The sequence below is a fragment of the Centropristis striata genome, chromosome 8 (assembly GCF_030273125.1).
Source record: "Centropristis striata isolate RG_2023a ecotype Rhode Island chromosome 8, C.striata_1.0, whole genome shotgun sequence".
NCBI lineage: Eukaryota > Metazoa > Chordata > Actinopteri > Perciformes > Serranidae > Centropristis > Centropristis striata.
This window is the reverse complement of record NC_081524.1, coordinates 14,132,666-14,204,754: the sequence shown is the minus strand read 5'-3', so window position 1 is coordinate 14,204,754 and position 72,089 is coordinate 14,132,666. Positions and strand designations below refer to the sequence as shown.

The window sequence follows — 72,089 nt, the reverse complement described above, 5'->3', positions numbered from 1 at the left end:
ATTCATATACAGTACAGTAGACACAGTTATTGGAAACAATTATCTTACAAAGTATGAATAAACATCTCCAAAACGTATGATTTATCACATTCTTTACACATATTTTCTAACAGAAACCACAAGTATAGTTGCTGCTTCCTAAGTTTGTTTTCTAGGCTATAACTGTGATATAAAAGATGGCGTACCTTCACTGTCTACGTCACTGCATTGTCTACCTCTATTACTGTGACCTAACTATGTAAGTCAGTGGTTCCCAAACTTTTTTAGCCGTGCACCCCCTTCTATGTCCCAACCGTGTTGACGCACCCCCAATCCCCCACACCTTCAAAAAAAACAAAATGCAATAAGCTTTTTTATAGCCATATTAAAGGCGGCATGTTTAATCATGCTCAAATGAGAACACACATATAATTAAATAATCACCATCTCAACAATGAGCTCTCGCATTTGAATTAACCTGAACACAGTTTCAATATAATGCAACAGAGTTATGCGCAAGCTTTCACTTTTAAGAGCAAAGAGGATGATGACAGGCTCAGGATCAGAGGCAGAAAGCACATAAGTTGGGAAAATGTTGTAATATTTTGAGCCGCGTTGAACAAAAATTGCAGCAAGTTTAAATGAGCGTGGAGCTAAAACACAACCTGTCATCATAACACAGGCTGGAAACATGGAAGAAGATAACTTCTTCTACGCTTCATTTTAAGATGAAGTGCATTTTGAATAGCCTGCATTTATTTATTAATTTATATTACAGCTTTTGAGTTTAAATTTTACAAAGGAAATGTTTATTTACACTTCTTTATTGTGTGGGGGGAAAAAATGTAATTGTGTAATTATCAGACCGCCATTACATTTTTCATCTCGCGCACCCCCAGGGGTCCACGCACCACACTTTGGGAATCCCTGCCCTAGACAATAACAGGTTGTCTTACATAGTTTTTGCTGCTTCTTCTAGGGTGGGTAGATAGATATCTTACCTTATCAGGTGGAGGGCCAGGGACCTACGGAAGCCCTAAACAGCCATGCATTCATATTTTTTTTTCTTATGATGACGAGTTAATTTCATTTGTTTTCTCGAGATAATGAGATAATTTTCTGGAGATCTGTAGTCCAGACACGTAGCCAGCAAAGGGCCTGCCCATTTTACTCACTGGCCCACCCAGCCAAGTATGATAAAAACATATTTTGTTACAAAAAAATATAAACATGTATGTAAGAAAGGAAATAAATGTATAATTGTATTTGTAACCGGCCGTGTGGGATGAGCCTCTCCACACCCTGGAGCTCTGTGTTGTGTTGTTTATGATGATGATGATGATGATGATGTAGAGTGGAGGAGGGACCAGTCGGACACGGTGGTCGTTATATTTGCGGCTCAACTACAGCACATGACACAGAAACGCAGTGCCACCCACCTTCCTACAAGTGCTGATTGCACTTAGATTTTTATGATTTTCATGCTTTTTTTCTTACAGTATTTAACGGTAGATAAGGTGTCAACGCACAGCATAACATAGGCCTGCATCAGACAGAATTCTCACATTAACAGCAAGTGGTTTCAGTACCACGGACAGCTCATGCGTTACAGAAAATGCGCAGATCCTAGCCTACGGCAACCAGTTACTGTGGAAACCAGTAAGGACACAACACCGGCCTTTAGACTCTCTGTTGTCTCACGCCAGTGTTAACTTGTACTGTTTAAGATTGAGCTGCCAGCCGTTGTGAGAAATATGTTTTTATCAAACTGGGCTGGGTGGGCCAGTGAGTCAGCAGTGAGTAGGCCCATTACTGGCTACGCGTCTGGACTACAGATCTCGAGAAAATTATCTCATTATCTCGGGAAAACAACTGTCTCGAAAAAACGAGATGATTATCTCGTTATCTCTGGAAAACGGAGGGAAAAAAATATATGAATGCATGGCCGTTTAGGGCTTCCGTAAGGGACACTTATGCTGTTGTCTGATTTATTTAAAAAGCTGCCTTTTAATAAAATCTAACTGCAATCAGCACTTGTAGGAAGGTGGGCGGCACTGCATTTCTGTGTCATGTGCTTATAGTTGAGGGGACAGCTCATTAACAGTAAAGTTGTATTTTTTTATATTTTATTGTTAGTTTTAATCTAAGTCCTTTGCTATCAGTTTAAAGGTCCATTCTGACCTCCTGAGTGTGTAACAGTCAGCTTCAAGCCAGAGACTCCTTGGAAAGTAATAACTTGATACTTTGGGATTTGTCACAAAATTACCCAACAAAGAATCAAATTGACCTCAAAATGACACAAAATGATAATAAAAAAAAAAGACATAAAATGACCAAAAAATTACATAAAATTAGGCAAAAAGGGACTCAAATTGACTACAAAATGACAAAAAATGACCACAAAAAGACACAAAATTACCAAAAAAGACGTAAAATGACCAAAAAAAGACACAAAATGACCAGAAAAGACACAAAATGACCTAAAAAAAAGACACAAAATTACCAAAAAAAAGATTGGGCGACCCCCACTTGGGGTCGGGACCCCAAGTTTGAGAATAGCTGCCCTGGACAACAGGCTCCCTGTGGTGGTAGCCACAAGAACATATTGAATTCTTCAGACCCCGGGAATGAGAGGTTCGCTCAAACACAATGGCTCTAATTGATATTTATTTATGTGATGGTGACTCTCTTAACTCCTGTCCCTTGGAAGAATTGCAACATTCAGTTCACAAACTAGAAGTAATGGTGTGGGACATGAAAATTGAAAAGGAACATATACCATAGTTAAATCAACCTCTGATGGAAATCAGACATGACATTAATGACAGTCAGGAACATTTATTTAACATTTGTTGGCCGGCTTGTTAACAAGAGCCTCTTGTTAACAAGAGCCGACCTCTTTAGCGACAGTTAGCTACAGTTAGCTCTGTAGCAGTACAGTGTGTATGTGCTGCTGCTGCAGGAGGTGTTCACTTAGCGACCTCTGTTTGTTTACAACAAGCACCGGAGTGAGCAGTGTCAGTGGGGTGAAAAGACGAGTGAAAACCTCTAAGTCAATCTTTTTTTAAGTCGCTTTCAGTCTGTTTTCCTCTGTAGTATGGCGTCCTGTTCACTGAAGATCTGAACATGTAATGAAGATTTGATTCTCAATTCTCTCATAGAACGTTCCATAGAACTAGCTGTTGCGTTATTCGAATCTCGAACGAACACACACACACACACACACACACACACACACACACACACACGTTAGACATAAAAATACACCTAACGCAAGTTTCAAACACAATTACAATTTTAAAAAATGAATAAAAGCGATAAGTCTTACTCTTTTATACAAGTACTAACACTGACATCACTTATTGTAAGTCGCTTTGGACAAAAGCGTCTGCTAAATGACATGTAATAATGTAATGTAACATTAACTAACTGTGGGCCTAGCAAGCAGCTGGCTGTCAGTGGAGTGCTGCTGCCCCCATGTGTTTCATGGGAGGTCCTGCAGGCTGCAAGCGGGAGGCAATCTGTGCAAACAGACTCTTATTCATCACATAATGGATGGGCACTCACTATGACGAAAGTTACTGTTTTAGCTCCTCAATGGACCAAAACCACCAAGTTGCTATGGTCCCTGTAAAGGTTCACAGTGCATTTGTGATACTGACAACTGACAACTGATGTGAAAAGGGTTTCCTAATCATTTTGTCTCAAGCACAAACTGCTTTCCCTTCTCACATTTCCATGAGTTGTGAGAAGACCTGGGTACCCAACTCCAATACTTTTAGGTACCAACCAAATTGCATGTGCAGTGTTAAGTATTATTTATTATTTATTTTATGTTATTAAATAATCCCTTACCATTCAATACCAAATTTAAATACCTAAAGAGTGAATCTCATCAGCATCAATGAGCCAATAAGCAAGCAGCATGCCTACCAAGATCTAATAATGCTGATGATTGGCTGTATAATTTTACAAGTAATAGAAGCATGCAGAAAAAAAAATATTTATATATAAGTATATATAAATACTTGTACTTCACGACATTTTGAGGCAAATATTGTACTTTTTACTCCACTACATTTAGCTGCAAGATTTAGTTACTTTTTTCGGTTCAAGATTTAACCTAAAAAAAATGATAAATTTGAAGTGATTATAAAAAAGGAAAGAATTGAAACTCTGAGTATATTAACAGTGTATTAACTAGAATTAAAATGAGCTAGATCTTTACAAAAAAACACTGCTTACATAAATGCATCAATACAAATACTTTAATAATATATATATAGAATATATAAAACAATCTGAGTGGGGCCATTCAGCTTTCGATATTTTCAGTACATTATGATGTTGGTACTTTTGTACTTTTATTTAAGTAAGCTTTGAATGCAGGACTTTTACTTGTGGTGGAGTAATTTCACAGTGTGGTATTAATACTATTACTTAAGTAAGAGATTACTCAATACTTTTTCCACCACTGGTTTTGAGAGGCTTGATTACAGTGTGTGTTAAAAAGATATAAAGGAGTTTAGAAAATAAAGATTTCTACTGTAATGAATAATGTTGTTTTTTGTTTTTGTTAAAAGATGTTTTTATAACACTATAAAAAATCATAATTCAGGAACCAGTATCAAAGTCATGGTATCTGTATGGATATTGACAACCAAAGTTGATTTTCTCCTTATAAACTCAAGATTGTTTCATCTGAATCTGGAAGTGTTACAAGCCTGAAGAGGTTGAACTACTTCACAACAAAGAAAGCAAAGAGAACAGAAATAAAAAATAAAAAGGAATCTGAAATGAGTAGCAAAACATAATTTTCTTTTTCACTGTGACATTATTCATTTTGTGACCACTCATATTCCTCACCTTGCAGGGGTCACAACAACCCTCAGGTTTGGAAGCTCTGTGTTAAACTGTAAGGTCTGCAGCAGAGGTGTCAAACTCTGGCCCACGGGCCAAATTTGGCCCGCAGTATAATTATATTTGGCCCGCAAAGCAATACCAAATTATTATTATACAGCACAAATAATACTACAAATCCCTGCTGGTGTTTTGGCTTGAACACAGTAGATCAGTGTGTAGCAAACTGAGCAACAATTAAAGTTGTCTTTATGCACTTTTTCTTGCTAGTCCAAGACTTGAATGGCTGCACATTCATTGAAGGATATTATTATTAGTCATTTGGTTTATAATTGTTATTTTATTCTCACATTTATTTTTAGCCTGTGGAAAAAGTTAACTGTTAAATTTAAATTTAAAGAAGGCCGCATATAAAATAAAGGGACATACGATTTTGATTTCAATTTTATTTAAGAAATTAATGCCATTGATGTGTTTGTTTGTTTTATTTGATATTCAACTTTGCATGTTTGCAATATTAAGTTATATCAAGCTTTGCTTGTTCCATTTCGTTTGAACTTGTTTAGGTCCATTTTTTCAATAAATATCAATGTTGGCCCGCGACTTTGTCCAAGTTTTACATTTTGGCCCACTGTGTATTTGAGTTTGACACCCCTGGTCTACAGTATATGTAAGCAAATAGTTATTTATGATAGTTATAAAAGCAACCAGAGACACTTCCTTTGACTTGGCCTGTTAAAGAGAAGAAGTGAGAAAAACTTTACCTTCCAGGGATCTGTGTAGTCCTTCAGGTAAAATTAAACAAGCTTACCTGTCAGGATTACTCTGCAGGCTGAGGTGGCCTCCAGTAATCTGCAGGTTGATTAGAGCAGGATGCTCTGCCTTGAGAGGTACATGGTTATTCTCTTGTCGATCACTCACAGTGTTTCACACAAACAGCTTTGAGGGGAAAGTGCCTCTAGCATATCCATCAGTCTGCGCCGGCCCACCGGGGAAGGACCTGTCAGCATCCAGACATCTCCACACACAAAAAAGATCTACCACATCTAAATTCAACACAGTGCCCTCTGTGCTGTTGCAGAGACCTTGATGAACTGAGGGATGCTGGTGTAATGTGTGGATGTGTATTTGTGACACACACACAGAAGCTTTACTTCTTCTTTGCTGTCCTTGTCGTGTCTCAGAGTGAATAGAGGACCACACTCGCAGGGGAAATGCTGATTCAGAGGAAGGTCTCTCCAAATGTCTCATTCATTTTTCAGCACTGGCACACAGCTGCTGCCAGCGACATGAATAAAGTATATCTAGAGACTCTGCTCAGGCTCAATTGCAAACAGATATAAATGTTTTATGGGTGAAGTTAAACTATGAGCTGTAACTGAGGGGCACTGGAACCACACACCCCTCTCCTTATGAACACATCACTTACTGTATCAGGCAGACAGAAGGCTGTAGCAGCACGATGGAACCAGCGACATCAAAGTCAAAAGATTTTGCACCAGGTGTATTCAAGCTTACAGTCAAGACACACCTGGGTGCCACGCACAGCTGTTGTGTCACACAAGGGAAACTGTTTTGTATCGCTCTCAGCTGTCTGTGAAGCTCTCACAGCCATCCTGTTGCTACAAACAGCCATAGAAAAAGCATTTTCACGCTGAAGTTGATTTTCAAGTTGACAAATACTTTAATAATATATATATAGAATATATAAAACAATCTGAGTGGGGCCATTCAGCTGTCGTTACTTTCAGTACATTATGATGTTGGTACTTTTGTACTTTTATTTAAGTAAGCTTTGAATGCAGGACTTTTACTTGTGGTGGAGTCATTTCACAGTGTGGTATTAATACTATTACTTAAGTAAGAGATTACTCAATACTTTTACCACCACTGGTTTTGAGAGGCTTGACTACACTGTGCGTTAAAAAGGTATATTTTAGGTGTATTCAAGCTTACAGTCAAGACACACCTGGGTGCCACGCAGAGCTGTTGTGTCAAACAAGGGAAACTGTTTTGTATCGCTCTCAGCTGTCTGTGAAGCTGTCACAGCCATCCTGTTGCTACAAACAGCCATAGAAAAAGCATTTTCACGCTGAAGTTGATTTTCAAGTTGACACGCACTCACACATATGCATACATGCTGCAAGGGATGTACTTTAAAATGAGATTATGTAAGCGGGTTGGTGGAGCTTTCTGCTCTGGTGACTCTGGGTGGTATGCAAGTCAAACATGTAAGCCACAGCCTGAAGCACAAACTATTGATCTGTGTGAGCAGGCCATTGACTGGTGCTGGATATGTGTCAATGTGTGTAATGGGGATGGATAGCTCTCACGTGTGTGCATGTGTGTGTAAGTAGACCCTACATGGTTGGGGGACATTTGGTTGTAAAGGCAAAAGTACCATATGAGTAGAACAAGTATGAGTATAAGAGAACACCTACATGAGAAAAGCAACCTGGTCTCACAGGAAACCGTGAAATAGCCACGGATTTGCTTAACTCAAAATCCGTGGAATAGCCACGGAATCACTCAAATATCCGTGAAACTGACACGGATTTCGCTACAATGCAAGTTAATGACAGTCATATCCCGTGGCTATTCCAACATACAAAGTGATTATGTACATTCACTGAGTGAATATTTAGAAAATAAAACATATATTTCTCGCTAGAAATGTGATCAAAATCCATTTTTATGCAGAAACTAAGTCAAAATATTGATTTTTTCACTAAAAATGAGAGAACTGTCCGCCATGTTTTTTGTTCTGACCGCCGGGACCTTGAAAGTCACGTGACTTGGAACAAACCAATAGGAACAAATATCCATGGAATAGCCACGGGATATGACTGTCATTAACTTGCATTGTAGCGAAATCCGTGTCAGTTTCACGGAAATTTGAGTGATTCCGTGGCTATTCCACGGATTTTGAGTTAAGCGAATCCGTGGCTATTTCACAGATTCCTGTGAGACCAGGTTCGAGAAAAGTGTGCTTTTAACATTTCTTTTTGTATTGTCCTGTATCAGTGACCAATGAAAGAGTCAGCTATATGCAAACTGTATACTTAACAACAAATAATGGTTATCAATGGAAAGATAGCTGAGCACGGCAGATCTTTCTCAGTTTAGCCTGCTATAACGGACAATATGTATTCCTAAAGAATAACAAAAATTGAATTGCTTCATCAAATTAAAGCCTTCACAGCTTTGAAGTGGATTTGCTGCATCCCCAAAGTGGCTGACAGTATGCTTTCTCTTCCAAATGAGAGATATAATGACAGACAACAAGAAAACCCCAAGGTTGTGAGAACCTTTCGCAGATGTATAATGACTAATACAAGATGGCAAGCTTGTCAGGGGAGAATGCAAATCAGCTGTGTGTATCACATATTTAATCATTGACTGTGCTGAATCTCACTTCCTGAATACATTCTGCATGACCTGACCCAGAAGTGCAGCTGTATTGCTATTCACATCTCATCAAGTCGAGGCAGAGTGTTTTCTGTCTGTGCAGGTAGAACGTTGAGTCATAAAAATGAGACACGGCTCCTCTCTGACTTCATTATGTGCAACAGGAGTTTGGCAGCCATGCTGACTCAAACCAATTTGCATGTGTAACTCTGAAAAAAGTGGACTGACAAGATATCTTGCGCATCATATGCTGGCCACCATGAATCTTTCGCAGAATAACATCCGGGAAAGCATTGCCAATCTGAAAGCGAATTGACCATCCGTGTGAATGAGTGGTCAATAAATTGGTATCAACTGAAGAAAATGAACTCACTGAGTCAGGCAGCGAGCACTGGCTGGCACCGGCAGCGGTCTGAGCACTCCCAAGTGCTTCTGTTATTCTGGTAATAAATTTTGACGAAAAAAAGGTTATGCCTCCAGTCAAGACATTTAAACACTCCCCTGATGGAACAGGTAATAGTGAGCAATACTGTTGACATCTTATTTATAGCGCCTTGTAACTGAGAGTATCCCATTTGCCATAAACAGTGCTCCTCTTGCTGGCTGGTGGTGGGAAAGAGAGGCCAATTTTCTTTTCCACTCTCTTTTTCGCTATGTTTTCACTTCAATTTCTATCCTCAGTATATAACAATATACTGCAAACTCTTGGCTGCATCTGAGGTCTTATTGGATTGATGGTATGTTTGCAAGTAGTGGCCCATAAAAACATGTGGATGTTATAGCCTCCTGTCATATTGACCTGTTAGAACTTCCCACCAGTCCCAGCAGTGATTTGTGATTTACTTCTATTCCAACACACAGGCATAAACTGAAACACAAAGGCTTATAGGAACATGTGTTTGTACCTGTTGGGCAGATATTATAACAGTCTTTTTTGTTGTTGAAGTTGAGGTTTCTCAATTAACCCTTGTGTGGTGTTCAGGTCTGTGGGACCCGTTTTCATTTTTTATTAAAAGAAAAATGATACAATTGATACATTTTTCAAACTGAGACTCACTGACTTTGGCTCATTTTCTGTGAAGAACATATATCAGAATACATATTTAATGACCCGGGGCTAATAGAAGTGTGGAAATTGATGTTCTGTGTACCACACACGCACACGCACCCACACACGCACACACACACACACACACACACACACACACACACGCACACACACACACACACACACACACACACACACACACACACACACACACACACACACAGCAGGCCTAGACAGGAGGAGGACATAGTGTAGGTACACAGAACATCAGATGGTCAAATGTGCGAGAAAATGAGAGCAGACAGTGTTGACAAACAATGTTGCAACCTTGTGTGGGAACCAAACAAAGGTAAAGGGCAAATATTAACCATATATATTGTTTATACTGCTTGTAATTGGGATAAGGTAAACATCTGTTCAGTATTTTAACATAATAGTGTTTGATTGTGAGGCATTAAAAGCCACAAAATGCAACGGGTCCATCAGACCCACAAACGCTGGCTGAGTAACAACAATATGAACATTACACAAGGGTTAAGATTCGATTTGAAACGTCCCTGCATTATCAAGATTGTCTCATCCAATGACATGATAAGATTTTGGGAACATGAAGCAGCTTTGTTTATTACCGACTGATTTGTTCAGAAGATAAATGGATGTATCGCATATATATATTTTAAAAACAACATGGAAAGGATGATGGATACAGGAGCCACTTTTCATATCCTGTGTTTTTGCAGAAAGTTAAGTATTCCAAAACTTCTACAAAAGGCTAGTTTAATAAAAGAAATGCGGAGACTCTTCAGGAGGATATGTTCTTGATTTTACTCTAACTATTGTTTGCTTTCAATGTGTATTTTTCAGTGAGGAGGGACACATGAGGCCTATGTAGGGTCCGATTTGCAATATTTTGGCCTCCTGTCCTTAATTCCTATGGCTGGCCTAAGTTACAATGCCATCATTTGCATGCCTTTTTCAAAAATGAGAAATGGAATGAATGAACTAATGCATTTGACACATACAGGAGAAGATTGCGGTTCATGCTTTCACAATTCAATTTTTGAACAGAGAGCATGCTTTGTTATTGATGTCTTTCTACTTATGAAACATAAAAAGCATTATGAAACGTTTGTTTTTTTCCAGTTTTCTGCACCACAGCAACAGCAGCTTCCCTGAGGCTCAAAGTGCTGCTGTTAAAGATTTTCTTTCTATGGTTAAAACAAGATTAACTGTAGGTCTTTTAGCCACTGGTGTTACAATCTCATGGAGGTCTTTACAGATACTTATTAATCACACAAAAAGGCAGATAACATGAGCCATTGGTTTCATTTAATAGTTTACTGAATACTTTGTCTTCAAATATTGCATGTGGTTAATCATCACTCTTGTTTTAAATTGTTATGATGTCTAGGTTTTCTTTTCCTTTTTGCCTCATTTAAAACAATGAAAGTTGAAACAGAAAGTGCCAGCTGAATTTCCTGCCTTTTGAATATAAAGCAGCAGCTTCCCCGAGGGTCATGTAGTTGCAGTTTATGGTTATTTATTTTGCTTAAAAACAAGATAAACTGCAAGGTTTTACTTCTGGTGATTTATAATGTATAAGAAATTCTATCTGTTTGACTTGGTCATTGCTGTGATTTCTGTTTAATAATTATTATTCATTCTATTACTCATGCAGTTCACTCCAGACATGTTTAAAACATACTTTAAAATCAGTTTTTACTGAACAATATTGTGCTAGTTACAGGTGCAACTATTGGACATGTTTCTTTTAGCATTTGGTTCCTAAATGTTTAGTTCCCTAAATGCAGCACCAATAGGTACAGGTTCTCTTTGTCCCATCTGCTATTGCCACTCTTAACAAGCAATGATGTCAGAACATAATCCTACTACATTTAACAGTGAGTGATAATTGGGAACTGTGTTGTTTGTACTATTGCACTTCTGTGTATGTTGTACTTGTATTTTATGTCTTTTGTCTTATACTACTGTCTGTAAATCAAATTGCCCCTCGACATTGCCTCTGAAAAGGTCTCTGGTTAAATAAAACATAGATAAATAAATAAATTATCAGGATTTTGTACAGATTTTCTGTCATAATTTCTGTTAATTCTGTCAATTTTAATTAACCAAAATATGCATTATTTAATATATTTGTTGGTTAATCCACATTTGTCTGCCCAATATTACTGGCAAAGACTCCATCCATCTTGAAAGATGATGGCATTTTGTCACCCTGTTAAAATAATCGCCTAACTCATTTTTTCAACACCAAAAACTTCACCAAAAGTGTAACATATGACATTTATTGATCATTTCACTCAAAATGGGATGTAACAAAGGATGGCTATTGGCATAGTAATAACACTGTGTGTAAATTATGTAACTTAAGCAAGATATGGTAACACTTTATTTTAAAGGTGTCTACATAAGAGTCACACAAGCCTGTCAGAAACATGACCTGACAAGTATCATGAGCATTAATGTTACTTCAAAGTGTCATTAATGTTCATGACACATCCCATGTCATGTTAATGACACGCTCATGTCACTCTTATGTAGACACCTTAGAGTAAAGTGTTACCAATATTAGTGTCAACAACAAAACACTGATAAACTAAACTGATAACTAAACAATCTCCCTCTAGCTCTTCTTTGCTTGGTTCTTATCTGATGCCTATGAATGTGGCAAATTGTCAAAGAAGTGATGATCTCAAAGTGGTAAAATCACATGATCTGATCAACTGAGGATGGAGGCGATTTTACCATAGGTGTCCGGCGTCACGAGGAGACGATTAAGGCAAGAAAAACAAAAAACAATTTTGACAAAAAATGACTTAGGCGATTATTTAGATAGATAGATAGATAGATAGATAGATAGATAGATAGATAGATAGATAGATAGATAGATAGATAGATAGATAGATAGATATACTTTATTTATCCCAAGCTGGGAAATTACAGTGTAGCAGCAGCATTACACAGAGACAATGACAACACAATTAAATAAAAAGAACAACCTAGGCATACTTCAACAATAAAATATAAAAATACAATAAAATACAATAAAAAATAAAGTGTCTAAAGAAGGAGTATGTATTAAGGAGTAGAATAGAATAGAATTCCAGTGCAGAATAAATATGAATATACGGTATAAAAATGCTATGAAACAAATAAGGTGCAATGAACAGTGTGCATAAAAAACACATAAAGTGCATAGACAGTATGTAATGAACCAGACTATTATTTGTTATTGTACAGTGTGATGGCATGTGGAAGGAAAGATTTTTTGTATCTGTCCCTATGACAGCGGAACATTTTAACAGTGTGACGAGTTGGAGCATCTGGATGCAGCTTATACAATTTTTTAGACTATGTAAAAGATGGATAGGATCAGATAGTATTTCTTCCGGGTTGAGGTAGTGAAGGGAGGGATGAGCAGTGATGCTGCCTCTGTTTGCTCCACACATCAGCAGCGGAGCTCCTCTCTCTCTTTCAGTCAGCCAGACCCAGGCACGGCAGAAGCAGCGCGTCCGTCCGGGGGGAGAGAGAGAGAGAGAGAGAGAGAGAGAGAGAGCCCACACCGCATAGCGTTACTGCCGGGGCTTAACCGTAATCACATTCACGGTCTTTTTCTAACGGATGTCTCCTCCTGTGCCACCTTTTGACACCGGACGGTGCTCTCGCAGCCGCGTTCACCGTGAGAAAGCCCTCATCCCCGGCTCGGGTTTAGAGGTTTGTGTCGACGCCACGGAGAGGACCACACTCCCCCCATCGTTAGCTCGCTAAGCTAGCTAGCCCGCTAACTTAGCTGCGATACTTTGAACCGTATCGGCGTCAGTTTTCTGCCTCGTAGCTAGCCTGCGGTCTCTTGCGCCACAGCGGTGGATTGAGGAGCCCTGTCACTCTAGGTAAGCGAACAAATATGTGTGAAAAAGCCTCCATTATACTTGTGTTTTACCGCTGCCAAACGCTGGCTTGTTTTTTGGGCAGTGGACGTTATCTGGTAGCAGCAGACTGCCGCTATGGCAGAGAGCTCTTGTTGACAGAAGCAGCCAAGCAACGGGGATGTGATGCGACTCACCGTTAAACACACATTTTAAATTTAATTTGCCGCTAATCAGCAGAGATTTGCTGCTCCTGAACCAGCCTGAAGTGTGTTAAATAAAACACTGCATGTTTTATCGATGATATTGATGCTCATAAATACTTTAAGCCATCTCATGTCAGCCTTTACTCTAGATTTTGTCGTGAATGGGCCACTCTCAGGTTAACATTATCGCACACTTGCCGCATTTGACTGCAGCGAGTTTTCCTAACCGGTTATTCAAATGATTGATGAAACCGTTATTAGCCTTACCAGCGTCAAAGCCATAGAAAAAAAAGGGGAATCAAAAGCAGAAAAGCAGACATATCTAAAGTTGGCTTCAGTGGTCACTGTATAAACTACGCTTCCCGGTGGACGTTTCCTCATTTATCTCTCAGCATTTTTGGTCTTGAGTGTTGCATCACAACCTTGAAAGATGAGCTGTGCACCCGGAATTTAACCCCTGCCTGGTGCCTATTGTGTCTCCTGTGTCCTGGTAGAGGTCAGATGATTTAGCTTAGCCTGATGCAGATGGGAGGAAAATCACTAATGGCCACATTGAAGCCTCTTTCCTCCCCTTGTTGCAAATCTGCAAAATTTGAGGGCCCTCCTCCTCTGTTGAACAGAGGTTAATCACATTTCATGTAATTCAATCACTAAGAGACCTTTTATAGGGTCTGGTTGAAGCATATGGGGCTTGATGTGTGTGTGTGTGTGTGTGTGTGTGTGTGTGTGTGTGTGTGTGTGTGTGTGTGTGTATGTGTGTGAGAAAGAGAAGCTCAGTGGGTGAATGAATGAGGAGAGAATGAGCGTGCATGAGTGAGCATGCATTAACAATGCCGTAATTATCTCAAGAGATAAGAAAATGGATTCACTATCAATCCTGCACAGCCTACAGTTGCAAAGCAGAGCAGATGAAGATGTAGGATTGACAGGGAACCAATTGAATTAATCTGTCATGTTCCGTAAAGGGAGGGAAAAGAGAAGCATGTATTATTTATCCACAGTGTGTGTGTGTGTGTGTGTGTGTGTGTGTGTACAGTAGGACAATATGCTGTGTAGCTGCAGGGACCTGTAGCATTGGTCCCTTGCTACCTGAACACAAGCCGATTGCTTTGATCATATTTTGAACATGACTATCTATGCAGTGCTGCCGAACTACCTAAAAGAAGAACTGACTTCACCATGTCGGTTAACGTCGTAAAACACATTGGTTGTTGTCTCAACTTGCAGTACATGTGATTGCAACTACTCAGCACATGATTTTACTTTTTTTTCTTTATTGTGTTGTATGTGTATATTGTTCAGGCCCTTGCCCCAGAGCTGTATATCTGAACTCAGCCCTGTGTTAAGGCATGACTGTCCAGCATTGAAAGGAAATGAATCATGTTCCTCATTTCAAGGCCGTGGAATCGGCATGATGCGTTTCCTGCCCTGTGTGTGTCGACCGTGTGTGTGTCGACCATGTTTTCAGGCCTCAGCAGATGTGCCTGCTTTGTGTGTGTGTGTGTGTGTGTGTGTGTCTGTGTGTCTCTGTGTGTCCCACTCTCCCATACTTGTTAGGGTTAAATTGAGGTTATTTTTGCAAATTGGGAACATTTCGCCCAATCACCAGGACATTGATTTAATTAGAGGAGGAGAGTATTTTTGGATCAAGATAAAATTGGGTTCTGTATTTAAGAAATGAATGACATCAACAAGAATAAAGTGTGTGTGTGTGAGTGTGTGTGTGTGTGTGTGTGTGTGTGTGTGTGTGTACATACACGTCATGTGGTTTCAGCTCATATAGAGGGCATGGTTAAGTATTAGTTTGTGTGTGTTTCCACTGTGTCATACAGGTGCTAATAATCATGATAATGGCATGCTCTGGAATGTAATTAGTTTAATGTGTACAAAACTCCCAATTATAAAGCTTGTGCACAAATGCAACCAGTATGTTTTACATTTTTCTTTGTTTGTAATCCTGGCCATGAGTTTGTAGACCTTCCTTGATTGTACGGGCCAGTATATGAAATGAAAGTGAAAGGTTTAAAGGTGTTTGTCGGTATTGGTATTTGTGAGTGTATGTGCTTGTCATAGAGGGTGGCTGTGGTGCATTTATTGCTCCGAGCTGATCTGGAACAATAGCTCTATTCTGGCCCATGTCTCCGGAGGGAGGCAGCAGCATTCGGCGTTCCCGGCACTCTGTGTGCCAGCAAGGCTTGGTTTGGGATTGGGTTTCCACAGCCACCTGGAGCTCAGAGCACAGGAATGCCATTGTTCCTCCTTCCAGACTATGGCCGGATCACACACATGCAAACACGCACACATAAACAGACACATACATGTACACACACTCGCACACAGCATGCAAGAGCAGCTTATGCCAGCTTGTCCCCTAAAACTTGGGTCACCCTGCTTTGTTACATTGTCATTGCTTACATAAATATACAGTGAAACATCAAGCCTCTGCCTCCACAGACACCGAGACCTGACATTAGTAGCGGACCAATATGTTTCTCTGAGTGGCTGTTAGTATTTTTAGCTGCAAAGCACAGAAAATATCTGTCAGCTCTGCTGGATTTATTGCAGTTCTGCTTTTTGTTCTGGTGTTTAACTGGGTTTATATTCTGCAATCTGCTTAAGACTTAAAGTGGTTAAAATGCAACTAGTGCTCTAACAATTGCATAATTAATCAATTAGTAGATTGGCCAAAAATGAAGCAGTTTGTGGTTTAGTCATTAATCTAGGCAAACTGATCTCCAATGTGAGGAATTTTCCGCCTTCCTCTGTCTTTTGTTTTGTCTGTATCTCTGCAGTTCTATAATTTTGCATATTTTTTTGAGGGTAGAAATAGTTATTTTTTAATGTATAGTGTTCGTTACAGCCAATCCCTGCCAGCGTTTCGCAATTGGCTCACTACCACAGCAGCTACAACCCATACAGGCTGTTGTGGAGGAGTTTGCAGTCCAGCTTATAATGTATTTGTGTAAAAATCATTAGGATGGGGATTGGTGCTGGCATTTTATGCAACAGAATGCTTCCATTCACATAATGGGCAACAAATGAAGTAGAAAAAAATAATGTATCAACAAAGAACTCTATTGGTATCAGCATAACTTTAAGGGCTCTGGTATTGGTAATTTTTTAAACAATACTCAGCCTGAACATAGAATTTTAGGGCATCACCTTGGGCTCAGGGAAATGTAATGATCATTTTTTACTCTTGTCAGTCATTTCTAGACCAAACAATTTATCAATTTATCAAACGTTTGACTGATTAATTGATCATGAAAATAACAGTTACTTGCAGACTAAGATTCAACCAGACTTGAAAAAGCAATGACCTTGAAATTAAATTTCCATTCATTAATATGGATACATAGTTACATGGAGAGACTAGAGCAAGCGTGGCGACACCTCTTCTGTTATCTCGTCTAGCCGGTGAAATGTCAGTTTGTCTTTGTTTACTTCAAAGTTGTCTTCTTAATCAAATCCTCCTCTCGCTTGAAGACTTTGCACAAACATCAGCTGTCAGTAAGACATCTTATTACTGAGTTTTGTTTACTGGGTTTTGTTTTTAATAATGTTGTCTGATCACAGCGCGCATCAGACAGACTTATCTCTACACTTTGCATCAATTGGTTTTGAGCTATGTGGCGTTGCATCATGAATTTGATTTGCTTCTCAGAGATAACCTATTTTATATGCACCTTGGCATCATTTGAAAGTATTTTTGTGTGTATCTTAGCTTCTATTGGAGAGAAGGTAGTTGAGAGTTACACAAAACTGTAGGGATAAAATGATCGGTGATGACAGGCAAGAGAGGTGCTGCTAATGCTTATATTTGTAAGCTCCATTTCAACCCAGTCTCCAGGATAGATGCTCACACTGTACGTTTCTGTACACCACAGATGCATTGAATCTCACTGTTTTTTAACCGCTGCAACCCGTTCTCATTCTGTACTCAAAGCACATCTCACAGAGATAACCCTTGATCTTGCCGTTAAAGGCCATCTGACTCAGATCAGGAGTCTGTTGTGCATCAAACCATCAGAATGACAAGTATAGTTAGCATCTTTTTGTTGTTTGAACACCTTTCTATTCACAAACTTTGCACAGAGTACACTATTTCCTCAAGGAAAGGTAACCATAGTCACACATATAGTCAAACAAACATAAATACATCATTCCCAAGCAGCACAACTATCTTAAGCTGATGGCTTACTGCTTGTTATGTGAAGTTGCAGGATGCACACTTTGTTAACTTCATTTATTGGCAGTTGGCATCCACCAACTCTGCCTATGAAAATGCTGTCATGCGCTGTTGTCTATTTGGTTTTCATGACTCCACGAGTGATTGACGTCTTGTCACTGCTCGAGCTGCTCATCCACAAAGTGGATAGAAAGCTGTCGACCGTTTGTTTGAGTTCAGTGGAGCAGAGTCCTATTCAGTCAGTAGCAGAGTTGTATTATTGTGACTTCATGATATTTCACAAATTTCTGAAGTAGTGTTGGCAATGGAGTGAAATGTTGGTAGCGGAAACACTGCAGTGTAGTCAAGGTCAGACATTTAGGGGACAGAGACATAATAAATGCACTTTCTTGAGTTGTGGGGGACTTGAAGAAAGGTAACTTTTGTTTCACAGTGATTTAAAGGGCACACAAACGCCAATGTCCTAGGTGAAAGTCCGTTGAGTGTTTGACCAGTCCACCTGCTTGTGCACACTGTGACACTTGCAATATTACGTCACCAGCCTGGAGTGAGAGGTAAACAGTGCTAAAAGGGTTTTATATCAACATACCTATGGATGTGCAATGCCAACATTTTATTCTAACGACTGGACTACCATTTATATTTTTATTAAATGGAAAAGTCACCTTGGATGTTCTTTGTTCTTCCTGTCTTCCTGCCTGATCAGATTGACTTTCCTACTCAAAACTGGCAGCTTACAATTAGAGCAGACCTTCCAGAAACCCACTCCGGATGTTGATAGCCAGTTTAGCAGGATCAGATAGTGGAGACCTAAATGGTTCATCTTCAAAGTGAGAGAAAGAGAAAACAGAGAGGGATGAGAAGGAGAGAGATAGCCATCAGCAGCATTTAGTAGTCCGGCCTCTCAGTCCTCTAGGGTTTGTAGGCAGGCAATTTCATTTGTGCAAGTGTGTGTGCATATGTGTATGTGTTTGCCTGTGCCTATGTGTGTGTCCTCTGGCTTTCCAGCGGGTCACATTAGGGATAGAGTTGCACAGAAGTGGGTCAGCCAGTGCCACCAGGGAGTCTTGCCAGCTCCCTGCTCCCTCTCATGCTGAAACCAACTAAAGGCCAACACAAGCACATGAACCTTAGTGTGTGTGTTGAGTGTAGGTGTGTGCATTGTTTGTTGGTATTGATTGTATTGGTGTTAATGCGCAGACACAGAATGTGATCTCTCTGTTCTGTCATTCTGTGAGAAAACATGCCCCCACCTTGTTCACTGTACTTTGACTCCTTATAAACAGCTTTACAGGAACCTGAAATACCCTAAAGCTCTGAAGTAAAAAAGAGCAGTGAACCTATGCTATGGCGCAGTATGTTTAGACTGCATATATAGTGCCTGTACAGATGAATCACAGCCTGTCACACTCTGTGTGTCTCAGCTGGATGGACACAGTGTTTCTGCTCGCGTAATGATAAGGAAATAGGATTTGGCCCAGTATTCAGCGGAGGTTTATTTCATCTGCTAGCTGCACTCTCTTGTTTTCTCTATTGGTTATTCTGTAACAAGGAATTAGTGATCTATTTCTGTCCTCAGTTTGCTTGCATATGCCCCTGCATTGTTGAATGGAGTTGAAATCATGAGGTAATAACTAGACAGTAAACGGAATTATTGCACAATATGGCAGAGATCACACTTAACTTCCATCCAATACAAAAAAACTGCTGCACCAAATGAAGTGATTCTTAGACTGTTGGATTGTTGGAAAGCACTTTTTCTGTTAAAAACGAGGAGGTCTTCTGGGCAACGTTAGTGCCCACTCTCTGCCACCACTGGCCAGGCGTGCTCAGGTGTGAAAACTTGTAAGCTTTCAAGTAGTCGGCAACAAAAACAGTTCTGTATTTATTATTTACACAGCCTCTTCCTCCACAGTGTTCACTGCACGACCACTCATAATAAATAGCTTTCTGGGAAGAACTCAAATCGGTGATGCATGATTGTGGATTGGAATACATAAATATTTTGAAGAAGCGAGTCTCAACTTGTAAGTGATCCACATTCCAGAAAATGAATGATGACTTTCCCACAAGAAACTGTAACACGCTTCTTGTCATTGAGAACGGGACAGAGAAATGGTAAGCATTAATAATGATCAACTCACACAGGCCAATGTTGTGGCATTTTACAGGTAGAGCTTTATCGCTGCTTTCAGCTTTATTATCTATTTTTTTATGTGATGCAACTGACAGGAAAACGAATATGAATATTGGATTTAGATCCACCACGTCAGAAAAATTGGCATTCATTTGGAGTCATATCTGCTTGATATCAGTAGGAACATGTTTGCTAAGAAGCGTGCTGTACAAATTTAAAAGTTAATATGTCAGTGTTGTGTTTTAAAGCTTTCCCCTCAAGTGGCCCAAAAAAAAAGTTACTGCAGGTTCAAGAACAAAACCCAATTTGTGATCAGCAAGAAATTGCCAATCCCAGTGGTGTGGATCCATTCTAACTACACAAATCAGAAAGATGAGAGGCAGCTGGAATGCCGTGGCTGGGGACGCTGTTAGATGAGAGGCAGTTTTTGGCACATGAATATTAAGAGAGAGTAAAATTCAGGAGAGGGAAGATGAAATAGATTTTCTTGTGTACACAGGACATGCATGTCAATGTTCTTATTTTCCCACATTATTTTTACACTTGGACATGTCAATGCAAATTTATGAGCTTGAACGAAACCCAATTGGATCTGCAATAACAATTGACTTGTTGTTGCAAGCACAGTTGGCTTTGACTTATTACCTCTAGTCACCGTATGACCTGGTTGACTGCATGAACCAATCATGTGCTTGGATAGTACGTATATAGCTTTCAGAAGCACATGAACACCTGAACAGAGTGAAATAATACGGCTGTAGCAGCTCAGCCTTGTAGCACTGAGTAACCCTACACACTGTGTTCAGCTTAGCTCCAACAATTCCCTTCTTTGTAAGTGTGTGCTGCTCAGGCGTCCGTATGTTGCTCACAGCATCTGTTTCACTCTGAGATATGACCCGACAGGAAAAGACATAGTTTCCATAGCGACAAGGCCTGCTCCTTGCCCATCCCCCCCCCCCCCCCCCCCCCCACACACACACACACACACACACACACACGCTATAGGAGGAAGCGGAATATGTGCAATTTCTGCTGACTCATGGAGAAATAGTTGTGTGACACAAACTTGCACCCAGATGTCTGTCCTCACTTCAGCCTGGAACGACTGTTTGTGTGACACTGTTTGTGAGTGTGAGTGTGAGTGTGTGTGTGTGTGTGTTTGTGTTTGGTTCCCTATCGAGCGCGTAGGCCTGTTTTTTTTGTAAGGCTTAAATGCCATGAGAATTTAAATTGGAAAAAGAATAGTTATTTTTCTGTCAAATGAAGGAAGGATATTTTCAGTGTGCATGGCAGTCTGGCTAAGTTACTTTATTGATCTTTGCGGGTAATGTTCGCTCTCTGCATTCGACCCAACCTCACTGTGCGGTGGGCAACCACAGTGCAGAACATGGGGGACAAACTCCAGTTCAAAAGCCAGTGCAAGTGCAAGGACAGTGGCAGGAGCAGCTACCTGCTGGAGCATGCCGGTCACCACCAGTCAGGCCCTGTAGTGACGTAGTCGTAGGGTTCAAACTCAGGACCCTCTTGCTGCGGGGCAACACTGCTAAACAGTGAGTCACTGAGCTGCCATATCCACAGAGCTGCTAAATCAAGAAAGCCAAGAGAGGATTTATAGAGATTTACCACTGCAGTCTTACTGCTTTCATCTTAAGGAAGAGTACCCTGTTTGTACTTGGATGACAGGTCTTAATTGGTCTTTGTTCACAGTGCTTTCACATGGAAACCTTTACTACTTAAAGCAATGCACAGCTAAAAGAAGCTTGTTGTGGAAAAGAAAGTTGTTCTGCATGATGCTCATTAGTATTGTCCCTGACGATTCATTAAAGGAAACAAGTGTTATTTATCGCATAGGCAGTCTGGGTTGGAAAGGGGTGAAAGGAGTGAAAGAGTCATACAAAACACCTACAGATAACAAATGACAAGTGGATGGCAAACAAGTACACGCAAACATACAGTCATGTATTATGGTAAGCTGAATTGTATTTTCACTGTTAAAAAAGCAAGATGAGAAAGATGGATTAAAATACACTGCCAGATATGTTTGCTGAGTTGATTTGGTTCCGATTGTGATTGTCAGTTTATTACATCATCAGCGGTGGGGACATAATATTATGTAACACTAGGCGATATTAATGTGTCTATCATCAGAGATTTTACCACACTATTGATTTTTTGGTATCCATCTGTTTAATATACTGATGAATCAATGTGGTGAAGTAATTTGATCTGTGAGGTTTTTAATTTGCTAGTATATAATTGATTTGATAATTGATTTTTTAGGGTAGGTGACATTTTGGAATGGTAAATAAAATACACTCTATTATATGAATATAAATAAGTTTTACTGCTTTATGTACACAAACATTTGGTCATGGTCAGTGTTGAGGTAGCTATGCTATTTTTAACACACATAAATGAATTATCTGTTTTAATTTAGTTCTTATGGATTCTGTCATAAATTATATAAGACCACAATACCCTTAGAAACAAAAGGGTACAAGCATGCTTAAAAAACGTTGTCACTTCACTCAAATAAAAGTCAATACTTTTCATGTGCTATCCGAAATCAAGAAGTTCAAAAATCTAATGAACATAGTGGATTTAATTATGGAGTTGATGAGTTATTTTGCCCTTTAACAACAGGGGATTGTGATGAAAACTATTTTAAAAGGTCCAGTCCCACTGGTCTTCATATTTAGCTCTTTCTTCATCTGTTCTCAACACCAGTGAAGGTAAATCATGGTCAAGACTAAAACTAAATCAACTGTGTTTTCGCTAAAGTTATTTTAACTCTAGCAGTGAGTAACTTAATGTAGCTTTTGTTAACTTGTCCAGGATTGCCTCTAATTATGCACTGTGAACCCAAAACGAATACAATGGTGTAAATTGTTTCCACAAAATCCAAATTCTGAACATGCTAGATCGTTCAGTGTTGCAGAAATTACCACAAGCAAAATTTCTGTCCCAAATAGAAAGGTATTTGTAACTTTTAGAGGAAAGAAGAGACCTCGAGACCTTGAATCAGATGCCTAAAAAAGCTATTACTCGAAGGCTACCGCGTTGCAATGGTTCATTGATCACTCTGTATCGCATTCTGACACCACTTTCTCTCAAAGTGGAAGAGTAACTAATCATCAATGGGTAAATATGTAAAAAGTCCTGTTAGCAAGGTTAGAACCAGGTTGGCCAGGTTGCACGAAATGTTGTCTCATTTGTGACGCTTCACAGAAGAGATACTGACACACACTGACCTTAAAAGCCAAAAACTTTCCCCCGTTTACACTTCTAAACTCATAACGTTTCTGAACATCTTCACCCTGGAAGGAGCTTTACATATTCTTCATTTTCAGTGACCTAAAACACAGATTGTGTGTAGGAAAAAGGCCAAGACACATGGACAGTTTTTCTTCATCTGTTCTCAACACCAGTGAAGGTAAATCGTGGTTAAGACTAAAACTAAATCAACTGTGTTTTAGCTAAAGTTACTGGTCCACAAAAAGTTTGGATTTGATGCCACCCTATTTAACTCTAGCAGTGAGTAACTTAATGTAGTTTTGTTAACTTGTCCAGCATTGCCTCTAATTATGCACTGTGAACCCAAAAACGAATTCAATGGTGTAAATTGTTTCCACAAAATCCAAATTCTGAACATGCTAGATTGTTCAGTGTTGCAGAAATTACCACAAGCAAAATGTCTGTTCCAAATAGAAAGGTATGTGTAACTTTTAGAGGAAAGAAGAGACCTAGAGGAGGGCAGAAAGGACAGGCTCCTGCTGTGGCAGCTCTGTGCTCTGTCTTAGCTGTGTGACTGAGCGAGCTATCTGCCCCGGGCTCACCCCGACCAAGGTACAGCACTCCCCTCTGGGCCCGCAAACACACAACCATCCATCTCTACCTCTTATCTCCGACCAGGCCTTCGCTCTTGAGTGTCTGTTTGCATGTCTGTGTGTGCAGGTCTGTGTGTTTGTGTGTCTGAGGTTTCTTTGAGTGGAGTTGTTCTGGCCCGGTCACACTGATAGCCATATCAACTCCTGGCTGATTGACTGCAGAACAACAGGCCCATTGTTTTTCTGAGTGTGTGCACGTGGGCGTGTGTGCTAAGCCATCAGAAATTGCATTTCTACAAGCCACAAATGTCAGACACAGTGTGTGTGTGTGTGTGTGTGTGTGTGTGTGTGTGTGTGTGTGTGTGTGTGTGTGTGTGTGTGTGTGTGTGTGTGTGTGTGTGTGTGTGTGTGTGTGTGTGCTGTAATCTGCCAGAGGCTGGGATGTGGGTCAGTGTGGTTGCAGCTCTGCGGGAAGAGACAGCAGCAGGATACTGCCTCTGTACTTACTGTAGGGGGAATAGCTGGGGTAAAACATGTTTCACAAAAATGCAGAGCAAAGCAGGGGTAAACCTGCTCTTGAGATTTGACTTTTTTTAATTTGTACATTTCCAAATGCTTGGAAACAAAGCTTTAGCCATTTTAAGATTTCAAGCCATTTTTCTGTGCGCTTGAATAGGCGTGTTCATACTATTCCACACTTGCGTAGGTATTTATTCCTACTTGGGAAAAAAAAAATCCTGATTTGTTAAAAAGCACTGTTTTTAACAAATCAGGATTAAAAAACAAAACTGAAGTACATGCCGAACCAACAAGCGACTGATTGATGTTGGCCAATCAACCAAGAAAACAGCAGTAAAAGGCTCCTCTCTCTCTGTTGCAGGACGGAGAGATTCAAAAGATCCTTCGCTCCTACAGCCATCATGATGTTTAATTCTTCAAAAGCTAGCAGACTAACTGGATTTCCCCTCGGGGATAAATAAAGTAATTTTGAATTTTAATTGAATTTGAATCAGAAGCCTAAAAAAGCTATTACTCGAAGGCTACCGCATTGCAATGATTCATTGATCACTTTGTATCGTATTCTGACACCATTTTCTCTCAAAGTGGAAGAGTAACTAATCACCAATGGGTAAATATGTAAAAAGTCCTGTTAGCAAGGTTAGAACCAGGTTGGCCAGGTTGCACGAAATGTTGTCTCATTTGTGACGATTCACAGAAGAGATACTGGCACACACACTGACCTTAAAAGCCAAAAACTTTTCCCCGTTTACACCTCTACACTGATAACGTTTCTGAACATCTTCACCCTGGAAGGAGCTTTACATATTCTTCATTTTCAGTGACCTAAAACACAGATTGTGTGTAGAAAAAAGGCCATGACACATGGACAGTTTTAAAAAAACCCTGTGTATGTGTGGACTATAGGCCTTAAAGTGTGTGTGAAGCTATCCTTATTAGAACAAGGTCTACAGGGGCATGATGATAGAAATAGAGTTGAATCTGTATGGCTTCATAATAAGGCTGCAGCAGATTGGAAAGAGGATGGCCAGATTAGTCATGCCTGGGGCTCATAGTGGATTTCACCTGCAGTCATTAAGCAAAAGTTATTGCTGAACATTTGGAACTCACAGTGAAAGCTTATTGGGGGTTATATAGTGTGACTCAGAGTGTGTGTCTGTGTGTGTGTGCATGCGTATGTGCGTGCGTGTAAGGGTTATTGACCTAATGACGGAGCTGCTTAAATGAAATATTGATAGCGCTAGCTTGGCTAGGTTGTGTGTGTGTGTGCATGTGTGTTGTTGTTGTATGTGTATATTTAGAACTTTGCCCAGTGATTGATTGAGCATTTTGCTGCAGCCAATAGGCTATTGAGTGTCCATTTTTGACATACAGTCTCATAGATCAAAGCACTTGAAGTGGCCCAGTAGTGTTAAATAGCACGATTAATGAGGACGCAGCATGCAAACAGACGGGTAGGTTACATGATGCTTCTGACTGCCAAATGATGGACAGCACGGTTTGAACAGCGGGGTGAAAAATATCAATCTCTGCTGTAAGAGAACAGCAGATTTTTTTTTTTGTTGAAGGCTGATGTACTAGATAAATATATACACTGATATGCACTCAGCTTGCCAGCAGTTTTATTAAATGGGTTGTCCAGATGTCTTTCGCTCATGCATCTTGTCATACGGGAGTCGTGTTACGTTAAAAGCACGTACTCTACTCTTTTTGTTAAGCGCTACACCGAGAAATAAAGTTTAATGTTATCATTGTGTATGCAGCTAAAAGCCAGCTTCTGTTGTACTTGTAAATGTGTTAATCCCACACACTCTGTCACTATACTACTAGAGGAGGAGATTGCTGGCTTCGTAGAGTTGCTAGGAAGTCTGTCCTGGATTGGGAATGTTGCCGGGAGTGCTTGAGCACGCAGCTGTGGGCACGCACACACAGAAGCTTGATCCTGTTAACACAGCCAGATCAGGGACAGCAAGAAGATATGGAACCAGGAACAAATCACAAGCCTCCAGATGTTACAAAAGACAGACAGACAGAGAGGGATGTGAAAGTTTGGGGCTAAATCTGTTCTGTGTAATCACTCAGGACAAAGAGGAGGGAAGGTAGTGTGTGTCATCACTGTCATGCCTGCTAACAGTGGGCTAGCCCCCTGCTGCTCTACTTCTTGTGCTTCGTAAACAGGAAGCAGATCTCTCTCTCTCTCTCTCTCTTGGACTCTCTCTCTCTCTCTCTCTCTCTCTCCGACTCTCTCCTTTCATCTGTCCTTTTCTGTCTGTCTGTCTTTTTTCCTGTTCCTAGCCAGCCTCCTGCCGAGTACATACAGTATATCTAGACATTGACAGGCCCCCGCCTCCTACAGCATGTCCTTATTATGGTAAACATAGCAGACGGTTGTGTGCAAAGTTTCTTCCAGGATAAGTGTGACATAGTGGCGTGTCCAGCTGCTTCTTACCTATTTTCTCCGAGCTCTATTCCTGGCATTCCTGTTTTTCCTCCCTGGGCTTCCCCTGGAAAGCTGTCAAAAAATGTTGAGCTACAGCTACAGTTGCCTGCGAAACTGTTGTTGTCATCTTTTGTTGCCTTTCCTCTTGTCCCTATTTAGCATGGATTTGGTGTTTGTGCGTGCATGAGGTGCTGCAGGCCCCTCAGGGCCTTCCTTTCCCACACTGCTGGAGACATGAGGTGTTTGACAGAGCAGGGGGTCGCAGGGAGGGCTGCAAGGAGGTGCAGTTGGCACAGGATTAGCACAGCACTGTTTGTTGTTGCTAAGACCAAAGATGTCATATTTGGACTCCCTCTGTTACAACATACGCTACAAACAAGAGTCACATAACACATGTACAAACCCTGGCTGGGAACCAAACACGCACAAACACACACACACACACACACACACACACACACACACACACACACAGTTTATGCTCATAGCAAGCTATCAGACAGTCTTAAGAAACCTTTTTTCCGTCTATTTCTCCTCTCTCCTCTGTGTCTTTCTCCGGCAGTCTTTAGAGAGCCAGCGGAACAGTTAGGTTTAATGCTTCACCATGGCTGCTTGGTCACAGTGTGTTCATGCTGAGCTTGGGGAATTGTGAAGGGCTGATTTGACTGTCTGTTAGTTTTTGCTCAGCTCATACTACCCTCTAAATTGTCCAGGACAAAGGTCGTTTCAGAGCTCTGCTACCTTGTTTGGCTCCAGTCCTGTTTTGAAGCCTCAGAGGCCTCAAGCTTTTAGCATGCCAACTTAAGCTTGCAGGGTGTTGCGTGTGTGCAGATGTGCATATGATGTGTGTGTTAAGGGATCTCTGCTTGCTGAAAGAGAGCATGCACTCGCAAGCAGATATTTGATCATCTGTCCATCCATGAGCTCCTCCTCACCTCTGTCTCATAATCTTGTCTTTGGATTTAAGGCTGGAGTTACATCCACCCAGACTGAAGAGAAAGAAGCTTGTGTGGGAGAAAAAACTTTGTGGATTAATAACAGGGAGTGTTGTGTAGGATAGAGATAGAGGCAAGAGGGTGGGATGATGAGAACACAGCCTTTGGCTGCCGTGCTGCATTCTCTTCATTGGTTTTCAGCTGGTAACTGCTGGAACAAAGAGACCTAACTGTAAGAAACTGAGAATTTGGGATACATGTATCCAACTTTTATTTTCTTCTGAATATTGATTCTGAGATCTAAACTCGCCACCAATACAGAATACGGTATATATAAGTTCTCTTTTCCAAAATAATTCTAACACTGCCTCACTGTGTTAAAGGGGCTGAACTCTAAATGTAGACATTCATACAATGTTCTTTTCTTATATACATGTTTCAGATTTTGTAACAATAATGTATCAACATTTTATGTTTTCTTACCTGAGGATTTAATGCATAAAAAAAAACAAGCCTCCTGTAGAAAATGAATGTGGATTGCTCACATCTGGTCGATACTTGATCCGCCTAATAAGGTCAATATTGGCACTGAGTCTGACAGATTGTGTCAGTGAATTCCTATAGAGAATGGGCGTTGTGGGACTGAATGAACGACTGTTGTAATAAAAATGGTGATCACGTCATAGATAAACTCCGATGTTTTTTAAAATAGAAGCTTGAGAAGTACTGGGCCTTACAACAACACCAGTCCTATGCCGAAGTGGATAGTACATACAGTATATTTCTGTCTCTGCTCTCTGGCTGCTTGTGTCAGAGCAGTGTTGGCCTAAATAATGTCATGTTCCACTGGCACAGCTCACTGTTTGGACAGGTTCATCTCTGCTCACTTGCTCTGCATTACACATCTGACTAAGTGTCCATCTGTTCGCCTAACCACTGAGGCATGACATCTTGATGTACTCGCTGCAGTAGGTGTGTGCGACTTTGTGTTGAAGGCCAGCATACTTGTGTGTGTACGAAATCAAGTCTGTCTTGCAGCAGCAGTATTTATTACACCTGCTTTTTGTGTTTTTAAAGGGCTGAGGTCAGGGTTTACATTTAATAAGAGAACAGTTAATACCCAGGTGGAGGAAAAGCTGAGGTGGCTGCAAATGTTGGAAGACCTCCCAATGATGCTGCACTGCTGGAGAGCGGGCCAATAAATTACACAAATATTTCTCAGTCAAATTTGGTTTATTTGCATGCCAGTTATTTAGTACGTATGGCATTGCCAAACCATGTTAAACAAGGTTTACTACTCTGTGTGCTTCACTGTCTGTCTCTCCTGCTTGTTGTGGTTGCTCTCTTTTTTTGTCGTTTTCCTTTCATCATACAGCACTCGTGCACCCACTACAGCATGAGACAGGCAGAGAGCAGATTGAGAGGAGAGGAAGAGGTTTTTGCTCTGCAGACAGCGACAGAGATGGGTTTCTATTTGCGCTGCGGTGTTGTGTGTGTGTGTGTGGATCTGTAGGTTTATTTTGTGATTGTCAAGGGAATCTGACGAGTATTTATAGAAGCTCTTGCTTGTCCTGCTTCCAATTTGCAGATGGATTACATTCCACTCAAACTTTGTGGAGGTGTGTGGGAGATGAAGGGAGAGAAAAGAGGGATGGAAAGAAGGAGATTGTGACATTCGAGGGAGGGAGGGAGGGAGAAAAGTGGGGAGGAGGAATGATGACTCACCTACAAGGAGACAGACAGACAGACACCTTTGGTGGCCAGGACCCTTCACATACTGAAGCATGCCTGCACTGCAGTACAGCCTCCTCACACTCAGTAACACAGGAGTGTGTGGGCTGGCAGGGGGAGATTTATGGTATGGTTCTCCTGTATTACAAACTCTTAATACACACACGCATACACACAGGCTGGCAATATGAAGTCCCAGAAGACCAGAATGATGACTTGGCTTTAAAGTAGGCCAAGGACCAGATTGAAGGACACACACACACACACACACACACACACACATACATACACATACGCGCACACTGAGTCATATTCACTCTCATCTTCATTCTCTGCGGATTTTTTAAAAATAGCAGATTAATCCGGTGAAATGAGCAGTTCTGAGATCCGTCAGTCGTCCATCCTAATATCCCTCTACCCCTTCATCCCTCTGTCTTCTCTCTTTGTCTCATTTTACCCTGCTCTAAGGCTGGCAGACACTCTTTGGTTAGGTTTGACCTTTGTGTGGGTGTGGAAGGAGGAACAATGATAGATTTATATCACAATACAAAGAGATACAGAGCCAAGCTGACAATTTGCAAATGATTGACAACTTTCCAGAGTCCGTTATTCAGACGGGGTTGGCTGATAGATGACGCATTTCCACTTGCACCGGGAAGTCTTAGTGCAACTGGAAACATGCCTTGTGACATTGTGACTCTGACTGTGTGATTATGTGAGAGATGATGCGTGTTATTATTGCGCGTGCGCAGCCAGGAAGTATGTTCGAGGCCGTTGAGTGACAGCCTCTCACGGGTCTTCCTGTGGTTGCTTTGCGGTTTTTGCACCCCAGAGGTGCGATCATAACTCTCAACCTCTTTTCCAAGACGTTTTACCACAATCTACATACTGAAACTGGAATGTTAAAGAGATGCATGGAAATGAAAACTGAAAAGATGATTTCCTCACTTGGATTGTCGGTTTTATAATCACACAAGAAGTTTTGCATAAGTACCTCAAATGCAAGCCGTTTTTTCACATCTGTGGCGAAACAGTGTTTTGATCCTGTGTCTGTTTCTCTCTTGTTCAAGGAGCATGTTTGAGTGACGAGCGAAGGAGGAAGTGGGATCTCTGACGCTCCGCCCCCTCTGCTGGTGGAGCACCCTGCACATCTGACCAGAGACCCCTTTAGTCATTTTGACAGGTACGAGTGTATGAATGGTGGCATCAGGTTAGTTCAGCCAAACATCACAATGCATTTTTGCACAGACCAAGAACCAAAATAAATACAAACAGAGAAGACAAGAAACTGAAAAGCAAAAGCAGCTACGTCGGAATTTCATCATTCAAGAGTCAAATATAAGCTGACAGTTCTTCTGCTGGTATTCTCATGCTGCTGCAGCTCCCTGCACCACCTCTACATTCTCATTGTCTTGAAGCTTTTGGCATTTGTTGATTGAATCCACCTTGGCAGGCTTCAGGAAATGTGTTTGTGTTCGCAAGAGTGGCGGCTCCTACAGAGGTTAGCGTAGATGCAGCAATAGCATCATTTATATCTGGAGTAGACAGTGTTTTTTTTTAAAGGCTTTTCTTGATGGGGAATATTTTTTGGTTAGCCCTTGATAGACCGTTATCGACAGATGTTTCATCCAATCACCGGCCAACTATACTTTGAAAACTGCCTGCCCTTTTGCTTTTCCAATGAGAGCTTCTCAGATGGTTCTGTGTAATAAACCATCTGGCACATCAGGTTAGATAAGAGCTGCCTTTTCTGTTTAATCACAATGGCCAGTGGCGACATAAATGAATTAGGATGTAGATGTTATTTGATCCCCAAAGGTTTATTGAATAAGATATGGGGGTTTGTATAGTTATCGTTCATATTGCAATTGTCTTGCTGGAGGTATCTGACGCATTGCAGAGGCTTTCAGCTTTGGTTGTTTTTTGTTTGCGTACAGTGTTTAATGTTCCTGAAAGTGTAACTTTCAAGAGAAATAGTTTTTTTTGCAGTTCATTGTTCAGATTGGATGACATAAAAGTGCAAGGGATAGGCATTTTTCAAAAGGTCACAGATGCAAAACAGGCCTACAGATTGTTTTTTGTTTTGTTTTGGGGTTTTGGAGATTTGCATAAAATCAGATGTAACATATTAATAGATAAACAAATTGTTCTTTGATGATTTATTATAGTTTAACAGAATAATATACAAAGCCATATGCTAAGAGGTGTCAGAACATGTTGTCCTTTTAGAACTGTCTGTTTACCTGGATTACAGTGTCATGCAAACCTTTGATATGTTCACTGAAAAGGATTATCCAGCTCAAGTGTCACGTCTGAGCAGTTTATTTCCATCCTATTTTGAAATCAGTGTTAACCCTGTTAGCTGCCTGGATGGTAAAAAAAAAAAAAAAAAAACGTGTCAAATGCATTTCATACTTGGGAAAATATTGGGAAATTGTATCAATAATAGATGATTTTTAGGGCTAAAACATGTCAAAATATCAGTTTGGTGTTTGAAGAAAACCAAAACAAACATATAGTGCATATCGTGTTTTCTCCCCAGAGGTGTAAGTAATACTTAACAATTTGAAAAGAACAAACATTTGTTTAAAAAAACATTATTTGTGATGTTGCTTTTATTTGCTCTTGGTGCTATAAAACGATTTAAACCGTCACAATAGTATGGTTGAATCAAAACAAATTCCTTTCCAGAAAATAAGAGCACAGTGAAATGTCTTTTGACATTTTTCACATTTTTATGCTAAGAAAATCCAGGTAGACTGTAGTGGTTAGTAGACAGGGAAGCCCTGCTGTGATGCCAGAGCCTGGTAAATCCTGCCTGCCTGGCATGACTAGCAAGAGGAAAACAGTGCTGAGAGCTGCTGACACACACCAGAGGCCAGACACACAGACCTGCCAGGTCAAACAGCTCAGACTGTAAGCATTGTGATTTAATCAGGCTGTGTGTGTGTGTGTGTGTGTGAGTGTCTTAACACCAATCAACACGCAGTCTCTGATGGTGTGTTAATTGCATTAATAGTTTTTTCTGTAACTGTATCAACCAGTGTCATGAAATCCTCCCGTCTGTGTGATAAAAGTTTTTGAAAAAACATTTACAGCACACTGCAATCACGCAGACTAAGACACGTGATGCTGTGGTAAATGAGCTCTCGTGTCTATTGTAAAGTATTTATTTTTATACATGTGCCGTGTGCCTGCCTGAGTGTCTGTGGTTTGCTGGTGCTGTATAGCCAGGCAGCTGCGATCCCTCCAACCGTCAAGGGAACACCCCCTGTGACAATAATGTATATTGATTTTGGCCGAAAATACCCGAGTGATTGGAGATTGAAGTGTTTAATTCCACTTTGTGCCCGTGCCAAGCTTTGCATTGGTAATCTATTTCAGCCTGGACTTTTACGCTGCCATGGGCAGTTTTGTCTGCTCGGCTCTTTACCTTATTTACACTGAGCTTTTAAACTTTAAACTGTCTCTCCCTCCCTCTCTCTCTCGTTCTTGTAGAGTCTGACCAATACTCATTTTTCAAGGCCAACACCAATATTAATATTTTAGTGTAAAAAAAATATGGTATTTCACTTCTTTGACCTAAACTCATAACACTTTCATAAGAATCTCTTAAATTAAATGATGTCAAATAATTAAGAATTTAGTCAATACAACGACTTATTAATTCTTGACCTTGGAAATGTTTAGCCTGGGTATACCCATGCTGCCTTGTGCGCTCGATCATGGTGTCCATGGCCGATTCTTAGCCCTGCTTTTGGTATCCAATCACATGACTGGGAGGGACGGCAAGACGATGACTCGTGCTATTCGTCAGATGGAAGCTTGTAGTTTGCTTACGGATCCAACATGGCTGCAGCAGCGGCGAAGCTCTCTTTGGATCTAGCTGCAGACAGTGTTCTAGATAGTTTAGAGCCAAAGTTTATTTTAAAAGACAACTTTTGGCTTTACACTCCTTTATCAGCACCAAAAAGGATGTTTTAGCCTTGCTTCCAACAGGATTTGGAAAAAGCCTAATCTACCAACTAGCCCCGTTAGTGGCTAAGCTAATGGGGTTTAGCGAGACGTTGTGGTCTAATAATTGATACGATTGGCTAAGAGCTACGTACAGACGCTTATGATATGGATGATTGTAAACCACACCTCCTCTACAGAAAAATGAATAGGTGGTTTCCAGACTATATCTCATTTTGTGATATAGTCTAGCGTTAGCCAGGCTAGGGAATGGTGCTTTCACAAAACAATCAACTCCACCTGTAAACTTACATTTTTGAGAAATATATTATTCCCGGCAAGTTACAATACAGGGCACCTGCAGAGCTGCACCTCACACTTAACCCCTATCACAACCACGAGTTTCATGTTTAATGTTTTAATGTCTTTGTTCATCTTCTCTGATGTGAAAACATTAGATTTCTCCGCTGTCAAAGAAGACGCACCTCAGTTTAAAAGATCCGAGCGCACGGAGCAGCTTCTTGCTTGCATGTCTGCTGACAGGTTGTCGGATGAAGTGTCAATCATACTGGATGGCAGCAGGAGCTCATAGCAGTTCTTCTGGATCAAATGTAGTGTAGCATGCATCTTTGGAGCAAAGAGAGCAGAGCAGCAACGAAACAAGCTGCACTACTCTGTGTGTCGCTGACCTCCATTTGTGTCACTGTTTCTGTCACCCTTTCCATTTCTTCTCTACTCCAGTAAATGGGTAACTTTTTAAAGGTAAAAACAACATAAATCTCAATGCATGTCAAACACAGTCAAAACAATGTCAAAGCAAATCTAAACACACTCCTTAGACAGTATAGCTCTAAAATGTAACATCTGGGCCTTTAACGCATCAAACACCCTCTAATGCTGTTTGTAGCTAGCTGAAACACTTTGTTTTTACACAAGTCAGGACATTTTAAATATCTCTGACTGTGATAGATGACAATAAAACATGAAGTGAATCTCATTTCCAACCTCCCCCGATCACAGAGCTGACACTTTCTATTCTACTCTGAAAATAAGTGAAAGCATCCGGTTTACATTACCAGAGGCAAGACAACACATCTGAACTCTGTGCTCTGCTGAGGTTAAGGGTGACATAGTGCTCTGGATGGTTAACACACTTAATTAGAGACCCTACGTTCCCCGTTTTAGTTTATACAAAACGTCTTCTGACCATTTCTGATAATAACTTTCAAATCTAATTTTAATTTGACTGCATGATCATTTATTAGGACTCTAACTTTTTCCAAAAGTCAAGTTTGAACAAATTTAGAATTAAGTACAATTCGAATACCCTGATTTACTTATTCCCCGTTTGTTTTGATTACAAACTCATGACCAAAATTAAGTCGGTAACGGTACTAACTTGAAACATTCTGTTGTGCATCTAGACTCTATAACACTTGAATTCAAACAGACCTGCCATGCCAAATCGTTTAGCATGCTCCATCGCCCAAGACTAACAACTTGAAGTCCTGATAAAACAAATTTGTTGAATCTGATTATTAATCTATTCCACAATCAGAACTTTCTTGTGCCACATGGCTCCCAATCCATCGCATACTTGGAGCATAATTTGCAGTAAGGTCACATCCGCAAAAAGAAATAAACCACTTATTATTTTAAGAGGGGTTTTCTAGACTAATGAGTTGAATCATTGACCTTAATCAGGGGAAGCCTTTCATCGTCAATAATGATTCAAATAAAAGCAAAGATAAATATGGGTTTCCCCACAAAAACTGTGTAGTCACTGTGTGAAGCCACACACTTCATGGCTCATCTCGTCTTGTGATCGATTGAGATAAAGATTACAGCCTAAACAATAGTCACATTCATGAAATTGCTGTTTATAGATTTTTCAGTTTGAGAAAACGCATCTGTTCTTTTCACTAAAGGTTAATGTCTTATTTTGTGTAGTGTACTAACTTTTATGAGGTGGTCTAAATCGAAACCACTTCATTTTAAAACTCTGCAGCAAACCCTGTAACTGAATGTATTGGTATGTGAATGTACTCATATATAGTTAACCCATTGTTTATTATTATTATTATTATGATTTTTTTTTTTTTTATTAGAGTAGGCTAATGAGAACTATGTCTTGTTCTTCCAGTGGTCATATCATGTTTGCATCTTGCTAATGGGCATGTATTAGTATTATGCATAGGATTTTTTATTCAGTCAAATGTAACATTTGCTGAGTTTGTTGATTTTTAAAAAAAACTTTTATTGAAGGTTTGGACAAATAAACTCAACTTGGTATGAAAGCCACGGGTATAAGCTCTCAAATACTTTTTGAATTTCATTTCTATCTGCTACAGAGGCCGAAAAATCTATTATTTAGTAGGTGTTGAATTTCCAGAAAAACTTCAGGTTTTAGGGGGTCATTTGAAAATCGCCCAGAGGTTTTCCAGGCATTATTTTATCCAGGCGCTTTAGGCCTTAATGGGTTAATCTAGAAGCTGTGGGTGTCAACAGGCACATGTACTCTCTTTGCGTCCTCTCTGAACCGATGGCTGCTCTATCTCTCTCCCCTTCTCGTCTTGCTCTTATTCTTCTGTCAGACCAGTCTGTGTTCTGCAGTCAAGGTTACGACCTGGAAATGAAGTGACCCCAGCCTTTTTGCCAGGCGCGGCTGTGTACCTCAGCAACTCCACAGAGAGCAATATAGACAGGGCTCCAGGCCACCTTGTTCTGTTTCACTTCCCTAATATTAGCCTGTTCCTCGTTCTGCTCCAGTTGAGAGAGGCATTACAACTGTTCTGAAAATCGCAGCTCCCATCAGCGTTGTCTTGGAAACTGTTGAGCTTATCAAACCCATATGACCGAAGGACAGCACGCACACTTGAACAGCAGCATCTCTGGCTCTCTGTTTTCTCATCGAGGATGCTCCAAACAACAACATGCGTTTTAAACGCACTTGTTTACGACAGAGAAAGCGGTTTGATTAAAAGGCATCTGGTTTCATAAAATATAAACTCGGCTCTACGGAGAGCAAGCAAATAAACAGTTTGCAGTTTATTATATGAATTAGCCGCGCAAACTTTGTGCTGATTAGTGGCACATAAATCCTCCTCTCTCATTGGCACTCCCTCATATAAATACGGTCTCTCCTCCCTCTTAATTTTCTTTCACACATATAAACATGAAATACCCAGAAGGGAGGCTCCCCACTCCCAGTCATAAATTGCGAAGCGAGTGAAGTCCTGGTTTCCTCTCGCTCTAGAGTTTTCCAAATGGTTGTGAGAAACTCCGGTTGTGCAATCTCTAAAGAGGGATTAAGCCTGTGGAGAAGAGGAGAGGAGGGGATATGAAGAGAGACACAGAGAAGGATGTGAAGGGGGAAATTGTGTTCTTGTCGGGAAGTAGTGATGGCAACCGCTCTTGAAAGGAGACGACATCACTAAGAGACGAACAGGGGAGTGGGGGTGGGGTGGGCTGAGAGAGAGAGAGAGAGAGAGAGAGAGAGAGAGAGAGATGCCAAGGATGGAGATATAAAAGAAAGATGGAGGGAACATGATATGTTAATGGATTAGGGAGAGAGCGCGGAGATGGAGGGATGGAGATTTGTGTGTCTGTTTAATGTCATAGGGAGCCAGGCTGTTTAAAAGAGACTTCAAAGAGACTAGCGCCCAACATAAACTAAACTGACACTCGCACACATGCAACACACACAGAGATGCAGGGCCCGGGGCTGCAGCCAGCACAGAGGAGACCTGAGGTGTCCTCTGCCATGCCTGATTAGAAATACAGTGAGTGGAGAGGCACGGCTGAGAGACGGCGATGGGAAAACGTGTTAAGTCAATGTACATGCCTATAAATCTTCTCCGCTGCTGCTCGGAGCGCTGCTGTCTACTTCTTTTACATCCGCCGTGATCAAATAGCATTCAGGGAAACCAGCTGACAACTCTGACAGCATTTTGACACGACTTTGTGAGCAAGAATATATGTGTGTCTTTCTGTGACGGAGCGCCTCCGCGTTGGTTGGTGTCTGTCTGCACTGTTATGTGTTTGGCATATGTGCCTCGCTCTGCCTGTGCGCCAGGAAAAGTATCCAAGTTTCTGCTGTGATATCACTTTGTGTCATGTTGCTGCGTGGAGGTCAAGCGAAGCCGGTACAATCCAGCAGCGGGCAGACAAACATAAAGGAGAGAGATTGTAGAGCAGGGACTGAATTTCAGGCTTCCCACTGATCCTGGAATTTCAAGAATCCTGAGAGGAGTGATCCAAACAGTGAGACGAGCAATCTGACAAATACTTTGAGGATATCCTGGAGGATCTGCTAATCTTCCAGACAGTTACTATGTTTGTTTTGTGTTGGTTTTCCCGAGGCCTGCCCCCTATCCAGTGGTTCTCATCTCATAGGGACCCCCAAGGGGGACACCAGATCAGTTGTACCGGGTGTTCGGTTAGTTTGGTAGTTTGCTTGGTAGTTCTAGAGAATAAAATTAAACTGACTCATAAAAAAATAGTGTGTGAGTCTATTGTTTATTGTTTATTGTCTATTGAATGGATCCCCATTAGCTGACGCCTTGGCGACTGCTAGTCTTCCTGGGGTCCCTAAAAAGACATAGAAAATGACATACAAACAACATAAACAAAAACAGTACAAACAAGAAAAACAATAACAAACTCATTTAATACATACATGCAATACTGTTAAAAATTCTACATTCATATTTACCCGACAAATGTTATACTGTAAAAATTATTAATTCAGATGTCTATAGTGTCCATATCAGCTGTATACACTTATAATTTGTCATTTCATTAGAGAACATTTAAAAGGAAGAATCATCCGGCTACAGATATAGCAGAGAAAAAAAAATAAAATAAGAAAACAAAATAAATCGCAACATATTCCAGTTTTCAACAATACGCTTTCCAGTTTTCAACAATACGCCACCTAGATGCATAACTGTTAAAACTAAACAAACCTAACAAAACTATCATCACAAATTAACATTTTATTTTACATTAATTGATCAGAGCATTCACAATAATCATGCAAAATCAGCTGTTTAGGCCAGTTTGTGGTTTGTGGTCTGGGGTCCTGAACACTAATCTGATTACTCTGAGTGATTGCGTCTCAAAAAGGTTGAGAACCATGGGGCTAATTAATTAATCCTCTTGGTCTTTGTCAACAAAGATTTTTTTTTTTGTCATATTATTTAAATGTCTCTTTAACGACTGATTTCCAAGACACCAACGAGCAAATTGCTGGTAAACACAGCATTGAAAGTTGTGCTTGTTCATGATTCTTTTTGGAGAAAATTTAAAGGTTTACAAGTCTTTGAATTAAATCCACCACAGCCATGATTCCCAAAAAGTTGAAACATAGTTTAAAGCCTAAATAAAACAGAATGCACCTTTTGTCGATTTAATGCATTTTTAATAATAATAATGCATTTTATTTATAAGCGCCTTTCAGGACTCTCAAGTCACCTTACAATAAACAATTAAAAACAAAACAATAATAATAAAACAGAAATGGCAGTAATAATAAACAACAATGAAACAATTACAAATTAGAACAATAAAGACAACAATGACAGTAATAATAAACAACACTGAAACAGTACAGAGAAAAATTGTAATTTAAAAATGATTAATATATTAGGGATAGGCTAGTCTAAATAGGTGTGTTTTGAGATGTGACTTGAAAGTTGACAGTGTTGTTTGAGAGCGGATGGACTGAGGGAGTTTGTTCCAGATTTAAGAATTTCTTCCTAACTGTAGTGAAAAACAAACTACAGTTTTAAGTGTATCTGGGATCTGGTGCGAGGGTGAAAGCTCTAATAAGATACAGTAACATATAGTAAGCATGACACTGTAACACTCAGCTGTCACCCATGTGCTCTCTCCCTGCACTAACAGCACTAAGAGTAACACCAGCATGTGTGAACATGCCACACACACACACACACACACACACACACACACACACACACACGCACACACACACAGAATGCCATATGTGAAAATCACATACTGTTCATGAGGTCCCAGTGAAGCTGCAAATAAAAAAAGTGTAAAAGGTGATCAGGAGTGCAACAGATTTTTATTTAGTTGATCTTTTTCACATTTTACTTTTTAATCTATTAAATGAAGAACTGCTTTATAGAGGAAATTGAGAATTTAAAACTTTGTTAACATTTATATTAAATTTCTTTTTTTTTCTATAAATAAATTATAATTATCTGTTGTCATTTAAGCAGATCAGAGTGCTCTGCAGATGTTATTCAAATAAAATTAGAATATAATTAAACTAAAAAATAATTTTCATTGTCAAGTGATTATTTTCTTGATTAATCCATTATTTGTTTGGTCTATTAAATGTCAGGAAAAGTTTAACATTTATTTTTTGGCTGGCTCAATTCCGTTTCAATCACAGAAGACAAAGAAAAAAAGTAAATCCTCACAATTGAGAAGTTGGAGTGATTTTCTGAACATCAAATTACTAAATCAATTAAGTGTATCACCATGTTTAAGCACAAAGGGTATATTTGCAAAGCTGCATATATTAAGCTGTGTATTATGCGTCATTAGAACATAATTTTCTATTAAAACAGACTCTTTCACTGGGTATGAGACTGTTTATAATAATAATAATAATTCATTTTATGTAATAGGGCGCCTTTCAAGGCACTCAAGGTCGCCTTACAACATGGAAAAAAACAAAAAAAAGCAATGCAGAACATCATACATATCATACAATCAGAACAAATCATAACATTTACAAATACATTACAATAAAGGAGGGGAGTTTGTGGGGAGGATCAAATGGAGTGAGCGAGTCTGAACAGGTAAGTCTTGAGTTGTGATTTGAATTGATTGAGAGATGTGATGTTGTGAAGGGAAGGGGGAAGGGAATTCCAGAGCAAGGGAGCAGAGCGACTGAAAGCTCTGCTCCCCATGGTAACCAGACGGGCAGGGGGGACAGAGAGGTGGGTGGAGGAAGAAGATCTGAGTGGGCGGGCGGGTGTGGCAATGTGGAGGAGGTCAGAGAGGTATGGAGGGGCGAGGTTGTGAATGGCCTTGAAGGTGAGCAGTAGAGTCTTGTACTGGATGCGGTGTGTGATGGGGAGCCAGTGGAGTTGCTGGAGGATTGGTGTGATGTGGTGACTGGATGGGGTCCTTGTGATGATGCGGGCTGCTGAGTTCTGTACCAGTTGTAGTTTGTGAAGAGTTTTTTGCGGAAGTCCAAACAGGAGCGAGTTGCAGTAGTCAAGACGGGAGGTGACGAGACTGTGGACCAGGATGGCAGCTGTGTGGGGTGTAAGAGAGGGGAGGAGGCGGTTGATGTTACGGAGATGGAGGTAGGCTGAGCGGGTTATGTGACTGATGTGTGAGGTGTATGAGAGTGTGCTGTCAAGGATGACACCCAGACTCTTTACCTTGGGGGATGGAGAGATGTTGGAATTGTCTATGGATATTGTGAAACTGGGAGATTTGGATAGGGTGTTTTTTGTGCCAATGAGTAGTATTTCTGTTTTGTTGCTATTCAGTTTAAGGAAATTGGATGAAAACCAGGACTGTATTTCGAGGAGGCAGTCAGTGAGGAGGGGGGGAGGGAAGGTGGACTCAGGTTCAGTGGAAATGTGGAGCTGGGTGTCATCCGCATAGCAGTGGAAGTTGATGTGATGTTTCCGGAAAATGTAACCAAGGGGGAGTAGGTAGATGATGAATAAGAGGGGTCCCAGGACAGAGCCTTGGGGCACCCCAGTGGTGACTGGGAGTGGTTGTGATGTGAATGATTTGAGTTGGATGAAGTGTGTGCGGCCAGAGAGGTAGGATTTGAACCAGTTGAGGGGGGTGTGCGTGATGCCTATGGAGAGGAGTCTGTCAAGGAGGATGGTGTGTGAGATGGTGTCGAAGGCCGCACTCAGATCAAGCAGGATGAGGATGGAGAGGAGACCGGAATCAGCTGCGAGGAGGAGGTCGTTGGTGATTTTGAGTAGTGCAGTTTCAGTGCTATGGAGAGGTCGGAAGCCGGACTGGAATTGTTCAAAAATGTCATTGCGGGAAAGGTGGGAATGGGGTTGAGTGGCAACAGTTTTTTCCAGAATCTTTGACAGAAATGGCAGATTGGAGATGGGACAGAGGTTGTTGGGGTCGTTGGGATTTGCACCAGGTTTTTTTAGTATTGGGGTGACAACAGCTGTTTTGAGGGGTGATGGGACAATTCCAGTAGTGAGAGAGGAGTGGATTATGTGTGTGATGAGGGGGGCCAGAGAGGGAATGGTGGCTTTGACAAGAGTAGTTGGAAAGGGGTCTAACCGGCAGGTTGATGATTTTGATTTCTTGATGGTATCAGTAATTACAGAGAGTGGGGGGAGGGTAAATGCTGAGAGAGTGTGGGAGACATTATGTGAGACATCGTTGACATTTGAATTCTAAATCAATATTCAAATTCTGAGCAGCATTTTTTACATTTCATTTATTTATTTTTTGCCTGTCACTGCGGTCAAAAAAGTATTTGCTCTCCTGCTGCTGCACTCAAAGGGAGTCAGTTACCTTAATGGGGCAACCGAGCAGCAATCTAAAGTAACTGACAAGCTGTAATCAAAAAAAGTTGGTTTGATTTAAAATAAATAAGATAAAAAATAAATAAAATGCTATCTTAGTTCATCCAATTCATCATTTTATTCATTATTAGACATTTGAAGATTTACTTGAAAACCTGAATAGAAGCTTTGAATTTAAAAACATAAAAACATCCCATGCAGCCTGTAACAATATGCTGAATATGTTAAAGAAGAAATGATCCGGCATAAATTGTTCTTCATGTAGATGCCAGGCCACTTATACTTGCAAACTAGGGGTCACATTTTTAAAATTTGATTCAATCTGCAGTGACTGAGCCAGTTAAAGCTGCTGAAACACGATGCACTTGCATTAACCTTGTCAAAACCCTCGTTGCTCTAGTTAAGTTGATTTGATTGAATTATTTTTCTTCTCTTGGCGCTAGCGACAAGAACGTTGCATTTATCTTCTGGTGGTTTTGTGCACTAGTTTCTCTTTGTCAAACTAAGAGATAACATTTTGCAAGATCACAAAAAAACAGGAAGGGCTGTATACACACACATATATACGCACTTAACTGCCAACTTGATCTAATACACCGCACTTGACTTCACAACACAGACTGCAGCAGTGGGCCAATCACATGTCACATTTAATCCAAGAGCCTTTTCTGTGATTGGCTGCAGGCAAGAGCATACAAATGGTAATTTTTTCTTCTAGATCTGATTACAAAAAGGATCGAATGCATGTATTGTTTGACTGGAGAATTTTCAATAGGCAGTGGGTTGTTTTGGTCGATGTCTTCAAGGTATTAAGTACAGATTCTCAGCTTTCACCTGCTAGAACTGGTCTAACAACAACATTGTCAGGACATTAAAACTATTTGCCTCAACAAGCACAAAAGTCTCAGAAAAGACAAACTTATGAGACAACAGACAAATTTTCACTTTGCTTTCTGCTGTGGACGGCACTTTGTGCAACCAGAATCCTATCAGGTGGAATTTAGAAATGCTGCTCTGCAGTTCTCCATCCTCTGTGGCTGCTAAGCAAAGCTAAACTAAGCTAAGCTAAGCTAGCTATGCACAAACACTTTTTTTCCCCCTTCCCAGGGGTGCGAGAGAAATCACCGTGGCCAAATTAATTTTCTCCCTTCTGCTTGTGCTGCTGCAACCTGAGGGATCACTGAGGCAGAGAATCAGCCAAAGAGAGATGGTGCTGGAGGAGAGAAGGAAAGGGGAGCAGAGGAATTTTAATGTGGCTGTGTCTGTCTCTCGCTGACTGCCAAAGAAAAGCAATTACTATCACAGCTCCTCTCTCTCTGCACTGTGTGTGTGTGTGTGTGTGTGTGTGTGTGTGTGTGTGTGTGTGTGTGCTTACCTGTGAGTGTGTGTCTGACTGCACTTTAGCACAAGGATTTGGTATGTTACATGTTTGAAGGCTGGATCGGCTAATACACTGCAGGGTGTTTGGGAACTCTGACAATATGATTTGAGGAGATGTGATCTGTTGTGTTACTTTGCTTGAAACTTGCAGCTAAAGCTTTGCTGAGGTGCCATGAAACATCAGATTCAAAACACAAATGTCGATGTTCACTGTGCTTATAACAGTGCCACTAACATAACTTATAAACTTTGAAAAATTCCCTCATTAATTCACTATATTTTTATCTGGAGTGATGTAAATCCAGCTGTCCACAGTGCTCATTTTGAGGCTTTGTCTGAGTGTGAAGGTGACCATTTGGAGAAGGGCTGATAAACAGCCGACAGATAAGAGCCGAGAGTCAGACGGACGGACAGACAGACAGACAGACAGACAGGCAGGCGGAAGGACAAATGGAGGCGTTGGGAAGATACTTAGGCGTAGAGCTGCAGGAGGGGTGGAGGTTGAGGGGGGTAAGGAGAAAGATATGAGGAGAAATAAAGTGTGATCTCCTCTGCAGAGCTTTGGAAAAGATTCTGTTTATCATCATCATCACTTCACACCTGAGCCAGAGCTTTAACTTTTCTCTCTTCCCCTCCTGTCTCTCATTACTTTTCTAGAATGCGGAGGTTTGCCTACTGTAAGGTGGTTTTGGCCACCTCTCTGGTGTGGGTGATGCTGGACATGTTTATTCTGCTCTACTTCAGCGAGTGCAACAAGTGTGACGACAAGAAGGAGAGAGGACTGCCCGGGAGACAAGGTGGGTGTATATTACCACACACACACACACCTGTGATCACAAAGACATAATAATAATAATAATAATACATTTTATTTGTAAAGCACTTTTCATACAGAAATCTCAAAGTGCTACAGAAACAAGAAAGAGAAAACTCATTAAAATCAGCAGTAGATTAAAAAAAAGACACGGGTAATAAAGTACATATGCAGAGACAAAATAAAAACATCTAGGGACAACCTAAAAATGCCTCCCTGAACAAAAAAGTTTTAAGCCCTTTTTTAAAGGTGTCCACAGACTGGGGTTGACGTAGATGTTCAGGGAGGGAGGTCCAGATGTGGGGGGCGGTGGAGCAGAAGGCTCGGTCTCCCATGGTGCGGAGTCGTGTGCAGGACTGATGGAGGAGGTTTCTGCTTTGGGAGCGGAGGTTGCGGGTGGATGAGTGAGGGGTGAGAAGGTCTTTGAGGTATTGTGGGGCGTTGCTGTAGATGCAAAGGTGGGTGATGAGGGTGATTTTGTATTTAATTCTTGAGGTTGTGGGAAGCCAATGTAGGTTCTGTAGAATGGGGGTGATGTGGTCGTGTTTGCGGGTTTTCATCAGAGTTCGGGCAACACAGTTCTGAATGAATTGCAGTTTCTGGAGGTGTTTGTTGGGTAAACCGATGAGCAGGCTGTTGCAGTAATCAACATACTCTCACTTCCCGCAGCATCATCTGTGTGTGTTTTATGTGTCTGCTGCAGATGCCCTGAGCAGGCCGCGGGACGGGCCCGGTGAAGGGGGGAAGCCTGTGGTGATCCCGAAGGAGAACCAGGACAAGATGAAGGAGATGTTCAAGATCAACCAGTTCAACCTCATGGCCTCTGAGATGATTGCTCTCAATCGGTCACTGCCTGATGTTCGCCTGGAAGGGTGAGCTAATCATCTGTCCTGTCACTTACTCTTACACCGCTCATTACATTCCCCTGAAAATGGCTCTCCCTGGCATCCGCTGTTGGGATAGTCCACATCGGTGATCAGTTATAAACCACAAGCCAGACGTCTGGCTTGAAACCTACACAATCAGTCAAACAGTGAGCCACTGGTATTCTGTAAAGGTTAGGTATGATAAACGACTGACAGATAGGGATGGGTACCGAGTACATAGTATTAAATGGGCCCCGGGGCCAAATTATTAAAGACCCTAGCACTGACCATTTTTTTATATTATTATACTTTGCCGCCTCCTCTGCTCTTTGTGTATACGCTCGTTACTGTAAGTGCAATAAAACACCGAAGCTTTATCAAAACACCTTCAACAAGCCTAAAGCCTGATTTCCACCGGGCACGGTGGAACACTCTAATCAATGAGAGCATTTCCACCGGGCGTGCTGCGTAACGTTACAGCAGCGTCACGTCAGCGTCTCTACGCGAGCATTAGGTAGGACTTCTATTTCTCCGCGAGACGCTGCCAAATCGCGTGAATCTCAACAGAGCAGATCACCAGACAGGAAGTCTGACTCAGAATCAGCGTAAAACACTTCCGCCCCTTTCAAAATAAAACACAATACGCAGTTCATGCAGCCTAAAACTACTTCACATCAACATAATGTTATGACCCGGGCACCAGATCAGCAACCAATCAATCAATCAATCAATCAATCAATCAATCAATCAATCAATCAATCAAAGGGTCTCAGAGGATTGGAGACACGGAAGACAAGAGACTGATTGTTGAAGTGGAACATCATACAATCATTTATGACATAACATATTGTTTTTATAAGGATAGATGGTCAGATCAACATATCTTTCACCTCAGAGAAGCAAAGTAAGCTGTTGGTTGTTGTTGTTGTTGTTTACTTTATACACACAGTTTATCCATAGACTGTATAAATAGAGTTTAGTGTTTATCAGGGGATCTTGCGGTCTCCCGTATGGTCAGGATTATCGCGTGATCTCGTTATCTCGTGTGTATACGACCGGCTCGCTAAACTGACGTGCTGCTGCTGTAACGCGCCCGGTGGAAATCCCCAGTAAAGACCAAATTCCCCCAATTGCATTCCATATACTGATTGTATGTGCTAAAACTCGTGCTTGTTTACTTCCCTGTCAATGTAAAATCTATGTATCTTTAAGACCCTCTTCAATGAAAATCAAGTTTTTAACCTTATAAACGTATCCATATAATTATTTGTATATGTTACATAAGCACAAAGGCCATTCAATGCCATGGCAGAGCTTTCCACCTTGGAACTGCAGTAGAACCAGTGACAGTCCCAAAAAAAAACATTCAGACCGTCGGGATTACTGTGTCACCACAGTGACACCTAAAGTGGTGGTGAGTGGGACGAGGCCAGATCAGAGAAAGAGCAGATGTGCTTTCAGCCCCTTTTCAGAGTTTCAGAGTATGTTGGAAAACCAAGTTAGACAAAATATAAATCATATCAGAGTTGTTGTTTTTTTTAACTTTAAACATTTTAAACGAACAGGACATCATGCAATTTGCAAGTTTGCATGGGCGTTTCAGTCAGGCTGCAGTTTTAAAATACCACTGCCATTGGTTCACTTCACACATGCAACAGAATGTTTCCCAAAGATTTAATAGTTGTTTTTTTCCTTACATGTTCACAAAGGTGATTTATTATCATCCACAAATGGTTTTCATTTTCTCCAGCTGTGAGCAACGCTTGCACTTCCCTTGTGCAATGCATTTTGGGACAATAGTCTATGGACAGCACACTCAAAAATCAACCCTTTTTTTAGAGCGGTTTCACAGCATTTACAAAAGACTTGTTTACCCTCTAGTGTGGTTCGTTTGCGTTGGTGTGGAAGCTGTCTGTCAGTATCAAACAACCAGACTGAGATGGTTTGAAGTGGAGGATATCCGTACCAAGCAATATCTGGTGTGGGTTGCTTGTGGTCTGAAAGCAAATGGAAAATAAGCTAAACTTGTACAGGAAGCGTTCTCATAACGAGCGATCTGTGTCAGCGGTGTACATATTTTATGCAGATTTTTTTAGCAAGTAGATTGGCTGCCCGAGTGTGGGAATTTCCATTCCTTTTTGTACTTTGAGAGTTTATTAAGTCCATTAGAAAGTGTCAGGACCTACTTTCAAGGTGCATCATGTAGGGAAGCAAGTCTGAAGAGGTGAAAACACTTTAAAACAAAAATATGTAATTTAAAATTTAAAACAGCACTTGTAATATATAGAATAACCGTTAGTTGTTCTATATATTATATTAACTGTTGGTCTGTCTCCTACAAGTGTTCCTCTACCTCTTCATTAAAAAGTGTTTGAGAGCAATCCTATAGTAATTCCTGTCTGTAGTAATCTATCTATAAAGCAAGAAGCTCCTGTGTGTGTGGATGTGTGTCTAGGGCATATCCCGCTGACCGTTAGTCAGACTGACCGTAGATTTCGTATGTGGCTTGCACGAAGGTGTGCATCCTCGATTTTTTTTTTTTTTTTTTTTTAACTTAGTTTTTATTTAGGTTTCATTCACAATCGTGTACAGAATCATATTCAACATATCTGCTGTTTCATACACATGGTAACACTTATGATACATCAAAAAAACACAGAGACTATAATGACAAAGAAAAATATAAATTAAAATGGAATAAAAGAAATAAAATTATATCAGTATACCCATAGCAGGGCTCCACCTTTTAGTGAATATATGTTTTTGAAGTCTTAAGGAGTATGTTATTTGTTCCATTTGATATATTTCCTTTATTTTTTCAGACCACATACTATGTGTTAGGGGGTCAGGCTTCAACCACCTTACTGTAATGCATTTAATTACTGTTGCTAGTAATATCTGTAAAAGATATTTTTTGGCTCTTCCTTCAATGCCTTTTGGTAATAGACCTAGTAGGGCCACCATTGGATCCATAGTAATATTTCCACCAAATATTTTATTAACTGTTTCAAACACTTCCTTCCAGAATGCTTTCAGTTTTGGGCATAGCCATAGTATGTGGGTCTGATTGCCAATGTGTGGGCCACGATTTTGAAGATTTTTTAATTCATTTTTCAAAATATCATTATTTACGTAGGAAGTGTTGCGGCATTGCACTGTTTCCAATCAGACACCTTTTAGGGGAGCTCCCCCCATTGTGTGATAGGCCTACACCTGGTCAGTAACACAATTCACTCTGGATTTCCACCCTGACTCATCTCATCTGTAAGTCTAGATAGCCTACCTATCTTTAGGAGTTTTAAAGTGCACTACAAGGTTCGATTTTCCAATAATATTTGAATAGTTTCCAGCGAATATCAATGTTCAATGTGTATGTGCTGGGTGGTGTGGTACCTTATGAGAAGTAAGTGCTTTATCTACTTAATCTCCCACTATACAAATACACACTTCCTACGGGCACTGCACTAGTTAATGTAAAAGACGAATCTACCTGTTTTGAACATTGGATCAACTTGCTGTTTATTGTATATTAACACTATAAAGTCTCAAAGTCTCAGATTTTTTTTGTGCGCTCCTTGTCACACCAGAGATCATGCACTAATGCATAGGAAGCATCAAATTGCAGCATGACTAGTCAATGGGTTTTGTTCATCCTGTTACACTGAAACTGTTGAGTAAATTAATTTTCAGTCTAGCAGTATACTTTGCTGACACTTTGTTTTTAAAAACGACAATGTGAAAACAAACCAGAACTAAAATGCAGCAATGGATGTATATTCTTTTCCTTTTTCTGGACGAAATGACCCAAACTACAGGTATGAAAGGTCAGAATGATTGTTTTTGGATTCTGACACAAATTCTCCCATTTGTGCATTCACAGACTCTATGAAAGAAGTGGACGTAGCTTCTGGGCCTAAAAAGTGAAGCCAATGGTCAGATAGTATAGAAGTAAATGAGAAAATGACCATACTTCTCACATAATTTATTACCTCAGTAAATGTTTTTTTAATAAGTTTTTGGTCTCAGTGTTCGTCAATACAGCACGATTTTCATTGTGTAAGTTATGGTCCCACCGATCCGATTGATAAGCCACTATCACAGTGATGTGTATCCATGGCACTGTGTACATTTAAGCAGCCATGTACTTGTTTTTGGTTTACCTCAAATCATTGGAAATGACTTTGCTGGCAGCAGCTTTGCATAGCTTAGCGAGGAGCCAGGTGTAGTCAGGTTGCTGGCTAGTTGGGAGTACATGCTGTTCTCTCTCTTCTTGATCCCACCTCTCGTTATTTATGATCACTTCTGGCTCTAAAAAACAAGTTTGGCAACAGCCGAAAGAGCAAACTCAAAGTTTAAAAATGGTAGTAGTCAAACCTTGAATGACGTCACGGTGGCTACATCCACTTCTTCTGTACACTCTATAGTACAGAAACAAAACCTGCTTAGAATCAGCGTGGAGTGCAATACAGGCCAAAAGTTTGGACACACACCTTCTCATTCAATGCGTTTTTCTTTATTTTCATGACTATTTACATTGTAGATTCTCACTGAAGGCATCAAAACTATGAATGAACACATATGGAATGATGTACTTAACAAAAAAGTGTGAAATAACTGAAAACAGGTCTTGTATTTTAGATTCCTCAAAGTAACCACCCTTTGCTTACTAGAATATAAGACATGTTTTCAGTTATTTCACACTTTTTTGTTAAGTACATAATTCCACATGTGTTCTTTAATAGTTTTGATGAATTTACAATGTAAATAGTCATGAAAATAAAGGAAACGCATTGAATGAGAAGGTGTGTCCAAACTTTTGGCCTGTACTGTATGTCATTGGACACAGCAAGTTATTGGTTTTATGTGCTGACCTCATGCTGCCCTCACCCTGACTGAAAGGTTCAACCTAAACAGTTATGACATATTTTTCAACACTCTGCCTGTCCTTACAATTCATACTGCCTCTCTCCATGACTAAGAGCCCATTGGTTCACCCTAAAGATGGATCCCACTCTGTCCTGTATTAAAAGGAAATAAATCGCATTAAGGAGGTAATGATACGGTGTCATGCTGCCCCTTTTTTATTTTGCCTCAGTAATGCTAGGTTATATGTGCACTTCCCAAGCGTTTAGTGTCACTCAAGTGTCTGTCAGTGCCAGTGGTTGTTCATCCTCCAGACAGGCAGAGAAACACAGTCAGAACAGCAGCCAGGTGTTTCATCCGACCAGCGGCTTGGAAGATGTGTCAAGGTTAGTTCAAGCAGGTGGAAAGCAGCTCAGCCTCCCACCCCCCCTCTGCCTCCTTTTGCGCTCCAGCAAAGGAACATGCTTAGATCAGTAATGAAGCTTCTCAGAGCAATAGACGGAAAGACTGACTGACAGACACAAGACTGACAGGCAGGGGCACATGCACACTAGACAGGCGGGAAAGAAAGAGGACATTGATCCGTGAAATGGGTTTTAGTCTTTGAGCGAGAGTTGATTACTAGGTGTGTTTTCACTCAGCCTTCTCTCCGTCTATCTGCTTTTCCAATTAGGAGATAAGACCGAGTCAATATCGAGCAAGGCAGTGTGTCTGTGTGAGTGGGAACGCATACGTTTGTGTTTGTTTCTGCGTGTGTGTGTGTGTGTGGATCGGCAGGTTTAGGGAAACTGTGAATGAATTCATCATCGGCGAGCAGGTTGCCATTAGCTGAAACTTTGAAGTGGAAACTCACTGATGGTTTATTTTCATCATTGTCAGCAGAGCAGGCGTTGAATGTAAAAAAAAACAAATAAACAGGGGAGCACAGGACGATACATTTGAGTGTGTGTGTGTGTGTGTGTGTGTGTGTGTGTGTGTGTGTGTGTGTGTGTGTGTGTGTTTATATGAGTGTGTGTGCATGTGGTTGGGTGGATCTACAGTGTATGAAAACACTTTCCGTGACCACACCTTTCAGACAACTTGACATTTACACTTTACACATTTACACTGACTGCAACATTTTTATGAGAACGCCTATATAAATGTATATATGTGTGCATGCGCCAAAGTTTAATGTCTCAAGAGTGATGCAGTTTAATCAGAACCAGTCTGCCCGCCCATTCTGACTATCCACACACTCCCACTGGCTGGAGAAGCAGCCTGTAACTCATTACCCTGCTCTGCTGTTGCCAAATGTTGCTCCAGAAACTGTTTGGATACACAACCACTCCTCAGTATTTAAAAATCCACATCATGTGACACATCGCTTGCCATCGTGTGTCAACACATGTTGTTTCGGTGGACACACAGAGGTCTTGTTTTCCGTCAGCTGCACATCATGTCTGAAAAGTGGAAAGTCTTAGTTGTTGTGTTTCTGTTTGCGAGAACAGAGAAGAGAGAAATAATGAACTGACGTGTATAAAAGTTGAAAGACTCTAAGGGTGTCTCTGTTTTTACAGTGAATCATCTCGTGCGATCATCAACCTCCCTTCCTTGCAGAGAGTTAGCACTCACACACGCACACCACAGACTGAGAATCACTGTGTGTGTGTTATTTAACGTGCTTCAGAGGCAGCTGCAGGATGGAGTGTATTCTTGACCTCCTCTCCTCCGTCGCTGTTGCATTCCTTCTGTCAGAATCAGCAGGAGAGAGAGAGAGAGAGAGAGAGAGAGAGAGAGAGAGAGAGAGAGAGAGAGAGAGAGAGAGAGAGAGAGAGAGAGAGAGAGAAAGAGAGAGAGAGAGAGAGAGAGAGAGAGAGAGAGAGAGAGAGAGAGAGAGAGAGAGAGAGAGAGAGAGAGAGAGAGAGAGAGAGAGAGAGCATTCCAGCGCTCTGCATGATCACAAAGTGGGAGGGAGTTATGACGAGAGATCATATTCCATCTGGCTATTGTGAGAGTTGAATCTGTCAGAGGAAGGAAGTCACAAGCTGCCGCCAGTTTTGTCATGAATAGATGGAAGTTTGAGCAGCTCACTGAGTGTCTCTTGACAGAGAAACTTGACTGTGAGACGGTTTAATATCAGGGAGCTTGATTGCAGGTATCAGAGCAGGCTGCAGTGTTTTCTGCCCTACAGAGGTGTGCCTCTATCTCCCGTGACTCTGACTTGTTTTCCAGCAAACTGACATGTACTTAATGTTTTTTTTCCTTTTTTGGTGGCGTGGGAAAAACATTTAACATCCATTTGGAAGTGTAGTAGTCCATATTTTCTGCCATCTGTTGTGCAAATCAACCCATCTGTAATAAGTGTATTGTTTCCAATGAAGAGAGCATGCTGTCGTGCTGTTTCCTTGGAGAAATAACTTGTTAATTTTGTGTCAGAGAGATGATTATGAAATACTTAGAAAAAGGTGAATTCTTCTTTAAAGCTTTGGCAAAACAGCAATGCACTTTCTTTGTGACATGTTGTCATTTAGAGACATCTTTTAAGCATAAATACTGCAGCGCAGCGTGTAAATGTGTGGTATTTTGTGCAGCATATACTGTGCCCTGCACACCACGGAAATAAAACTGTCTAAAATGTCATCAATCACTCTGGTAGAAAGCCACAAATTGAAAGATTGTCTTTCTTGCAACCCCTAAACTGATTTTGTTGGCCGAAGTAATAAAAGTGTTTATAAGCTGCAATATGGATACAGTCTGCTGTTACTGTATATGATGTATCATAAAAGTGATAAATATCATGAAATACAACAGTGGATTTTCTGGCTTTTCACTTGAGAATCCTTTTTATAGATAAAATAGCCGGGTGGAAATGTGTGCTGCGTTATCACAAGACAGTGATATGACTTTTTGAAAAGATAAAGGCAGCTGCTGTAAGGCTTCACTATGTTGGACTAGCTACGTCAAGCAAGTTTCAGATATCTGCAGGCTGATTTTAATACTAAAATTAAATAAACCTTAAACCGTGGCCTCATACAGAGATACAACATCAGTCTTAAATTCAGGTGTAAGTTAAGTACATAAACTGCACTTAAAGGTCCCATATTTTAAAATGTGAGGGGCATTAACTTAAGCTCAATGGTCAGGGGATAGAATCTGACAAATAGGGTTTCAAATACCTTTCCAGGAAAAGCGGTCAATTCATAATAAGAGTGCAGTGTTGTGAGCAGACCGGGCTTTTATGGGACTTTATTTGATTTTATAAGGATTTTAAAAGCTTAAGAACTCAAAGGAGTACCGTGATTCAAAAGGACGGCTCTTAAAAGCATTACCAAAAAAAGATTTTCCCAAAGCAACATGTATGGAAACATACAAATAGATGAAAACAAACACAAAAACACAACATAAACCCACTAGTCCTTTATTCAACTCCACACTTATGGTTTAAAACCCCTCCCTAAAAAGTGAGCCAACAACACAGCCTCTGCAATGTTTTTTTCCAAAATTGCTCTCTGTTTAATATGCAGGGGCAAGTTGTTGCATACGGAGATCACCGTGCAGGAAAATGACCACTACATGACATAAAGTTGGCTTCCAGCCACGTCAGATAGTTTGATAGTTAGATCGCTGCCACTAGTGTAGGTAGAATTGATTTATACATATTTAACAATCTACGTGTGAAATTTCATTTATGTACAGTACAGGCCAAAAGTTTGGACACACACCTTCTCATTCAATGTGTTTCCTTCATTTTCATGACTATTTACATTGTAGATTCATCAAAACTATGAATGAACACATGTGGAATTATGTACTTAACAAAAAAAGTGTGAAATAACTGAAAACAGGTCTTGTATTTTAGATTCCTCAAAGTAACCACCCTTTGCTTACTAGAATATAAGACATGTTTTCAGTTATTTCACACTTTTTTGTTAAGTACATAATTCCACATGTGTTCATTCATAGTTTTGATGAATCTACAATGTCAATAGTCATGAAAATAAAGGAAATGCATTGAATGAGAAGGTGTGTCCAAACTTTTGGCCTGTACTGTATATTAGTAGTTTATGTGAAATTTTGATAGAATCTTAGCGGATTTGGGATACAGTTACGTTATGAAACATATAGTTCGGGTTTAGTTGTTTAACTTCATCTCCCACAGGTAATAATCAAACTAGTTTCAATTTCTACTGGTCCAGTATATGTATATGTTTTTTACATTAAAGTGTCCAAAGATCTTCCAGTAGAAGCTCATAGTACAAATATGAACCTGAAATGTGCATGATGTCCCCTTTAATGGCCGACACAATGCAAACCCACCAGTACGATCATCCGAGTGTATCTCAGGGAATACTGTGGAGGACTATTTAAATTAGTCTGTGACACTAATATCCATCTTGTCTTGTCTCCACTTGTGCCTGCCCTGCTCTGTCAGACGTTTTTGTGTGTCTCTTAATAAGATAGTTTGATGTGTGTGTTCTACACGGCTATGATAATGACTCACACTCTAATTAGCATCACTAATCAACTGTCATCATGCTGACCCACTATATCTGTGTGTCTGTCTTTCTCCGTCTAAATTTGGGGATACACGCTCGGCTGCTCGCTCGCAATTCGCCCTCAGATTTCAGCGTTTGAAGTCGATAAAAATATGATTTTCCACAAGGCAGTAAACGATGATCTGATTAATGCAGCGATTCCATGACTGACTAATGCGGTTTAGTTGATGTTTAAGTCCCAGCTATTTCCCTTTCAGCTCTCTCTTGTGTAGACTCACTTTAGCTGCAGCTCTCTGTAGCAGTCTCTTACAATCAGACAGAGGCTGGATTGTGATGTCTCTTTTGGAGTGTTTTCTCTCCCCTCTCTGTCTCTGTCAGTTCAGTTTTGTCTGTGTTCAAAGCCTACGACTTTATTGCACATGTGGCTGTCTTTGTGTAAGCACGTCTGTGTTGGTTTTCGATGATACACTTCCTCTCACTGCACCGTGTCATTTTTTTTAACAATGTGATGTCTGTTCAGTGGGATGTTTTGAAATTTGCTTTGTATCCATATTTGCAGTTGCATGTATCGTTCTGTTCTTCCACATTGAAAGCATTTTTTTTGCCATTAAAGATTTTATGCTGATTGTTATTTTTTCTCTTTGTAGATGCAAGAACAAGTTGTACCCCGATAATCTTCCTCGTACCAGCGTGGTGATTGTGTTTCACAACGAGGCGTGGAGCACGCTGCTAAGAACCGTCCACTCTGTCATCGACCGCTCTCCACACACTCTGCTGGAGGAGATTGTCCTGGTGGACGATGCCAGCGAGAGAGGTATAAACACACACACACACACACACACACACACACACTGCAGGATAATTCCTTCACTGTTTGAGGCTTAGCCTATTTCTTTTAGAGCTACTGTATGATTTTGCCATGTTTGTGCGTGTGTGTGTGTGTGAGAGTGTGTCTGCACCGGTGCCCAACAGCCAGTCAGCATATATGGCCTGTGTGTGCCACTCCACCCTGTGCAATGCTGCTAATCCCTGTTTGGGGGAGATTAGGTCTTTAATTCGCCAGCCGCAGGGATTACACTCTGTTATTACCCTCAATCCCCCCCATCCGCCACCACACAGCACCAACTCACCCTATGGGACCTCAGGTTGGATGGTGCAAATCAGAGGGTGTATATATGTGTGTGTGTGGAGGGGGTGAATACAGGTGGAGGAGCTGTCGGAAGGCATGCTAAGGCGCATTCATACAAGCAAACACACACTTCCCTTTGATCTCTGTTGCTACAAAAGGAATAGTTTGGAGGAGTAGCACGTAATCCAGCTTCTGTTATGTGTGTGTTTTTGTCAGTCGTGTATGCTTTCATGTGTTTATTGGATTCTTTTTCATGCTTATTTTAATGTTTATTTGTATGTTCTCAAAGATTTCCTAAAGCGACCGTTGGAGCAGTACGTCAGAAGGCTGGAAGTCCCCGTCAGAGTTGTGAGGATGGACCAGCGGTCCGGACTTATTCGCGCTCGCCTCAAGGGAGCCTCCATCTCCACCGGACAGGTGTGTGTGCATATTCACATATATGACATGCACTACCCGGTGACCTGCTCACCATATGGTTTGTGCACTGTTGGGTTTGTTAAAATGTTTTCTATCCATGTTTCTAGGTCATAACCTTTCTGGATGCTCACTGTGAATGCACAACAGGGTGGCTGGAGCCTCTGCTCGCCCGCATCAAGCAAGACAAGTAAGACACACACGAAAGACATACACACCTATGACTAGTATTAAAAAAAAAAAATCAATGAACCATTGTTAAGCCTGCAGGGGGCTTGCCCCTGTGTTTATTTAATGCTTAATTACTTATTCTTTGTTTACTGCTTCCCGCAAGCAGCTACTCAAATATTCACACCAACACATGCATAGAGATGAGGAGGGTGTGATGAGTGAGAGTGATGGGAAGTCACAGCATGGTCCGTTGTTTTAAATGCATTTGGTTCTTAGCCAGGAGACTAATTGTAATTAATTGGAAATCAACAACACCGCCCTGTCATGTCCGCTGGATTAGAGACACTCTTTATTTCCTTAAATTGGAGAAAATTAGACTATCTTTATCTGGCTGCTCCAGTAAGTTTGGGAAACTATGGGGCCCATTCCTACAATTTGTTAAGACGACAGATCTCCCACTTACCCCTGACTGACATGACAGAGGCAACTTAGAGGGGTGGATGTGTTGCTTCTGGTGTGTTGAGGGTCGCATGCCACTACTCTGATTTAGGATGTCTGTTGCTATTTCAATTACAGTTTACTATTACCTGACTGATGTGCCTGTGTTTGTTTTTATTTTATTTATTTTTTGTTTTTGTTTATTGTTGGTTTTTTTTGTGGCTGTTCCGGTTCTGTGGGTTGTTCGGGTATGCAGCAATACTTCCAGGATCACTCTTGTTCTTTGTTGTTTGTTTTTTCTATAAGAAAAATGACTAATTTACTCTTTGTATGTTTTAATACTGTTGTACCCATCTGCAAAACCCAATAAAAAAAGTTTGAAAAAAAAATTAAAAAAAATGCATTTGGTTCTGGAGGTGCCGCACCTTGCAGATGAGCACTTAGTGGTGATTGATGACCATGTTTGCGTGTCTGTGTTAATGCGTTTGCTGCAGGAGAACGGTGGTGTGCCCCATCATCGACGTGATCAGCGATGACACGTTTGAGTACATGGCAGGATCCGACATGACGTACGGGGGCTTCAACTGGAAGCTGAACTTCCGCTGGTACCCCGTACCCCAGAGAGAGATGGACCGCCGCAAAGGAGACCGCACACTTCCTGTCAGGTGGGTGATCCAGCAGGACCACCCCGGCCTTTTAGATGCATCTTTCAGCTCGTTATTTATCGTGACCAGCTCCAGGGCTGCTGTTATGCAGCTGACCTTTACCCTCTCTGTTGGGTCAAGTGAAAAGAGAATTTGCCTACAGGGAAATATTTGAATCATTAGTAAAATACCACATGATCATTCACTCTCACTCTGTCAGCAGCTGTGTGTTCAGAGCTTCTGAGCTGTAGTGTTGCTGATAGGCATTCACAATTGATATGCACAGAGTAATCATACTCTACCATTTAATGTACCCTAGTTAATCATCATAAAAGTGTTCTAAAGGCAGAAATACTTAACCAATAGATTGAACTCTCCATTGTAGCTCCTGTGCAGTTTTATATCATTTCTCATGGCTCAGACCTTGGAAGTGAAATCGAGAGCTTATTTCTGCCTGTCTATCATCTCTTCTTCCTGCTCTTGTTTCTAAACACGCTTGATGCCATTATTCAAGGTCACACGCATAATATATGTTATGTAACACTCTGGTGCCCCTGTTTTCAGCTGTTTTTCACAGTTGTGCATGACAAAATGTTCCTCAGGGCGTCTTGTAACTGGCCTAAAAACAAAAATGGGTTGTAGGGTCAGGGTATGAAATTAAGAAGTACTTTCCACTAATGACAGAATTTACATAAAGCCCTGTCCTGTTAGGAAGCAGTTTTATATTCTGGAGCAGATTTGACAGCCATTGCACATAAACAAGTTTTCAGAATGAAGCTTGTTTTTTTTAGTTTTCAGTCTAGCACCAGTTTAGTTCACATCATGTAGCGGCAAATTAATAGACGAGTAGAATCTGCTGTGATTTCAAATTATCACATCTGCATTTGGTGTTAAGCAGCTGATAATCATACAACCTTGAGAGCTTTTCTTGATTAGCTAATGCATTAGAAAGCTACAGGCCTGCTGCTGTCACACTCCGAGGAGCCTCAGAGAGTGACGGCACAGGAGGAAACCTCAAGAGCTAAAGTGGTTGTTAGAGGCTCATCTACCTTGTAATTTACAGTGCTCTTGCAAAAGTCTTAGGTCACTTGGAAAGTTTCTTTTTACTGCTTTTGGATAGAAAAAAAACACAAGCATCTAAGGTTTAAAGAAGACAAAGGAGAAAAACCCTCTGAACATATCAGATGGTCTTGTGTCAATTAGATGCTGTAATTCCTTCAGACAAAACACTGGGAGACTTAAACACAGCTGCAAAATACTGCCCTATAATTACAGTTGTTGTTGATCTTTGTTGTCTCAGTGTGGTTAATAGACATGTTTTATTGTCACTATTTGCAGCCTCACTGTTTAGATGAATGTCTTTAGCTAGAAATAGTTTTTTTTCGCTGCAGTGTACATCTGTGTTTGTTTCACTGTAATGTGTTGATGTCTTGTAAAAAATATTGATTTGTTAGCTGAAGAGTTAAGAGAGGTTTGATAATATTAACAGTTACACATTCATTATTTTTATCACCATAATTTACTGCTCTGTTTTAGTTTCCTGATTATCGCCCGTGTTGTTCAACAAGCTAGTATTTGTGTTGCTTATTATTTCACATTCTCAGCTAAATCTATTGCTCTCTGTGCTCTCAGGTTATGTTTTACTTGGGTTTGTCCATTTGTATGCAAGGTATTGTGTGTTGGGAAGTGAACTTGGATGTTAAATGAAAGCAAAAACCAGGCAGTAAGAAAAATAAGCCTGATCTACAAAGAAGGAAACCATCCTGTGAGCGAGAGCCCTGAGGCCATTAAACACTGACAAACAACAGAGAAGTGAGCAGAAAAACAGAGAATGAAAAAAACAAAACAGGAAAACAGCAGAGCGAGCAAGAGCGGTGAAACTTACCACTCTGATGGGATCTGTAGATACCGTGTGACCTTTAGAAACCAGGCTTCCAGTGAATTAAGTGCCACTAACCCACCTCGCTCTTAATTTACCATCCTGTGTCTCTCAGGACTCCCACCATGGCAGGCGGCCTGTTCTCCATAGACCGAGATTATTTCCAGGAGATCGGCACGTATGACGCAGGCATGGACATCTGGGGTGGAGAGAACCTGGAAATCTCTTTCAGAGTGAGTGAACACACCCGCAGCCATGACATGACTATATTCTTCCATGCACTGGCAGCCATTCATGCACATTACACTTGTGAGTCTGACTTCTCTGACTAAATTGTTGACTTGACTAATACTTTGTCAGGCGTCATGCTGACTGGCGTTCAATCAAAGTTATTCAGACTGTCACAACACAGACTGGACCAAACTGCGTCACCCAGCTGAGGCCTGACACTATTTCTGTTCTATACGCTGTAATGTATGTGTGTTCTGAGGCCAAATCTGTTGTGTTACAGATTTGGCAGTGCGGTGGGACGCTAGAGATTGTCACATGCTCTCACGTGGGCCACGTGTTCAGAAAGGCAACACCCTACACGTTTCCTGGAGGGACGGGACAGATCATCAACAAAAACAACCGACGCCTGGCAGAAGTCTGGATGGACGAGTTTAAAAACTTCTTCTACATCATCTCTCCTGGTGAGTTTGTGTATTTGTGTGTGTGTGTGTGTGTGTGTGTGTGTGTGTGTGTTCTCGTACTTCCTACATAGTGAGGACCAGAACACGTTTTTAACCAACAAAGTGAGGACATTTCGGCCGGTCCTCACTTCTTTAAAGGCTTCTTTGGAGATTTCAGACTTTGTTTTAAGGGTTAAAGGTTACATGATAATGATAATTAACTGAAACTGTATTGTGTGGTTACAAAACTAACTAAAATGATCGTAAAAATGTCCTTCATTTTCGTCTTTGTCAACTTTTTTCATACGTAATGAAGATGGATAAGACAAAGGAAATAAAGGCAAAATTTACTGTGACCTCTTTTAATCTCCCACCCAACAAATACCCCATTACAAAAAACTAAACTAAAACTAAAGCATTTCAAAAAAATAAATACTAAACTAAAACTAGCAAACTAACACTAAAAAATAATTAAAACTAACTGAATTTAAAAACAAAATTGAAACTAAAACTAATGAAAAATCCAAAACTATTATAACCTTGCTAGGGAATTCACTGTTCCAATGAGGGTCCTCACAAAGATAGAAGTACAAGAATGTGTTTGTGTGTGTTTGTGTTTGTGTGTGTGTGTGTGTGTGTGTGTGTGTGTTTGCACTCATGCAAGTATGTGCTCATGTGTGGAGTTTAATCTCTGTGGCAGCAAGTGTGATCTATCCATTAACCTGGTGACAATGTGATATTGCAGTGGTGACCCAACAGTGCAGGAAGGGGGGGCGGCGAGTAATTTCACGCTACGAAGCATCTATTGACTCACACATGCACACACTCGCACAAGCCGGCAAAGCAAAGACAACTAAAAGTAAAGCAAAAGTCACTAAATGGAGTTTTTTTTTTTTTTTTTTTATGTGAAGCAGCTCTCGGCTTGGAACTCACTTAAATACAGTTACTTCATTTTTTTTTTTTAAGCACGCTTCAGATTCTCCACAAGGGGGCGCTGTTCTGTTGTTGTTAGACAAACCAGCAACTTCCTGAAAGAGTAAAGCAAATGCAGAAATAAAAAAATGCAGTTCCTCAACTGGCCACTTGAGGCTGGCTCCAAAAGGGAGCCAGTTAACCCATTGAAGCCTGGAAAGCGGATACGTCGTTTTGTAGTATTTGTATAAGCTCTCAAATACTTTTTGAATTTCATTTCTATCTGCTACAGAGGCTGAAAAATCTATTATTTAGTAGAAGAGTTGACACTTTTTTTTCCAGAATTTCCAGAAAATTAGAGGTTTATTTTAAAATCGCCCAGCGGTTTTTCAGGCCTCAATGGGTTAAGATTAAGAATCTTTATTTTTTTTTGCATGCACACACAACAACTGCGAGCAGTGAATTTGTCCATCCTTTACACACCAGTGAACTCAACATGCTAGGAGCAGATTTCTCCTCCTGGGGGTTAAAACCCTAACTTCTAGGCCACGGACTGCCCTAATCCTAATTGACTCATGACCTCTGAAATGAAGTTTAAGTCATTATTGATTGTGATATTGTGTTCATGTTAGCCGTTATACTTAGCCACGAGCAGTATTAACTGATGTGTCCGTCCTGTTTAATTCACACAAATGTTATGCTGTCTGCCTGTCTGTCTGTCTGTCTGTCTGTCTGTCTGTCTGTCTGTCTGTCTGTCTGTCTGTCTGTCTGTCTGCCCTCAGCAGCCTGACTGACAGCAGAAATGTACTAAAATTACTGATTTACTTAATAGTTTTCATGTTGGCTTCATGGAAAGAAATCAATGATGTATATATTGATGGATTTTATGGGGAATCTGCGTGTAGTGAAACAGGAACACAGGCAGACTGGCAGCGTTGATCAATGAACGTAGATTCCATTAATAAGTTCAAAAAACGCATACAGCGTAAAAAACGCTTCCAAAAACGTGTCTAGTGGGTATTGAACTTCAGAGAGACATTAGTGGTAGTGGTGGTTGGGAGCAGTTCACATAATGCTGTTGATCAATGACACTGGATTAAGGTAGTTCCCTCCTCCAATGAGCTTGTGTTTTCAGTGTGGTTTGTATGTTTTTCTGTTAGCAGGTTTACAGATAAACAACTGGCCAGATTTTCATTGTGCTTTGAAAGAATCCGTTGCATTTTTGTAGCAGATCAGAGTCACAGGGCAGATACTTGAAATAATTCTCACTTTCATTGACATTGCGATAGGGCATATAGGGCTGTATTCATGTGGTGTCTGAATGATAACTAAACTTTTCTACCTGTCTGGGAAAATTCACATGAACGCCCCCTCAAGTTTGATCACTAACATTGCGAGCTAGGGCTTGCTTTGGCAGAGGTCTTTGCTCCTCCAGTGTGCTTTCATTTCATTTCTGGGTGCTTAAAATCAGCGCGTGGCCTCATTCTACTTCACCAGTAATACACTTTAGATCATGCTTAAATGGAAAAATACATTTAACAGCCACTCTGACCTTCAGATTAATGTCTGCCTGTGTGTGTGTGTGTGTGTGTGTGCGTGTGTGTGTGTCCAGGTGTGACCAAAGTGGACTACGGTGACATCACGTCTCGTACGGCTCTGAGGCAAAAGCTTCAATGTAAACCCTTCAGCTGGTACTTGGAGAACGTCTACCCTGACTCTCAGATACCCAGACACTATTACTCCCTGGGAGAGGTGTGCTCTCACACACACACACACACACACACACACCATTTGACTCACAATATTTGCGGAACTGTCATTCGCTGTCAGACAGACACAGATCTATCTTTGACTCACCGCCTTTAGGCTGAAATCCAAAGCAGACACATTAAATCTGTTTGAAAAAGGGTGTGGTTCTTATGTTGAAGCAATCATGTTGCTTAATGTGGTTTCTGTGTGTGTTTAGATCCGTAATGTGGAGACAAACCAGTGCTTGGACAACATGGCCCGCAAAGAAAATGAGAAAGTCGGCATTTTTAACTGCCACGGCATGGGAGGCAACCAGGTATCTGACGAAGTAAAAAGCAACATAAAGAAACATTTTTAGAATCATGTTGTGTGTGTCAGTATTTATTTTTGTAACCTGCCCTTCCACCACCCACAGGGATAGTTAGCATTGGGGTCTTTGGAAAGCGGTTTAACATGTGGAATCTGTTTGTGTGACTTGCAGGTTTTCTCTTACACGGCCAATAAGGAGATCAGGACGGACGACTTGTGTCTAGACGTGTCCAAGCTAAACGGACCCGTCATGATGCTCAAGTGCCATCACCTCAAAGGCAACCAGCTCTGGGAGTACGACCCTGTGGTGAGTGAAAACATAGTGAAAATGTATATGTTACTCTATACCAGCTATTCTCAACCTTGGGGTCGGGACCCCAATTGGGGTCGCAAGATGATTTCTGGGGGTCGCCAAATCATTTTGGAAGTCAGCTCTGTCTCCACTGTGTTAAAGTGTTCATGTGTTAATGTGTTTTAGTCTTTTTGGTCATTTCATGTCTTTTTTTGATCATTTTGTGTGTTTTTTTGTCATTTTGTGTGTTTTTTTGGTCATTTTGTCTTTTTTGGTCATTGTGTGTCTGTTTTGGTAATTTTGTGGTCAATTTGTGTGTTTTGTGGTCAATTTGTGTCTTTTTTTGGTAAATTTGTTTCCTTTTTTTGGTCATTTTGTGTCTTTTTTTGGTCAATTTGTGTCTTTTTTTGCTCATTTTGTGTCTTTTTTTTTGCTCATTTTGTCTTTTTTTAGTCATTTTGTGTCTTTTTTGGTCATTTTGTGTCTTTTTTTGGTCATTTTCTGTCTTTTTTGTCATTTTGTGTCTTTTCTGGTCATTCTCTGGCTTTTTTCGGTCATTTTATGTCTTTTTTGATCATTTTGTGGTCAATTTGTGTCTTTTTTGGTCATTGAAGCAGACAAAATGCAAACTGTTTTTCACCTCAGTTTTGTGTCCCCACCCATCCATTCGGTATCACTGCAGTATACAGCAAACAAGGTCCTTCTGCAACAAGCACAGCTCATAAAATACATCGCATCATATAAAAGCAAGAAGAAAATTAGAGAAAATGCAAATGAGGGGCCGATTATGCACCAAACTATGTTCAACTGAGTCAAGAAACTACATTTAGATGCGTCAACTACAGTGTTTGCATTGCAAATGTAATTTTTTAAATCATGTTTTCACCTTGAATTTGTATTGATTTTTTACAGTTTTTTCACAGCTTTCAACTGTGTCTTCATAAATAAAAAGGAAGTTTTATTCCCAGATCTTTCCCAAAAACTGAAAATGATAATCCCTGTGTATTCCCAACACACACACACACACACACACAAACACACACACAAGCACACACACACACACAAACAAGCACACGCACACACACACACACACACAAACAAGCACACGCACACACACACACACACATACAAACAAGCGCACACACACACACACACACACACACACAAACAAGCACACGCACACACACACACACACACACAAACAAGCGCACACACACACACACACAAACAAGCACACACACACACACACACACACACACACACACACACGCACAGTATGACAGCACATATTTAAGACCAGCTGTCATGTCAGTTTGTGGGAGATTTATTGTTTTCAGTGTGATATATATCCAAGTTGACATGTTACTCAACTCTCACCACAGCATGCCTCACACTAAGAGAGCTAAGCCAAAACTAGATTGAACCTCAAAATGATTGAAAAAACCCCACAGAATTTTAAATATGTATTTATTTGCATGCCCTTGTGTTTCCTCTCTCTGTGCAGAAGCTGACCCTGATCCACGTCAACAGTAACCAGTGTCTGGACAAGGCCAGCGAGGAGGACAGCCAGGTGCCCAGCGTCAAAGACTGCTCACACACACGCTCCCAACAGTGGCTACTCCGCAACGTCACACTACCAGAGGTCTTCTGACCACACTCCGCACAGTCACAAACACACACACTCACACACACAGCGGCCCAGAGTAAGCAATCAGGGGAACAGACGTGTTTATTAAAATTGGGCACCAGGAAAGAAGAAACTTCCCACAAGTGGATTCGGGAAGACGAGAGGAGGACGGATTGGACGGTACTACCTCTGCCAGAGATCAGAGGGAGGAGTGTGTTTGAGCCTCCTCGGAGCGAGGAAAGAGGAAAGACTCCCTCTAGGAGACGATGGCTGTTGTTTTACATTTGTTTCTTGTTTTTTTAAAAGAGATTTTAACCGCAGAGAGTGACTCACTCGCTCGCTGGGCGCAATTAAAGAGACTGGCCAGTGGAGACGAGGTTTGCACTCACAGCGTCCCTGGACAAAGCAGTCCGCCCTTCAACTCATCACTTAACGTTTACTGACTGCCTCTTATGAGAGTGTGTGCACTTACATGTGTGTGTAAATGGACGTGTGTATGCGCAGATGAATGTATGCTTTGAGAAGGGGACTGAATTCCTTGTTGATTTCTTTTTTTAATTTAATTTTGTAATGGATTTTAAAAATGAAAACTCTATGAAGAAGGGTGCATGTGTAAGTGTGTGTGAGTGTTGTGTGTGTGTGTGTGTGTGTGTGTGTGTGTGTGTGTGTGTGTGTCAGAGCCCCTCCTACAGTGTTGCAGCAGTGTCTGTCTCCCTCTGGTGTTACTCCTCAGCATCTCATTCTACAGACTGAGGCCTCCTCGCCGAGGGATTTCCACGGGACTGCACATTAAAAAAAAAAAAACGAACATGAGGACTTCTGACGTCTGCCATCCGCAGAGATCTAGAGATAGAGAAATATGATGTTTGTGATATCTTGAGATTTCTATGTCAAGTTTTTACATGGCTTTGTCTGTTTCTACAGTCCTGTGAGAGTGCCACAGAGCAGTAACCCTAGTCTGTCTATCCGTCTCTGTTGTCTTTAAAGATGTTTAACATAGAGCTTACACACACACACAGAGAGAGAGAGAGGACTCTGCATATGTAACTGATGTTCACTGCCTCATGTAGTGTAAATCTATAGGGAACTCTCCCATAAGGCACTACATAGCCACACACACATCCTGTATACATATAGGAAACAGGCTGCACTAGCCTGATACTTTAATCCATTTTGTCATATCTTCTTCTCAATGACCTCTTAAAATATACACTCCAAGGGCTTCTTTCCTCCAGTGGAGTGTGTGGATGGATGCGTCTGTGTGTGTGTGTGTCTTCAGTACTAATCCCCAGTCCATCAGCTCCCTGTTTACTGGGACAAACAGCTCTCAGATTCCTCGCTGTTGGACAAACAGAGCCCGTAGCGTAGACTGACGTCAGATCAGCGTATCCCTGCGTCCGATGTACAAAAGAGCAAACGCTGCTTTTTTTTATTTTCTAAACAGAGCCGGCGAGTGTCTGCTCTCTCCTGAGGACATATCTACAGTTGGGACAGAGGAAGCCTGAACAGTTGTTAGAATATCAAAGAGACGTGTCTGAGGTGTGTTAGCAGACTTAATCAGGGACAGAATAATAATCGTAGAGAGCTGAAGGGAGTCAGGAGCAGAACTGTGGATTACAAAGAGCGCAGCAGAACAGCAGCAGACATATCTTAATCCATAACTACATATCTCACTGTGCAAGCAAGCAAGCTCACCTGCAGTATTTCACTATTCATATCTCAGTGAGCCACACAGCTCAACGGTTACATCAGTGTGTCATTTTCATTTCAACCATCATGCTTTTCTTTATTATTTTTTTCTTTGTATCACTCCTGCAGCTGCGAGTCAGAGCAGGAGAGGTGATTTCATAAAGGTTTTAACCATCAAGCTTCCTCCAGTGGAGGAGCGGTTTACACATAGGACACTGGTTCATCTTTGTCGTGGACACGGTGGAGAGAGAGGACGGGTTTCATGTCTGAGCGAGTGACTGCATGGGGGAGATGTGAAAGTTTTTTTTGATTGTGAGACAGACGGAGTGTATCGATCGTTCAGATTCTTTTCAGAGGGGGAGGGGTGGAGGGGTGGGTCGGGGGTGAGGGTTTGAAGTTAACTGACATGTCCAGGCTTCCACACTGAGCTGATCCAAATGTAGAAAATAAAGGTGAAAAAGTTTACAGAACAATATGTGGAAAATTTTGATTTCTGCCTCTCTTTTTTGTCTGTACACACCAAGGTTATTATAGTTAACGAAATAAGGAAAACTAGAATTGAAAACACATTTTTGTAAACTAAAATAAAAATGAGAGTTTTTAAAAAACGATAACTAACTGAAACTGTATTTTGTGGTTACAAAACTAACTAAAATTATAGTGAAAATGTCCTTCGTTTTAGTCTTTGTCAACTTTTTTCATACGTAAACCTTTTTGGTTGATATGAAATCTATTTCATCTATCTGGTTTTATGACTTAATAAACTTATTGGGGCTGAAATGGATCAGACAAAGGAAATAAAGGCAACATTTATTGTGACCTTATTAAATCTGGCACCCAACAAATACCCCATTACAAAAAAATTAAAACTAATAAAAACTAAACTAAAACTAAGCATTTTCCAAAAAATAAAACTAATCAAAACTAGCAAACTCACTCTAAAAACTAACTGAATTTGAAAACAAAAATTGACAACGAAATTAAAACTAAAACTAATGAAAAATTCAAAACTATTATAACCTTGGTACACACACACTTTGCTGTAACCGCTCACAAAAATGTGAGTTAAGATGTTAAGCAGAAGGAGGAAGAGTTGAGCGGAGTGACATCACATTGCTGTGAAAAGATCATAATCTCTAATCTTGTGAGGAAATGGGACTTCCTTTTTTTAAACAAACATGACGGTGCAGTGAAGGTAATAGAGTTGGGCAGTGCAGAGTGGATTATTCAGACTCCTTGACTTGATCTCTTGAATTATTCATGTGTCAGGATTAGACCATCAGGAACACATATTAGAAAACACAGTTTTGCATACACATCTTTTAGAAAAGATGCTGATTCTCTGCTTTCTTTTTGTGAAAGCGTTTCCTGTATAGTAAATTGTATAGTGGGATATTTGGTAACACTTTACAATAACCATCTAAGTGATGTTTATAGATGGTTTATAAACCAATTATTATTAACCATTTACAAAATTCTATACATATTTAATCTTTAAATGTTTTCACGCAATTTCTTAAAGGCATAAGAATCATTTTGAAATCATTTACATACTTAATATGGTGTTAAAAATGTTATGAGTGTAAAGCTATTAATAAACTAATAATTATGTTTGTTTATGGTAAAGTAATCTATTTGGTATTTATAAATTATAGTTCAACATTATTACATTTTCTATTCACCATTCTAAATGGCCTATATACGGTTTATAAATGACGATTAAACATTAATAATCTGTTTACCATTTATAAATGGTCTATTTACCATCTATAAATGATGGTTATTGTAAAGTGTTACCGGATATTTTCAAACTGCAGCAATTTCCCATTTCAGATTACCAATCATTGTTAAACATTGTCTCCAGAAAGGTCAAAAAGCCACATCAGGCTCTGTAAGTTCACCTCAGATGTCAAAAAGTCAATCTGCAGAGTTCCTCTGCTTCCTGTCGGTCCTGGCTGAAAACTAATCTGCTCTGTAGATCCGAGAAGAGTCTTCTTCAAGGAGACACCTCGCTCTGTTTGAATAAAATGAGGGATTCTGCCACTAAGGAGATTTAGAGCTGGGTGAGTCTCAGGAAGACTCCACTCTGGTTTATGTGCTGCAGACTTCACAAGAACTATGTAGAGTCTTTGATCTGAAGAAATGGATCAAAGCGTAATCAGACTGTGGCCCGGAGGGAAGCTCCACTGAAGAGACAGAATATTGAAGCATGTTCAGAGGAACAGAGTGAATTCATAAACTCCGACGTGTTAGGTCATCTATAGCAGTTCCATGACCGTGGAGAGCGAAGGTTGGTTTCTCACTGGATCTGTCATCTATAAGGGTTAAATAAGAAATTGAGCCGGGGTGCCCCTCTCAGAAATGTGGGGAAAATTTTTGAGAGCCCTTAATCCAAAATGGCTAACGTCAGCCAAGCTGGAAATGATCTTTTTAATGGTTTGGACCACAGTACTGCATAATAGATGGTTTCTGAGACTATTTGGGTCAAGAAATTCATAAGTGATGTAAATTTATTGATTTGACCTATTTTTGACCCAAATTCAAGAAGGCCGCCAATTTTTGGCTCTTTAAATGTCCATTTTTCAAAATCGTCATAGAGCCTTAATATTAGGCTCAAATGAAAGCTCTGCTCATACTGAGTTCAGTTATGGATAGTAAAATTACAAGTAGGCTACACAGAAGTCATCAAAGGTCAAAAAGAGGTTGATGAGAAACTCATTTTTGCTGATGTCCTATAGTCTAGCCATAATCCCATGATAGGCCCAATAGTAAACCCAGAAATGTTGAGTACCCTAAAGTTTTATTGCAGAAATGTTATCTATAGGCCTAATGGATGGAATTTAACTTGGTTGCTAAAAGTTGCACTTTGGGCAATTTGCATAATAAGCCAATAAAGTCAAGACACCACAGGTGAATAGGGTAAAAAAAATTAAATAATAGATATCACCATGAAACTTTCTCAGTTGATTACTTATGTTAAGATGAGAAAAAAATGTATTGCATGTTTTTTGTATTTTAATGTTTACATATGCAAATGAGGCCATATCTCATCAAATATGCGCTCATTTGCATGCAGACAAAATCAGATCGTTTGATAAAGAGTAAACATGTATACTTGGGGGTCTGAGTTGAGTATGAGTTGGTGAAAACCAACCTTAAGAGATGAAGTGCCCCATGCAAAATAACTATATAACAGCACACACACACACACAAGAACTATATACAAGAACTATATACAATATGCAAAATAACTATATAACAGCACACACACACTCACACACACACACACACACACAAGAACTATATACAAGAACTATATACAATATGCAAAATAACTATATAACAGCATGCGCACACACACAAACCCACAAGAACTATATACAACAAAAGACAGAACTTTACACAGCATGCACACAGACACACACAATAACTATATACAAGAACTGCAAACAGCATGCACGCACACACAGAGATGCACGCACACACACACACACACACACACATACACGCTGTAAAATAACTATATAGTATGCAAACGCACACACACATATATTTAACAACAACCACAGATTCCCACTCAATAGCCTTCACCATCTTCATCATTTCTGTCCTCATTCCCTTCAGTCTCATCATCTTCTTGCTCTTTATTTGTATGTATTGTGAATTGGTTGCAGAAGCAGTACTCACCCCTTCACACTTGCAGTAGTCAGTGCAACTGAGACTTGCAGCATGGCAGCTGTAGTTTCCTTTGCTGCAGGCCTTCAATGTGCTGCAGCTACAGCTGATGCATACTATATATAGTTATTTTACAGCATGTGTGTGTGTGTGCGCATGCTGTTTGCAGTTCTTGTATATAGTTCTTGAGTCTGAGTCCAACTCAGACTCAACTCAGACCCCAAAGTATACATGTTTACTCTTGGAAAAAATATTTTGAGCATGACTTTATCAAACGATCTGATTTTGTCTGTATGCAAATGAGAGCATATTTGAACATTTGCATATGTAAACATTACATTACATTACATGTCATTTAGCAGACGCTTTTGTCCAAAGCGACTTACAATAAGTGCATTCAACCTGATGGTACTAGACATAGACCATAGGAATCAAGTAAGTACATAACTTTAAGAGCTAACTGTCATTGCTAAGGAATGCTACATTAAACATTAAACATTAAAATACAGAAAAACATGCAATACATTTTTTTTCTCATCTTAACATAAGTAATCAACTGAGAAAGTTTCATGGTGATATCTATTATTTATTTTTTTTTACCCTATTCACCTGTGGTGTCTTGACTTTATTGGCTTATTATGCTAATTATGCAAATTGCCCAAAGTGCAACTTTTAGCAGCCAAGTTAAATTCCATCCATTAGGCCTATAGATGACATTTCTGCAATAAAACTTTATGGTACTCAACATTTCTGGGTTTACTATTGGGCCTATGGGGATTATGGCTAGACTATAGGACATCAGCAAAAATGAGTTTCTCATCAACCTCTTTTTGACCTTTGATGACTTCTGTGTAGCCTACATGTAATTTTACTATCCATAACTGAACTCAGTATGAGCAGAGCTTTCATTTGAGCCTAATATTAAGGCTCTATGACGATTTTGAAAAATGGACATTTAAAGAGCCAAAAATTGGCGGCCATCATGAATTTGGGTCAAAAATAGGTCAAATCAATAAATTTACATCATTTATGAATTTCTTGACCCAAATAGTCTCAGAAACCATGTATTATGCAGTACTGTGGTCCAAACCATTAAAAAGATAATTTCCAGCTTGGCTGACGTTAGCCATTTTGGATTAAGGGCTCTCAAAAATTTTCCCCACATTTTTGAGAGGGGCACCCCGGCTCAATTTTTTATTTAACCCTTATAGATGACAAATCCAGTGAGAAACCAACCTTCGCTCTCCACGGTCATGGAACTGCTATAGATGACCCAACTACCAGCTGCTCTCTATACCTTTTTCTGTGACAGTATTTTTGGTCATTTTGTGTCTTTTTTAGTCATTTGTACATCTACAGTCATGGAAACATTCTTGATAATAAACACTTGTCTTTAAATGTGAGCAGGTGGGACACCAGAGTTATCAGGAGTCTTTCCCAAATCTTTTCAAAGTCTTCTGATGTATAGGTAGCATGTGATACATTCACAATACAGACGATCCGCATCTGTTAGGAAGCACCAATCCTAACATGAAACACACCAAATTGTCGGGGAGAAACTCAGCTAAAAGCCTCTACCAAGCATTGCCACCCAAACAAAACATAGTTCAATCCCCGAGCAATCAAATGGGCATGTGACAAAAATTCGAAAACAGGGCATGTCCACTTTAGTGCTTCTGCTAATGTCACCACTTCAACCAAACCACACAAACGGTGTCCAAGCCAGGGACTCCGCTGCTTATAGAGATATCATAGAGTCTCATCACCTTTGCAGAGAAAACTCGGCAAGCTAGCCCCGAAAGAGTAGCAAAATAAATCCACAAAACGATAGAGTATGTGTTATCTTAACTGTTTTGTGGTCAGAAGTTCTATTCCAGTGCAAGAAAACAATCACGAAGGTACTGGTTGTTTACATTAAGACAAAGGGGCTTTGAAAGTGTGAACTCCTGGTGCAATATACCACTTTTTCTTTAGATGTAAGCATCTAATGCTATTATATATATAATATATATAATATATATATATATATATATATATATATATATATATCTTTCAAAACATATTTTTCTATAATGTTATGATTTGAAAATGATGTTATGATTTGAAATGATGATGTGTGTGTTATTGTGTCTCAGGGTTCCATGTGTTCTGTGTTCTGATGTCTGCACATAAATTAGAACACAGAACACACAGACAGTCTGTTTAAACACAGTTGAAGTCTATTAGAGTCTAGTTAGAGTGTGAGCTCTCCACAGACTGGACAGACCACTGGACAGACACACTGTGGATCTGCTTGGATTGGAAATACTACTCAGAGTTTTTACATGTTATGTAGTTTTGTATTTACTTTGTGAAACCTGTGGATCAAGGAGACACAAGGGGAAAGTGGAAACCTTTTTCCTGCATGTTGC

General features: G+C 40.4%; 1 protein-coding gene across 1 annotated transcript; it reads left to right on the top strand.

Moving 5' to 3' along the window:
- The first annotated feature begins 12,827 nt into the window (after positions 1 to 12,827).
- On the top strand, positions 12,828 to 65,156 carry galnt1 (UDP-N-acetyl-alpha-D-galactosamine:polypeptide N-acetylgalactosaminyltransferase 1). Its single transcript, XM_059338585.1, has 14 exons — positions 12,828 to 13,206; positions 30,237 to 30,349; positions 43,716 to 43,855; positions 44,576 to 44,744; positions 54,727 to 54,893; positions 55,498 to 55,625; positions 55,733 to 55,812; positions 56,726 to 56,896; positions 58,870 to 58,987; positions 59,266 to 59,446; positions 61,950 to 62,089; positions 62,304 to 62,402; positions 62,568 to 62,702; positions 64,192 to 65,156. The coding sequence occupies exons 3-14, from the start codon at positions 43,717 to 43,719 to the stop codon at positions 64,336 to 64,338; spliced, it is 1,674 nt and encodes a 557-aa protein (XP_059194568.1). The 5' UTR covers positions 12,828 to 13,206; positions 30,237 to 30,349; position 43,716; the 3' UTR covers positions 64,339 to 65,156.
- The last annotated feature ends 6,933 nt before the right edge of the window (positions 65,157 to 72,089 follow it).

Bases quoted from the DNA above. Each gene is read 5' to 3' on its own strand.
- galnt1 (XM_059338585.1), top strand. From the start codon at position 43,717: ATGCGGAGGTTTGCCTACTGTAAGGTGGTTTTGGCCACCTCTCTGGTG. The intron at 55,626-55,732 runs GTGTGTGTGCAT...CCATGTTTCTAG, and splicing joins CCTCCATCTCCACCGGACAG to GTCATAACCTTTCTGGATGC. The intron at 62,703-64,191 runs GTGAGTGAAAAC...CTCTCTGTGCAG, and splicing joins TCTGGGAGTACGACCCTGTG to AAGCTGACCCTGATCCACGT.